Consider the following 72089-nt stretch of genomic DNA (forward strand, 5'->3'; position numbering starts at 1 on the left):
TGATATTCTTTTCAAATTTTTCATTTTTTTGCTCTTAAAAGGCCATGAAAAATTATAAACTTGCATTATAAATCTAATATGGAGGGAAACTCATTTAAGAGTAATATAAGTTGTCAAATATAATATAAAGGGAACTTCTGCTCAAAGTCTATGTCTACAAACCTTGTGAGTTTTATAACAAGAGATCCCAGAGGGATCTTGGCGCGGCCCACCAAAGAATGATCTATGTCTGACAATGGAAAGATGGATCTTTTTCTCTACTTTTTAAACCTTTTCAAACATATACTACACATAAAATTTGAGACAGATCGCTTCAGTACTTTCAGAGAAATAGCAGTAACAAACTTCAAACTATCAAAATCCAAAATAAAGATGGTTCCTTGGCAGGATCATCTTGTTGATGATCGTCCCAAATCGCAATATGCACATCTAGAGCCCTAGGGGAACCTACATGTGAAATTTGAATGAAATGAATTGGATCCATTCAATACTTTCTGAGAAATAGCGATAACGAAACTTTAAATATCAAAATCCAAGATGGCTGCCTGACGGCCATCTTGTTGACCGATCGGTCCCAAAACGCAATATGCACAACTAGGGCCCTAGGAGAACCTACATATGAAATTTGAGACAGATCCCTTCAGTACTTTCTGAGAAATAGCGATAACAAACTTTAAATGTCAAATTCCAAAATGGCTGCCTGGCGGCCATCTTGTTGACTGATCGGTCCCAAAATGCAATATGCAACAACCAGGTTCCTAGGGGAACCTACATACAAATTTGACACAGGTCCCTTCTGTACTTTCTGAGAAATAGCGATAACAAACTCAGAGCTATCATTTGGTTATTTAAAAAGCAAAATCAATGGCTGTCTTGCGGCCATCTTGTTGACCGATCCGTCCCAAAATGCAATATGCACAACTAGGGCCCTAGGGGAACCTTCATATGAATTTTGAGACAAATCCCTTCGGTACTTTCTGAGAAATAGCGATAACAATAATTGTTAACGGACGGACGGATGTACGTACCACGGACCACAATACAAATATCAATGTGCATTTGAATAGCCCACCATTGATGATGGTGGGCTAAAAATGTAGTTAATGTCAATAACAAAATGGCTTTTTAATTATTATAAATGTTAACAATCAGGGCACTGCAACAAAATGTCATTATCAATAACAAGTTAATTACATCTCAATGATTTATATTTCAGTCAAACATTATATAGATAGCATTATACTAACCAAGGCCAGGACGGAAAAAGCGTAGATCTGTGGAATGCTCATCCAAGAAAACCCGGAAAGGCAAAGCTCACACAGGAATCAAGTGATTCGAAAAATAGTAGTCTGTAATTAAAATATAAATTATCAAAGAACAAAAGTCAATAGAATATCTTTTATAAAAGAATCCAAAATAAAAGCTTTATGAATTTTGAATGTTATGTTATTGTTTGCTCAACACGAAATATTTTCAAAACAAACTACTAGAATGTATAAAACAAAATGGTGTTATTACCTTTTTTAATTTGTGTTGTAGAATATGAGATTACCATATCTCTTTCCACATAATGTGCAAGGAGTCCCCAGACATCAAACTCCCCATCCACTTATGATGTCTCAAACACATGGGTACCAGATTGGTGTATGCAAGGTTATTGTATTGATGGAAACGTTAATGCTCTTTACCTAAACATGTTTGCATGTTCATAAACCTTCCATAATACGATGCAAAAAACATTTTGTTTTTAATCTATATAGCCATTCCAAAACCTTTGATAAAACAAAATTTTACAAATGGGATTTTGTTGCTAAGCCGGTTAATTTTTCCGTTCAGTTCATCTATAGTAGACAACATTTTATTTACATTATTTAAGTTTGTTACTTTATAAATAATACCAAGAAGAAAATTATTATACAAGGGTATAGATGTTCCTGTGTGAAGACCAATGATGCTAGTGTTTTGTGTTGCTTGTAGTTGGGTCTTCTTGTGGGAAATGGTTATTTATGTTGGGTTGGGATGTTGTGTTGGTTGTGTTATTGTTTCTGTTTAATGATTTTGGCTGTGTGTTATGTGTGCTGGTGTGTTTGTGACTTGTTTGTATGTCTGAAAGTAATATATAATATACAAGTATACATAACAATAACATTACACAAAAGGAAATCATTAAAAACAAATTATCACATTATTTAAAAAAAATCAATTTAATTGTCTTGGTATATATTACATATTCAAATTAATATAGTAGTACTTCCTTTAAATTTCTTTTTCTCTCTCTATATTGCTACTTTCTGCTTGCTTTTTAAATTGAAAATCTATGTGTTGTAATGAAATTTGCTGTTGTTGTGGTATTCTCCACTTACTGTAGGTTTCACCCAGAAAATGTCCTCAAATGAATATGCAAATAAAAACTATATCACTGAGTCAATTATACATACCAGTACTATTTCCCTGGCTCCTGTGGCACTTGATATAGTGGTCAAGGAATTTTATGTCATTGTTGTGGTATGTGCCACAACAATGCGTCCCCAGCTTCTTGGTGATTTGCTGAAATGATAATAATAAAACAAATTATTTTATTTTACTTTTAAAATGTACTATGCTTCTACTTTAATCTACACACATTTTATTTTATTGTTTTTAAAGACCAAGATATTTACCACTTTATTATTATGAATCCCTAAAAAAAATCAATTGCACTTTGTACAATGTAGATAACATAACCTATTATCACTGGAAATGAAATCTGAACAAGCTGACTGATTAAACTCCGAGTTATTGTAACTGATATTTCATGATGTTATCTTACTGTATCTTTTCTTTTTGTTGTCTTCTTGACCGATCAAATGTGATTGTTCTGCAATTAAAAATAAAGCACTAAATTCATGTATCTATAAAAAATCTCTAATAATGTCCAATTTTTAGTTAATACATAATGTCAATAATATCTTTTTTATGAATTAAGAATATGGAAAGAGCAAAGGTTAAATCTAATTAAATTTCAAAGGAGTTACTGACCTGAAATTTAAACACAAATTTAACAAGTGGTCTAAGAAGTATCGAAAAAATTATCATGGAGATGTATACCAATTTCAACATATAATTAAATGAATAACGGAATTCTAAACAAGCGAAAAATTATACTTAACAAATCAAACTGTAACTGATAAGTAAAATATTAACATAGACTTCGTCAAAATTTGATGACTATAAGAAAGGTGATCAAGAGGACAGATCAACCGAGAATTCTGATAACATCTTTCTTTAACATACCTCATTTTTGACTTTTGTCTCCTCAAATAATGACACAACACACTTTGGTTTCACAACAATCGCAAAGCTGTCGTCAATGTCCAGTGTAACATTGTATGGAGACAGCCTATTGAAATGAAATCGAATGAAAATAAAATGAGACATATTGATAATTAATGACCACACTTCCTACAATTATAAGTAGTAAATATACTATGGAAAGATGTTGGGTGTCAATACACAGCTATATATATAAATATATATATAAAAAAGAACAATGTCCATGTGATGGTTTCCATATACATAAAAAAAAACACAACTATAAAACAGTTTTTTCTCCCTAGCGCTTTTCTCGGCTCATGCCGGTCTTCAGGGGCAAAAAGAATTCAAACCCCTGAAGACCGGCATGAGCCGAGAAAGCGCTAGGGAGAAAAAACTGTTTTATAGTTGTGTTTTTTTTATGTAAATATATATATATATGTACATAAATGTGAATAATTTTTTTTTAAATGTACAGTACAGACAATGTTCAATACTATCAAATCTTTCCTGTATGATCAACAGTGCTAGATCTCTCTACCAACTGAGTGAAAGAGGCGCCATGCTCCATCTGACAGCAAAGATTTGGAGGCTTTGCTTATAAACATCCAACCACATCAGGTGCTCTTTTTACAATTACAGAAAAAAAAAACTGTGGTAGAAAGAAGAGAGACAGCCACAAATCAATTAAAGTTAAAGCAGATGAAAACAAGGATATGCAAATTAATAACAAAATGCACTAAATCGAAATTACACATTTAGTTAGTAAAAGCAATAAACATTGATGCCATCATGCAATTACAGAAAAATGATAATGAAGCATTCATATAACAAACAAATCCTTCATGCATGTGATATCATTAGTAGGAGTGAAACAGTTCTAACGTCATGAAACGTGGTATACTTCTTTTCGTTCTATACACAGTATTCTCAGAATTACAGTACATGTATATACTGTCAACTTTTTCTGGGTGGCTTGTGGCAGTCCAAAGCACTTATACATGTATACTGTATATAAGCGGGTTTCTGATTAGTGTAGCCAGTTTTCATAACGGCCAATCAAGTGGCATTACAGTAACCTTGTTATTGACAGAAAAATATAATCTGTCAATATAATCTGCCTTGGCATCTTAACGCTCTGCTATATGGCATTATTTGGGATATTCTATGTAGAAACGGTTATATAAACAAATTTAAAGAGTGTACTTGTCTAGCATATGGTTGATTCCAGATTTGAAACATTGTAGCATGTAAGATTTAGGTCTTAATATTAGAAATGTATTATCTATGATGTAAGAGTTTACAATGGTGGGTGTTACTTTTGATATGCTTTTTATTATTTTCACATTTTGGCAGATATGAATATCAAATGTATTAACCGAACCATGAACAATGTATCACAATACGAACCGAACCAGAGAAAGCGTACCATTTCACCCCTAGTCATGAGATCAGTTCAATGCAATTTTTTTTTCTTTTTAGACCTTGGCAGCCACATAATGTCAATATAAAAAGTTAGGTCAGAAACACCCAAGTAGTTTGTTTAAAATCAAGGACATAAAAAATATACTAGGTAATTATGTATTATCACAATAACTTTTATCAAATAATTAATAACTATAATATACAAATGACATAATGTATAGACATATAATTCCATTTAAAAATAGCTTTTATACAATACTTAATGGTATAGTTGAATGTATACTACATTTAAAACTTTAACAAATAAGATAACTCAATAGTTAAAAGTCCATAAAAAGAAGAAAAATTGCACGAAAATAAAGTTTTCGTGAGAAAAGCATTAATGCGGTTTCTAGTCTACCAAACAAAAACAGAGCTTTAGTATCAACAAAGTTAATCAACATAACATGCTCAACTCTTTTTAGTATGAACAAAGTTAATCAACAGGATATTTTAATTATAAATGTATACCGTTGATAAATATGTTCACCATCTAGTGAGTATGAGGACAGCTAAGAAAAAACATGTATGTTGTGAAAAATATGCAGAAGAATATTCCGTATTAATTGTGAGCACACAGCAAAGCGTATTATGCAAAATTTTATAAATGCTTTAAATACTGGTTTAAAATTAGTGCTCATTTTCTACATGATCAAAAGGCTTTACAAATAAAAAGTTAAAGTTATATGTGCCATGAATCAATAAGAGCTTCTTTTATGTTATTCACCTAAAAAGTTCACAATATTTTGAAAATTACAATGATTGCAATGCATGTATATGTACAGGTTTCAATTTTACAAGTACAAATTACAGCTGACATTATATTTATGTTTACAGTGTAGTGGAATGAGTACATAGAGTCAGACCATGACGCTAAGTTGTGGTCTACAATCTCATTTCACATTTGTGTAGCATTATTTGTAATTGTAAAGTAATTTCTTCAGTTCAGGCATAAAAACAATAACTTTACTGCTAATCGTAGGTAATGTTTATAAAGTATCATACATATTTGTCTGTCCATTTCAATGATTTTCACAGCTTAATTAATTCACCAAACCTGATGGTTTTCAATGTATTACTGAAGAAAAAATAACATGTCAAAATTTTCGCACAGTTACGGCACATACAACTTCAATATGTACACAAGAGAAGCATAAAGGATAGAAAAAAATAAAAATCTGAACAGTCCACAGCCACTATATATATGGAAAGACAAACATTTAAAAGATTTAGAACAGAAATGAAATGAAGTGGACATATATAGCATATTGGCAAATTCATTACAAACACATTATAACTAAATGTGAAGTAGAACAAGAATATATATCACTTACCACTCTACGATTAGAAAATTTCATTCTTTTGGATCTCCTCCTCCTCCTCTTCAATTTATCGGTACATTCAGTTCTGCAGGTGTTTTTCTATCAATGTTCAATAATATAATTAAGTGCAATCATCACACAATAAAAACATCAAACAGAGTTCCTACAATATATCATTGCCTATTGAAGTCATTAAAACACTAATTCAAATGTGTATTGCATAAAGATGAATAACAAAAAAGTTTCATAGCCTTACTATGTGCAGTTTCATTACATTTTCTAATAACATTGATATATGCTAAAAAAAGAAATATATACATGCAAATGTACTACAAGTCCCCTTTAAATCATCCTTCACAGAAAAAATCTAAAGAGTATATATATACTGGTACATAGAAAACAATATCTGAAATACCATACCAGGTTGTATGTACATGTATATACATTAATATTATTATACTTACTTTTACTGTTTCTTTCTTTCTATCACTTGGAACATGCACAGCTGGCATAGCCCCACACTACTTCAGAATAGGTCAAACGCCTAAAAAGAATTATTATTTTATTTTTAAATTGGTTTTTGTAACCTTTTGCATTTACTTGCCAGTAGTCACCATGATCATGATATCATGTACGTGCCAGTAGCCACCAAGATCATTATATAACCATATAAAATCAAAATCAACCATTTGATTACACAACTAGCTTTAATTATTAACCTTTATATCAATCTATAAGCATGTACATGTACATGTATATAAAATATCAAAGAAACACAATTTAACAAAGCATGACAATTTATTGACTCGTGCCCTATCCGGCCTCGAACTCACGATCTACGGCACCCAATTGCCTAGCCAAACATAGCTGCGCCTTCTACCACTGCGCCAAATCCACATCCCCAAAAAGGATGTTTCAATGACGAAGTGATAGTCTGTTCAATATGCTGACTTGATCACTATGGAAATTGTCAAATTAAATCTTTGGATCAACAACACATAGTGAATAGTGGTAGAAGGCGCAGCTATGTTTGGCTAGGCGATTGGGTGCCGTAGGTCTTGAGTTGGCCCGGATAGGGCACGAGTCAATAAATTGTCATGCTTTGTTAAATTGTGTTTCTTTGATATTTTATATAAAATATAAGAAACACTAGACTTGGTCGCTAGGCCTTACTGTCTTCACAGGCGTCTTAAGGCATGCATATATATATTCTGGTACACTGCTCTTCAATTCTGCGCACTTGCTCTTCAATTACTTATACCTACTTCCAGCATTTTCCCGTTCTGTTCTACGCGGTTTTTGATCCTTTACATATGCTGCCCAGCAAAAGGCGACTAAATTTGGGACTTTGCTTCTTTGCAAACACACCGAGGAAATAGGCGACTAAATTTGCATCCTATATCAATGAGCACCATAAATAAATTTCGCCACATATTTGACGTCACACGTGGCACGCTTTCCAGCTTCCACTTGCCGAAGGGTTAATTGCGCTCCAATGTGCTATATAGTTTAATATCTGTCTGCTTTGTCCCGCATTACTGATCGTATCCTATTATGTAATCGTGTTCGTTTTGTATGTCTTGATAAAGGGGCAGATCGCCTCGAAAATTTGACAATTTTGTTTTGTCCACACGGTTGGAATTACTTCCTTGTCCCGTATATTCTGGTACATATATAAAGAAATGGAGCCGCGCGCGATCATACTCTTACTCAGTTGTTCTCAATGACAAATGCTCATCAACACACTCTTTTAACTATGACGTCTACCAGGATGTGGTCCTTGGACATATGTATTTTGTCTTTTCGCTGGAGATTGCATTTTTTACTAATAGTATCTATTCCTTGGAAGATGTTGATCAATTATAATCCGACATCTATCACAGACTATCAAACTTACTATATATATATATATGGCGACAGTGGCTGTAATCTAGTACACGCATATTAGAAAAAGGTGTACCATGACATATCTCATACACACAAAATGGAACAATTGACGTTTCACATTTTTCTGATAAGCATGTGCGAGGCGACGCCAACTGTCAGCTATCGTAAGAACTAAATCAGCCTCCTACATTTAAACATCTGTGTTTAAATTCGCTGTATATATATAATATATATAAATTAAGTGTTTTAAATACATGCGCTGAGTATTGTCTGAATTTACATGTCCCTGTGTCAATCAAATGAATTGGTGGAGAGTGTCACTTTGACCCTTCATGACCTTGCACACGCCAGTCAAACTAATTAAAACTATACTTGTAATTCCGCTCCACTACGATGCTCTTCGCTGTGCTCCAATACAAGATCTATAGCTAACAATGCCCCATTCGTGGTTTACCTCAGCATGACCCCTGAGGTTAGCCAATCAGCGTCTACAGAATCTTCGGTGTGGTTATTGTGTCATTTGGAAATATAAACGGCTAACAGTACGTCCCGAAATGTTCCGATTCTAGGCCATTGGTCATGCTGAGGTGACTCGATCTGAACAGGGATTTGTTAGATCTTGTATGGGAGCGTAACGTACATAAAGCATCGTAGTGGAGCAGAATTACAAGTGTAATTTAAATTAGACTGACACGCCAAACTGATTAAAATAAGATGATGATCCTTATACCCAATCCATCCAATAAAGGATCTGACAACATCCCATAAGGAGTCATGTTTGGGTGACCTTTAGACCACCTGTACTTCAGATCGAATGCATTTTCTACACCTTACTACATCAATGGAGTGTAATGGAATATAAACGTTATCTACACTCCCTACGGCCGTCTCTGTAATGTTACGCGTGTATTTATAGCTTAGACTAGTATTGGGTGCATGTGTACCCTCAAAACCCCTGGGCTGTATTCTGTTTATACTAATCCACGTATACGAAACTGAGTCCAATACTTTCGTTTTATATACAAAGTTTCATCAAATCCAAATATAAAAAGACATGTCCCAGCATATCAATGTTTACGTATCCCATCGCATGGCATGTAGCCTAAACTTTAACATACCAGTAATTAGTGAGTAACTGCTAAGCTTCACGTTGTGATGGAGCTGGAGCCTAGGGGTGGGGGTAATCTAGACGCTCGGCTGTCACACAATACACATATCACATGTACATTAAAATATAAACAATTTCTTAGAGAATATTAATGATTATCTTATTAGTTCAAACATCAAGATACCTACCACTCGTCCTCTTTTGACTGCATATTGGTTGTCCCGCTCAGGAAACCCTCACATTTGTTATCTGCCGCCATGTTGGATACAGCAGTCGAAGCAAGATAACGATTGGTCAGCCAATCAAAACCCGCGTCATAAAATGGTTATTACAAATATGGTCTTTACACAATTTCTCCCATCCGGCCCCTGTGTTGTGTGTCGGTGAGTCTGTGTTGTTCGCTACAACATGTAGATCTACATCCTATTTGTATTTTTAACATCTTTGGTTGTACGCAAATGGATAAGATATGTCAGGACAACATCAGTCTTTGAGTTGCATAAGTTTAACCAAAACGACCTAGCACGACAATGCATTTTTGTTCGCCTCGGGGGACAGACAAGTCCTGTACGTTATCTACTGTGAATCGGCGAGAGTAGGTCTTACATACACAATGTACGTTAGGGTGTTTCGACATATCAATGAAACGGAATCCTACAATTGTAGCTTTACAATACTTGTAATAGATATCTCTAATATTTATTGAAGTGTTTGAAACAACAATATAAATATAAGCTAACATTTTGAGAGCGGTAAACGTTTACAGTATTGGGCCTACCTGTGTTTGTACATGTTCCTCGAAACGACGTCCGATACATTTGAAAATCTCCAAAATCCGGAAATAATGACATTGAACTATGTAAACATCCGTGTATTCAAGTAATTTCAAACATGAACTGATTAAGTAGAACTCAAGTGATCACAAAATTGAAGAAACTCTGTTTGTCACACCTCCTTGACACAGGCGGTTTGAATCGGACGCCGCCTCACAACTACGTTAAATATCCTGACACGTTATGAATTGTGTAAGCGTGTGTAATCATACGAAGTAAAAGATTAAAACCAAAGTGATTTACACCATGGTGTTTTTAACAACAGATAAATAAAATAAAAATATTTATAGTTTCATACCGGGGAAAACCCAAAATGCCCGTCACTTCGTCGCGCCCGTCACTTCAGCTACACAACATTTGATGACGTCATGATAGTCCTATATTTAGCTATAGCTACTTTCGGTTTCGCTTTCGCTTGACATGGATGCAGTCAGCGGCTTTAACGTTTCCTGCAAGAAATCGGACGGCATAATTGGTTGGGTTTCAAACGAAAATCAATTAGATAATTTAATTGAAACGCATCGACTTGAAACGGGTGCAGCATTTGTTTCATGGTAAATTATAGGCCTAGGCATTTACTTACTTATTTATTTATTTATTTGATTACTTATTTACTTACTCATTGATTGATCGATTTAATAATTTGTTTATTTATTTAATTGATTGATTAATCAATCAATCAATCAATCAATCAATCAATCAATCAATCAATCAATCAATCAATTATTGATTTATATATATATAAATTATTTGCTACTTGCAGGTCTGTAAAAAATGCATTAATAACCAGTGCATTTGCAATGTCACAGTGCTAGGTGAACATTTTTGTGAAAGAACAAAATTAACAATCAAAGTGAACACTAGTACTTTGTATTTAGATAATATATAAATACTGTACATGGTAAGTATACATAGTTTTTATTTCATTTTATATTGTGTAAAAGTAGTGAGTCAATGTGGTTTGTACATTGTGTCAAAGGCTCAGTTGGTATAGTTGTATTTTTTCATACCGGAGACTCGGGTTTGATTCCTGTTCGCAATAGACAGTAAACATGTGTATATTCCCTGTTCTTCTACAATTGTATGACCTTATGTAAAATGGGTGTATATTTCTTTTAGGAACAATAATGACATGTTGAACAGACTACCGTATTCCTGGTAATATTTCCAACAATCAATGATTATCATTAGTGATTTTAGAGAAGAATCAAAAGAGAATGATTAATGTCACCTGATGAATTGATTGTTAATTTGCAATGATTGCACATTCATAAATTATATCAATTATACAAAAAAAATGTGTAAAATGACTGGAAATCACAGTATTACCCGACGGCATTGATCCCGACACGATCTCATGTATGCAACCGGTGTATCCAGTTATATTCCCTTTTTATTCCTTGCCTCTTATAGTACATGTGGAGGAGGAAGGGTCAGGATCGAATATATTGCAACATATAACATCATTATGTCCAGTAACTGGCAGCTATACCCAGTGACAACAAACAGTAGCCCAACCACTCACATATTATATAAAAAAAATGTGTTTGTAGCGGGATAGAACTGGGTTGATCATCATGACCTGGTAGCTCAGCAGTAGAGCATTTAGCTAGTGTTCAGAGGGCCAGAGTTCGAATCCCGGTCTGGCTGCTAGTACATTTTCTCCTCTCCTGTTACAAAATTGCCACCCAGCAAAAATACCCACTGTGGTGGTATAATTTAAGGATCTTGTATGTCTTAAGCTTCTAGGGCAAAGAATTTGAAAAAGGAGGGAGGAATGTAGCGTGATTGGACTGGGTTGATCATCAGTGAACGGGTAGCTCAGCAGTAGAGTATTTAATTGGCTTGTGTTTGGAGGTCCCAGGTTTGATTATCTGATTGCTACATTTTCTCCTGACTCCTGACTCCTGTTGCATATTTTAATAAATGTTATATTTTATACATTAGAATCTATATTGTAAATGTACATATTAAAAATATAATGGGTACACAATTGACTTGTTATCCTACTTTGTAGGCATGATAATAAAACTAGAAAGGCTGAGGTCTCGAAAACTCCGCGTCTATTATGGCACCACCCTAATCTGCCGATAAATGGACCAGCATTTAGTCTGGGCAGACATGTGATCAAGCTGTGCCAGTATGGGAAAGGGCGTAAGAGGAACACCAGCAATCAATCAACAGTAATTATATGGCAGGTGTTAATTAATATATTATTATGTAAATATGTACACAAGATAGACGTGGTAACATTGATTTCTTAAAGAAGAATCCTACAACATCAAAAATAATATTAGTTATAATATATTTCATTATTTTGCAATTTTGAAACATTAATAAATTATGTGGAAAGGGTAAATTGAAGTTACATTATTAGCTCACCTGGCCCGAAGGTCTGGAGAGCTTATGTAATGGCGCAGCGTCCGTCGTCCAGCGTCAGTCGTCCGTCGGCCGTCACCTTTTCACAAAAATCCCTACTAGTCATAAACAGCTGAATGGATTTTCACCAAATTTGGCCTGAAGCTTTCATGGATAAAGGTGAACCAATTTTGTATAAACAATGGGTCTGGTCCCCCAGGGGCCTTAAGGGCGGGGCCCAATAGGGAAAATATAGCAATTAAATTCTTTAAAATCATTCTTCTGTGGGACTTCTGTGGGAATGAAGGGATTTAGTTCTAATTTCGCTTCCTTCGGTGAAGTGGAACCAATATTGTATAAACGGTGGGGGTGTTCCCTAAGGGATGATCAATTTAAATAAATAGATTAAATAAATAGATTAAGTTCAATTCTAAAGCCTTCAAGTTGGTAGCTTGTGTTCTTAGTTTGTTCTCTTAGTTTGGAGGCCTGTCACTTCAGCGCATCTCTATATAGTCTTACATAGATGGCCCGTCACCTCAGTGCATCTCTATATAGTCAGACATTTGAGGCCCGTCACTTCAGCGCATCTCTATATAATCTTGCATTGGATGCCCGTCACCTCAGCGCATCTCTATAAAGACTTACATTAGAGGCCCGTCACTTCAGCGCATCTCTGTATACTCAGTTATTGGAGGCCCGTCACCTCAGCGCATCTCTATATAGTCAGACATTGGAGGCCCGTCACCTCAGCGCATCTCTATATAGTCAGACATTGGAGGCCTGTCACTTCAGCGCATCTCTATATAATCTTGCATTGGAGGCCCGTCACCTCAGCGCATCTCTATAAAGACTTACATTAGAGGCCCGTCACTTCAGCGCATCTCTGTATACTCAGTTATTGGAGGCCCGTCACCTCAGCGCATCTCTATATAGTCAGACATTGGAGGCCCGTCACTTCAGCGCATCTCTATATAGTCAGACATTGGAGGCCCGTCACTTCAGCGCATCTCTTATAACTGCATTGGAGGCCCGTCACCTCAGCGCATCTCTATAAAGTAGACATTACCATTAGAGGCCCGTCACTTCAGCGCATCTCTGTATACTCAGTTATTGGAGGCCCGTCACCTCAGCGCATCTCTATATAGTCAGACATTGGAGGCCCGTCACCTCAGCGCATCTCTATATAGTCAGACATTGGAGGCCCGTCACTTCAGCGCATCTCTATATAGTCAGACATTGGAGGCCCGTCACCTCAGCGCATCTCTATATAGTCAGACATTGGAGGCCCGTCACTTCAGCGCATCTCTATAAAGACTTACATTGAGGCCCGTCACTTCAGCGCATCTCTGTATACTCAGTTATTGGAGGCCCTCACCTCAGCGCATCTCTATATAGTCAGACATTGGAGGCCCGTCACTTCAGCGCATCTCTATATAGTCAGACATTGGAGGCCCGTCACCTCAGCGCATCTCTATATAGTCAGACATTGGAGGCCCGTCACTTCAGCGCATCTCTGTATACTCAGTTATTGGAGGCCCGTCACCTCAGCGCATCTCTATATAGACTTACATTGGAGGCCCGTCACTTCAGCGCATCTCTGTATACTCAGTTATTGGAGGCCCGTCACCTCAGCGCATCTCTGTATACTCAGTTATTGGAGGCCCGTCACCTCAGCGCATCTCTATATAGTCAGACATTGGAGGCCCGTCACCTCAGCGCATCTCTATATAGTCAGACATTGGAGGCCCGTCACCTCAGCGCATCTCTATATACTCAGACATTGGAGGCCCGTCACCTCAGCGCATCTCTATATAGTCAGACATTGGAGGCCCGTCACTTCAGCGCATCTCTATATAGTCAGACATTGGAGGCCCGTCACCTCAGCGCATCTCTATAAAGACTTACATCAGACATTGGAGGCCCGTCACCTCAGCGCATCTCTATATAGTCAGACATTGGAGGCCCGTCACTTCAGCGCATCTCTGTATACTCAGTTATTGGAGGCCCGTCACCTCAGCGCATCTCTGTATACTCAGTTATTGGAGGCCCGTCACCTCAGCGCATCTCTATATAGTCAGACATTGGAGGCCCGTCACTTCAGCGCATCTCTATATAATCTTGCATTGGAGGCCCGTCACCTCAGCGCATCTCTATAAAGACTTACATTAGAGGCCCGTCACTTCAGCGCATCTCTGTATACTCAGTTATTGGAGGCCCGTCACCTCAGCGCATCTCTATATAGTCAGACATTGGAGGCCCGTCACCTCAGCGCATCTCTATATAGTCAGACATTGGAGGCCCGTCACCTCAGCGCATCTCTATATAGTCAGACATTGGAGGCCCGTCACCTCAGCGCATCTCTATATAATCTTGCATTGGAGGCCCGTCACCTCAGCGCATCTCTATATAGTCAGACATTGGAGGCCCGTCACTTCAGCGCATCTCTGTATACTCAGTTATTGGAGGCCCGTCACCTCAGCGCATCTCTATATAGTCAGACATTGGAGGCCCGTCACCTCAGCGCATCTCTATATAGTCAGACATTGGAGGCCCGTCACCTCAGCGCATCTCTATATAGTCAGACATTGGAGGCCCGTCACCTCAGCGCATCTCTGTATACTCAGTTATTGGAGGCCCGTCACCTCAGCGCATCTCTATATAGTCAGACATTGGAGGCCCGTCACCTCAGCGCATCTCTATATAGGCCCGTCACTTCAGCGCATCTCTGTATACTCAGTTATTGGAGGCCCGTCACCTCAGCGCATCTCTATATAGTCAGACATTGGAGGCCCGTCACCTCAGCGCATCTCTATAAAGACTTACATTAGAGGCCCGTCACTTCAGCGCATCTCTGTATACTCAGTTATTGGAGGCCCGTCACCTCAGCGCATCTCTATATAGTCAGACATTGGAGGCCCGTCACCTCAGCGCATCTCTATATAGTCAGACATTGGAGGCCCGTCACTTCAGCGCATCTCTATATAATCTTGCATTGGAGGCCCGTCACCTCAGCGCATCTCTGTATACTCAGTTATTGGAGGCCCGTCACCTCAGCGCATCTCTATATAGTCAGACATTGGAGGCCCGTCACTTCAGCGCATCTCTATATAGTCAGACATTGGAGGCCCGTCACCTCAGCGCATCTCTATATAGTCAGACATTTGGAGCGCATCTCTGTATACTCAGTTATTGGAGGCCCGTCACCTCAGCGCATCTCTATATAGTCAGACATTGGAGGCCCGTCACTTCAGCGCATCTCTATATAATCTTGCATTGGAGGCCCGTCACCTCAGCGCATCTCTATATAGTCAGACATTGGAGGCCTGTCAGCGCATCTCTGTATACTCAGTTATTGGAGGCCCGTCACCTCAGCGCATCTCTATATAGTCAGACATTGGAGGCCCGTCACCTCAGCGCATCTCTATATAGTCAGACATTGGAGGCCTGTCACCTCAGCGCATCTCTATATAATCTTGCATTGGAGGCCCGTCACCTCAGCGCATCTCTGTATACTCAGTTATTGGAGGCCCGTCACCTCAGCGCATCTCTATATAGTCAGACATTGGAGGCCCGTCACCTCAGCGCATCTCTATATAGTCAGACATTGGAGGCCCGTCACCTCAGCGCATCTCTATAAAGACTTACATTAGAGGCCCGTCACTTCAGCGCATCTCTGTATACTCAGTTATTGGAGGCCCGTCACCTCAGCGCATCTCTATATAGTCAGACATTGGAGGCCCGTCACTTCAGCGCATCTCTATATAATCTTGCATTGGAGGCCCGTCACCTCAGCGCATCTCTGTATACTCAGACATTGGAGGCCCGTCACCTCAGCGCATCTCTATATAGTCAGACATTGGAGGCCCGTCACCTCAGCGCATCTCTATAAAGACTTACATTAGAGGCCCGTCACTTCAGCGCATCTCTGTATACTCAGTTATTGGAGGCCCGTCACCTCAGCGCATCTCTATACAATCTTGCATTGGAGGCCCGTCACCTCAGCGCATCTCTATATAGTCAGACATTGGAGGCCCGTCACCTCAGCGCATCTCTATATAGTCAGACATTGGAGGCCCGTCACTTCAGCGCATCTCTATATAATCTTGCATTGGAGGCCCGTCACCTCAGCGCATCTCTATATAGTCAGACATTGGAGGCCCGTCACCTCAGCGCATCTCTATATATCTCACATTGGAGGCCCGTCACCTCAGCGCATCTCTATATACATTATTGGAGGCCCGTCACCTTCAGCGCATCTCTTATAGTAATTGAGGCCCGTCACTCAGGCATCTCTTGGAGGGCCCGTCACCTCAGCGCATCTCTATATAGTCAGACATTGGAGGCCCGTCACTTCAGCGCATCTCTATATAATCTTGCATTGGAGGCCCGTCACCTCAGCGCATCTCTATAAAGACTTGCAGTGAGGCCCGTCACTTCAGCGCATCTCTGTATACTCAGTTATTGGAGGCCCGTCACCTCAGCGCATCTCTATATAGTCAGACATTGGAGGCCCGTCACCTCAGCGCATCTCTATATAGTCAGACATTGGAGGCCCGTCACCTCAGCGCATCTCTGTATAGTCAGACATTGGAGGCCCGTCACCTCAGCGCATCTCTATATAGTCAGACATTGGAGGCCCGTCACCTCAGCGCATCTCTATATAGTCTTACATTGGAGGCCCGTCACTTCAGCGCATCTCTGTATACTCAGTTATTGGAGGCCCGTCACCTCAGCGCATCTCTATATAGTCAGACATTGGAGGCCCGTCACCTCAGCGCATCTCTATATAGTCAGACATTGGAGGCCTGTCACCTCAGCGCATCTCTATATAGTCAGACATTGGAGGCCCGTCACCTCAGCGCATCTCTGTATACTCAGACATTGGAGGCCCGTCACTTCAGCGCATCTCTATATAATCTTACATTGGAGGCCCGTCACCTCAGCGCATCTCTATATAGTCAGACATTGGAGGCCCGTCACCTCAGCGCATCTCTATATAGTCAGACATTGGAGGCCTGTCACCTCAGCGCATCTCTATATAGTCAGACATTGGAGGCCCGTCACCTCAGCGCATCTCTATATATCATTGGAGGCCCGTCACCTCAGCGCATCTCTATAAATTACATTGGAGGCCCGTCACTCAGCGCATCTCTATAAAGACTTACATTGGAGGCCCGTCACTTCAGCGCATCTCTGTATTACTCATTAGACATTGGAGGCCCGTCACCTCAGCGCATCTCTATATAGTCAGACATTGGAGGCCCGTCACCTCAGCGCATCTCTGTATACTCAGTTATTGGAGGCCCGTCACCTCAGCGCATCTCTATATAGTCAGACATTGGAGGCCCGTCACCTCAGCGCATCTCTATATAGTCAGACATTGGAGGCCTGTCACCTCAGCGCATCTCTATAATAGTCAGACATTGGAGGCCCGTCACCTCAGCGCATCTCTGTATACTCAGTTATTGGAGGCCCGTCACCTCAGCGCATCTCTGTATAGTCAGACATTGGAGGCCCGTCACCTCAGCGCATCTCTGTATAGTCAGACATTGGAGGCCCGTCACCTCAGCGCATCTCTATAAAGACTTACATTAGAGGCCCGTCACCTCAGCGCATCTCTATATAAGACTCAACATTAGAGGCCTGTCACCTCAGCGCATCTCTATATAGTCAGACATTGGAGGCCCGTCACCTCAGCGCATCTCTGTATACTCAGACTTCAGCGCATCTCTATATAATCTTACATTGGAGGCCCGTCACCTCAGTGATCTCTATATTGGCTTTCTATTTTCTAGATTCCCAACTTGCATGATTATGCTCAGACGAAAAGGGTTCACCTTCAGCCTACAAGGAAGGTTGATTGTCAGGCAAAGATAACTATCAGACATGTTAAGATGTATATGGACTACACCTCTGACTTGAGTATGAAAGACCGCAGACGCAGTATTCTAATGAATGATTTGAGGAAACGGCTCCAAAATGATCCTGACTATGGTGATACAAGGATTTATGTATCACTCCCTTTAGCTGACGGGCATAACAATCACATTCCTTCACCAGAATCGGTAATGGGAAACAGAGTTGATGATACAGTCAAAACTAAAATCAGAGAGTTTGTGAGTGATGGGATAACAAATGTAGGCATTATCAAAAGATTGCTGAAGACTTTTGTTGACAAGAAGTATGATGACAAGGATTCCAAACCTTCCCCAATGGATAGGTCATATTTTCCTACCAACAAAGACATAAAAAACCATATCTGTTTAACTCTTTCCTCTAAGCATTCTTCTCAATGTGATCAGGAAAATTTGGAAGACTGGTTAAAAAAGATGAAAGAAGAAGACCCCTCAAGGAAGATACATTTTAGACCAGCCAGCGATTGTGAGGATGGTTCAACCAGCAAGTTCCTTTTTATCCACCAGGAAGAATGGCAACAACGATTATTAAACTTGTATGGTAATACCTTGTGTTTGCTTGACGCAACCTATAAAACCACCAAGTATGCCCTACCATTATTCCTTGTTGTTGTGAGGACCAATGTGGACTATATACCAGTATGCCAATTCATAACAGAAGATGAAACCATGAGCAGCATCCAGGAAGCGTTATCCATACTGAAATCTTGGAATGAAGATTGGAAGCCATCGTATTTCATGGTTGGTTTTTGTGAAAATACATATTTATCTCCATATCCATCAAAGTTTGACTGGACATTAAACAATGGATCCATCCATCCAATCATATCTCCCAAAACAATTGAATTTAAGTTACAATATATCATGTGCATCGGTCAAGTGGTTTGGTATTACCTGTACTCAAATGGATCATTTTTAGCTCATCTAGTCCAAAGAGCAATTGAGTTGATGGTGTATTAGTGTCCATTGTTTGTAAACCATAACGTGAAGTTTTTAATCATGATGTACTGTTTTTTTTTATATAGCTGGATTATGATGAGGCAGAAATTGGTGCAGTGACTGCAGAATTTCCTGACGGGAAAATATTGATGTGTGCCTTCCACAGAGAGCAAGCTTGGGAGAGGTGGTCTAGAAGTGGTAGGTTAATTCAAATTTCAGGAGCAAATGAGCAAAAGTCCAACTTCAAACAGTGCAATATGGCTGAATGATACGTTGTTGAGCTACATGTATATTTAGGGTTTGACCTTTCACATGTAAAGGTATTAATAGTACAAGTTGATAACTTTTGCCACTCTACAAAATTATCAATCATGTTTATATTCCCATTTTAAAATTAAAAACTGTTTTGAAAAGCGCCTATTAAGACCATGGGTCCCTTTTTTATGTTTTTTACTGATTTGAAATTTATATTGAATGTGTCGCAGAGGATAATGTTCCAAGTGAAGACAGGGAGGAATTCCTTCGCCATCTGAGAGCAGTTGCTGATGCCCCTTCAGAGGAAACTCTACAGGAGGCCATTCAAAGTCTGGAAGAGAAGTCTTTCTACCGGGGATCTCTAAGGAGATATGTTGAGAGCAAATGGCTTTCTGTAAAGGAGGTAATACTTTTTTACTAAAGTACTGAATGGGCATATGGTAAAGGGGTAAATTTGGTCATATTGCTATGTATGTGTAAATGACCTCGTCTCAGAAAGTCAGAATGACATGGCCAAGGGTTGTCAGCCAAGTAATATGTTAAACTCCCAAAAATAAAGAGATAGATAAATGAAAGTATGAATAGATATCATATCTGTCTCGTATGCTTTATGCATCATCTTTGTGGTTTTTGGAGACTTGGAGGGAGGCGGGGTGAATTTGTGTAAACGATATAAATGGATGTCATACTTTATATGTACCTATCAACTTGATATGCTTAAAATTTTCTCTTGAATAAGACAGCTTCGTGTAAATTAAATCCATAATTGAAAATTGATGTTTTTGTTATGGACCTTTTCTGTGATTTTTATCTCTCAAAAAAAAAAATGCAAAATTAAATTGCACAAAAAAGAAATTTTTTTTAAACTATTAATTTCATTTATATCCATAACTAGAATTTATTTATTTATAGAGTTGGTGTCGTGCCTGTATCGCTCCTGGATTCCATTTACCTGTGACAACCAACAATGGTGTGGAAACCCTAAACAAGTCATTGAAGCATTTCTATTTGAAGTTGTCCAGTTCTGCTTCGCTCAGCAACCTTGTGCAGATAATTTTCAAGGATTTCCTGCCAGACCTGTATCAAACATATTTGATGTTGAACTTTAGGTAATATATCTTAGATCAGCACAAACTGCATGAGCATTTTTGTTTCATTTAGGAAATACATGACTGTACATTTATGTATTAGTTACTCATCATTGCACATATATTAGAAATGAAATAGTTATGATAGTTCTTGAAAATGTCTGGTAACTTCTACTGGAAAGCAAGTATACATGTTTTTTTTATTCCTGACAGATGATACAACAATTAAGTATGGATTGTCATATTTTTGACATACATTGGGTGTTTTAGCATACCATATAGTGCACTAATCAAATGGTGCACATTACCATCATATACAGTCCAACCCTGTTATTATGAATTCATGGGGACCCCTGAAATCCTTTTGTATAATGCAGGATTTGTACTAAGTGGGATCGAACCCAGAAAATAAAACAACATGATGCCTTTGATCAGAGATATACTTTACGTTTTATTGAAAACTGTTCATCCCCTGTATATGGATTACCCACTGTATACACATAATGGGAGTACAAACAGTGATCAATGGTTACAATTAACCTGGTTTTGTCAATTTTTGTTTTGTGGGTTTAAGATAATACAAAACGTGTCCAGGAGACTTGAATATTGTTACATAAGGGTTTTGTACTATCCGAATTCATATTAATGAATGAGTTGGTCTGTATTTGCTAGAACACTGATTGTATGTAACATACCAATGCATGTCAAAATAATGACAACCTTTGCTTGTACATCTAAGTAGTCATTTCCATTATATAAAGAAAATGTAAAATATAAAATTAAAACATCTGCATAGAGAAAAATAGCATTTGATGGAACAGCCTTTGATTTGACAGGAAATAGTACTCCAAAAATGTAAATCACTATATTGAGATTTTCATTTTCAGATCAACCTCCAACTTCAAACCCTACCAGGGCATCCCTTCTTATCTACATGATCGCCCTCATCATATTGTACAGCACATGCTGAAGAGGCTCAGTAAGGGAGAGGAAGATTTCCAGAGCAGTGATATCAGCCTGAATACCGTGGGTCTCTACACTGTTAAAAGTGACTCCAGGAAATACACTGTGTCTTTGGGCAGTGAGTCTGCATACCCGGACTGTAGTTGTGATGATTTTAGGAGGAATTTTCTGCCATGTAAGCACATGTTTGCTGTGTTCACATTTACCAACTCAGACTTTTTGGATCTTCCTTTATTGTATAGAAGTAACCCACTGCTCACTTTAGACACTTCCTCAGTAAAAACACATTCTGGGTTGTGTGCATTGACCAGACAACCGGTGACGGAGGAAGCAATCTCTTCAACAAAGGAAGACAGCATTGATACCGTGAAAGTCCAGAGAAATGTCCTCAGTAAACTTAAACACATCCAGACTTTGGTGTACCTTTGTAAGGACAATAATACTTTACAAAATGCAAATGACCTCTTGGAGGAAGTGGCAACTGCATTGAAAGAAAATGTACCTCATGATGCCAACTTACCATTAGGTCCATCAGCAAAGTTACGGAAATTACCAACAAGAAGAAAATATTTCAGACGGCATGGGAAGTATCAGCGCAGAGTAGGTGCCAAAGCCCAAAAGATGCGAGCTGCAGCAGTGTTAGGTAAACACATATCACGATAAAATAATGTTCAAAACTACATATGCATGACATTGAATAACTTTCCAATAAGTCCTTAATCATTAAGGGCCCAATAGGGGATCGAAATAGAGGGATTTCCTGTTGAATCACTACTTGTCATTAAGTCCTTGATGGATTTACACCAGATTTGGTCAGAAAACATCCTTGGGTGAAAGGGACCTTGCATAAATGGTGGTTCTTACCCCATGGGTGCGAAGGTCGGCCCCAATAGGGGAAATATAGCAGATTGTAGAAATCCATTGTCAATTATATAGATGGAAGTAGTCACATCCTTGGGTGAAGGTGAATAGATTTAGTGTAATCCTAGGCTTCTAGGGGCCAGAGGAATTGGGATTAATTGGGGAAATATAGTGAATTATCCTGTTGCAAGCATCAAGGTTTAGTTTAAGTTTGATATGAAGCAACATTTGGTAAAGAAGAACAACTTTTGTATAAACTGTGATCCTGTGCTCTTGGCACCAGAGAGATGGTGGGGGGGGGCAATAGGGGAATATACATATGTATAACGTTAGTAGTAGGATCCAAAACGGAAATATCTAGCAATTAAAAAAAATTCTTCTTCTGATATAGGAATAAAAACAATTGGTTTATATTTAGTCTATAGCGTCCTTGTATGAAATGGGTCAGCTATGGGTCAAATTTAAATACTATATATATTAAATAGCATAATTGAATCTGAAAACCTGTTGTGGAAAGCACTTCTTGCTAATTTCATAATTAGAAATATCTATTATCATTCAATTAGAACTTTTATTACTTTTATAATTCATGTTTTTTTTGTTTATTTCATTGATATTTATTGCAGAAATTGGTAACATGGCAAGAAAGAAACCAATGAAGGCCAAGATCCATTCAAAAACCAGTAAGTTAATGGCTCGATACACTATCTATCTATGTGCTCATACTATTGTTCATGAAGGTACTATGTGTCGCTTGTCAAAATCTTAATAGAATCTTTCTCTCTCTTGAGGGTGTGACATCAAAATCACAACACGGGATAATTAATGAATTTCCAAACTGAGGCTTTCCACAAGGGTAGTGACTATATGGTGTCACTTTTCAAGAATGGGAATGGTTATTTTTCTCCAATATACAAAAGAATGATTGAGATAGTCTCAACCTACCTCTCTTACCTAAGGAGACATTAAAATGGGTCTGTCAACTGTGCGTCAATGTTCAATGTGCACAACAGTTAACAACACTACACTTAACAGGGAAATCTGTAATGGCTGAAATTAGAACACCACAGGATACATTCCTCAATATGTATGAAATATGATCATAATTTTAATAAAAATTTCTGTGTTAAGACACACTCACATCAAAACAAGAGAATGTATCAATACTAGAAGCTGTTATTTAGATGCAGGTAATGAATATCTTGAAATGCTAGTACTCTTATTGTAGGAACTCCTCCTTCGCTGGATGGCCCGGTCTTGACAGATAATCCTCCCTCACTGGATGGCTCGATCAGACAATCCTCCCTCACTGGATGGCCCGGTCTTGGCAGACAATCCTCCCTCACTGGATGGCCCGGTCTTGACAGATAATCCTACCTCACTGGATGTCCCGGTCTTGGCAGATAATCCTCCCTCACTGGATGGCCCGGTCTTGGCAGATAATCCTCCCTCACTGGATGGCCCGGTCTTGGCAGATAATCCTCCCTCACCGGATGGCCCGGTCTTGGCAGATAATCTTCCCTCATCACTGGATGGCCCGGTCTTGGCAGATAATCCTCCCTCACCGGATGGCCCAGTCTTGGCAGATAATCTTCCCTCATCACTGGATGGCCCGGTCTTGGCAGATAATCCTCCATCGTTACATGGCCCAGTCTTGGCAGATAATCCTCCCTCACTGGATGGCCCCATTTCGCCACATAAACCAGGTAATGTCTCAGGATATAGTTTTTAGCCCTCCATTATCAGGTGGTGGGCTATTTAGATTGACTATGGTCTCTGGTCCATTGTCCGTCAATCCGTCCGTTAACAATTCTTATTAGCCCTTATTTATCAGAAAGGGACCTGTCTCAAATTTCATATGCGGGTTCCACATAAGCCCTTAATTGTGCATAATGCATTTTGAGACTGATCCGTCAAAAGATGGCAGACAGGCTGCCATCTTCAATTCTTATCATTAAAGCTTGTTACCACAATTTCTCAGAAAGAGCTGAAGTGATTTTTCTCAAATTTCATATGCAGGTTCCCCTAGGGTCCTAGTCGTGCATATGACATTTTTGGATTGATCCTTCAACGAGATGGCCGTTTATAAACTTTTCATTCAAATGTTAAAGTAATGTACAAAAGAGAAAATAGCTCTTATTTCAGCTCTGAAACACTTCAGTGGGAGGATGGTTACTTGTGTTGACTTGAAATGAATATTCAAGTTATAAAGCACATCTAAATGTTTTATGTTTTACAGGTATTTTAAATGAATTACCGGTATACATTATTTTTAGGAAACTAAATATCTGCTTTCGTCCATCCCTTTACAGAATATTTCACAGAGGTAATGGTTTTAAATATTACCATACTTGGGTGTGTGTAACCTTTCAAACTTTCTGTATTCATCCATTGCTTATATAGCCTTGCCACTGCTCGCCTTTTCACCTTCTGTCATGTAGACATTAGATTTCAATTCTTTCTGTAATTAGAGCTGGTGACGGGTAAACAGATATACTGATCTAACTAATTTTCTAACTTCAAAGTACTTTTAAATTATAGAGGTTTTTTTTATTTCACATAATATACTGAGATTTTACATGAAGTAAATAAGATGTAATTTGTGGATGTAATTTATTCATATGCAAAGGTATTGGATCCTTTTTCACATTGCATGGCACTCAACAATTTATCGGACCAGATTGATGGTTTCAGTTATTTCTGCATGAATATATGAATATATAAGAACCTAGCTTTATATATATGTATATATATATACCAGCATGATAAAAAGCGTACATACAAATGTAACCAATCAAGACTTGGCAGACTATTAACATTGAATTTCTTTGTAATACAATTTCATGAAAGATTATTATCATTCATGAACATCGATATTTCAAATTCACCGGATTAATGAAGCTTTTTGAAGGTGTTAAAGACCCACTACATTTCCAAAACAGATTTTAATTTTTAAATTTTTACTGTGAAATAAGTTCAATAGTTTTATGGAATCTCAAAAGTTATCAAATGACCATTATCACTACACATGAATAATTTCCAGAACTTGGGTAGACTTAATGTTTATCCTCGTCGTCCTAGACGTGGTTGGCTATCAGTACAACTGCACACAGTAAAACAGTGAAATGAGCTTCTTTGTTAAGCAAAGGTTTACATATGGAACCTTGCATTTGTTTGGTGTTTAACCTCATCTTAGGTTAGCAATGAAGATGTTCTAACATTATAACTGTTATCATTTAAATTTTGTTTTGGAAACATAGTGGCCCTTTAAAGTGACATTTAAATGTCAAGTATATAAATGTATCCTGTTGTGATTGTGATCTTGATGTTGTACTTTCTTGGGTGATAATTGTTTTTCTGTGTCTGTTATGGCAGCATCTTTAGGGAACAATCAACTAAATGAAAAAAAAAGACCTTCAAAATGGCCCCTGTGTATTGAAGATTGAGCCCACGATAGAATTTTGACCTGGCCACTGATTGGCTGGTTTTATATATAATCATGAAATTCAAAAGTAGAGATGTTTTCTGACAGAGAATATTCCTACATAGCAATGATATGAATTTGGAAATTGCAAAATGTACTTTCTTTCAAAATGGTTACCCTGGTTGGAGTTTGAATTGAAGAACCCTAACTTTTTCTCTATCTATATTAAAACCTAGCCTTTAATAATAGAACACAGTAGCTAACTAATATTCAGTTGTTTAATACATTATAAAATTTACAAACTCCAACATTGTGGTCTATGAAAATTATTAAGTTGGTTAATCTTCTTTGACATTTCCATAAAATCTCCACTAATATCTTGTCATTCAAATAATTATGTTTCTTTCTTTGCCTACAGCTGCATGTAGTAGTTCAACAGTAGTTGCAACACCAAGTGATGTTTTATTTGATGCTGATTATGGTAAATATTCCTGTTAAAAAAATTGCGTATTTCATTTAACATATTTCAAATATATTGAAAGTAAACATAACTTAATTTGATTCTCCTATTGATTCATTTCATGTAAATTGAAAACATATCAATATATTGCTGACATTATACCTGTAAATGATTATACAATGAGTTTTTAAAACATAACCCTCTTTGTTTCATAACAGGTGAAACTTTACCTATGCCTATATTAACTAATGTATACATATATTTGAAAAAAATTATTCCACTATATGTTTGCAGTTGTACAAAAAATTTGGACGATTGGACCTGTTGGTCATCTCCTTGCCAAAGTTGGCCCCAATCTTATCACAGATCATTCAATTAAGTTTCTGCAAACAACTTTGAGTGATGAGGTAATGCTTTCTTTAATGTTTATTGCCATAATGCAGTCTCCAGTTTATCCAAGATATATTGAAATCTGGATCTACATCTGTGATTTGACAATAGATACATATATTTTTATTTTTCCCCTGATTGGTGATATCTGACATTTACAGTGAGAATGGATAATCACCCTGAAAAACCTAAAATAATAAGTTAGCAGGTTGTTTTAAATACTCCTTTTGAGCCTGTGAGCTTATCGGTATGCAATGGTGCTGCGTCCGTCATTTGTTTATTGTTCGTTCGTCCAGCAAATGGCCAGAAACATCCTTGGGGGAAATAGAACAGAGATTGGAAGGGTTGGGGTCTAATATGGGAAATTAGAATTAAATTTTAAAATTTCTTCAGAAAAGAGACAATGATTTTGTATTATTGTATTAAGAACATTACTACGGCATTACAAACCAGGTGAGCGATTCATTTAGCCAAAGTTGTGGACAAAAATACATATTTTGTATCTTTATCAATTGAATAAAACTTTCAAGTTAGAGTTTATAAAAAAAACGATAATCTTATTATCGTTAAATACTTGTATCAGGTAATTTGAGATGAAACTTGAGATACTCTTGAGTCAGGAATATATTTTCAGAATTTGATAACGGTTGAATGAAATTACTATGATGATTTATAATCTGTCAGTTGAGGTTTAATAAAGAGAAAGAATATATTTTCATATCTTAAAATAATACATCATTATTATGTTAAAAGTTCTCGTTTTCATCTTTATTTTCTGTCAAATGGAACATAAAAAAATCAAAAGTGAAAAAAAAAAATCAGTTATAGCAAAAATATATGTATGGTTGACGTGTCAACGTTTGTTCTTAATTGTTACAGGTCATGGATGCGTACCTATTTCTTTTAACATCAGTGTCCATGGTAAGTTTTAAGCCCATCATCATTACATGGGGGGCTATTCAAATCGCCTTTCGTCCATGGTCCATTGTCCGTCCGTCTGTCCTTTCGTCCATCTGTTAACATTTCTTGTTACTGCTATTTCTCAGAAAGAGCTATACAATATAAAGGGATCTTTTTTCAAATTTGATATGTAGGTTCTCCTAGAGTCTTAGTTGTGAATATTGCATTTTTGGACCGATCGGTTTTTAACAAGATGGCCGACCAGCGTCATCTTGGATTTTGATTGTGAAAGTTTAAAAACCAGAGAAAAGATCCTTCTGTCATTTGTCAGACATATATCATTCTTTGATGGGCGCTGTTGTTATTTGATTTAATTGCATGTGCTTGTACAAGTACATGCATGCATACAAAAACATAATACAGTTAAATTATGAATACATAAATATATACAACATTAAAACACTTGCACTTTTTACTCAATGTGATTAGCTATTGAAATATGATTTATTTTGGTTTAGAACAAAAGAATATATCACATGGAGACAGCAGTAGCCAAAGCCATTTTTGAAGATTCAAGTTTGATTCATGGTGGACTAAGACGGGTTTGTAATAATTATTTGGTCATATGTATCTTCAAATTCCATTGTGCAATGTGTGTTGTAATATTTTAATATTTTAATGTGGAATCATTATCAACAGAATGTGCTCATTTACCCCTGAGTCTGATGACAGAGTGATAGGGCCTTTAAAGAGAACCATTGCTAAAATTCCCCCTTATAGAATGCTTCTACTCCTGGGTTTCACCTAAACCTGATTTATATTCATGATCATTTGAGGAGAGCAATCTGTTTTTTTCATGAAATGATCTCAGATCTCAGATAGACCTCAAATGAAAAAAAAAAGTTTTAAACACTTTATTTAGTTGATACTCATAAAATTGATCATATTGATCCACTACCAAAAAAACTACCTTTAATGTCTGTCTGTCTGTCTGTCTGTCTGTCTGCCTGAGAATGTTCCTCTTGTCACATCTTTGAATCAGATAGATTACTTTGTACATATTTAAGTATCCTATGCCATTGCTAGCCTATATTCATTTGTAGTACATTTGTAACATGACATTTACTTGCATATTTCAGTTAAATTTGACTGACTATGATGTCATGATTGGGGCCGTTAATGAAAGCAATTCGCACTGGACACTGTGTGCCGTGTATCCAAAACAAAGGAGACTGATCTATGTAAACCCACTCGGAGAAACGCAGGCCAAGAAAGATTTGATCCTAATGAATTGGAGGTATGTTAAAAGTTCTACATTTAAACGCTTCTGGCAAAGATATTTGTGCAACAAAGTGGAGAAGGGGGTATTCAGGTTGCCCACCTAAATTACTGGGAATGATATTTGGTGACAGTATTTCTTACACATTGTAGCTGTACATAATTCATATCCGAGCAGAGATATGACCCTTGCACGTCCTTACATGACCCTGTCTGTATATATGACGTTAAACTATTAAAACCTACAGAGTAATACTTCAATGAATGTGTTGTCAATATTTTATATTACAAAGAGTGACCTCCTACCACTTTTTTTCTCCTTGATGCCATTTATTGTTACATCCAGTAACTAGCCTAATTAAGGTGTTATTATAAGATCATATTTGTGTACAGTATTAATATTCTTTTTAAATATTTTCAAAGATTACATGATTCAATAAGGAAAAGATGCGCTATTAGTATAAAAGTTAAGTGAGCCATAACTTCGCAAACATTTTGATATCCTTTCTTTTCTTCTGTAATCATTATTCTAGGTAAATTGAAAATTAATTACTATAAGATTTTATGAATTATTCTATGAAAAACCATTTAAAGGCACAGATAAACATGCTGGTTGCTTTAAGCATATTTGCCACAACACAGATTTTGTGCACTGCAATAATTCGCGTATTTATGCTTTATGTGTATTAAAACTAAGATGGAAATATTTCTTTATAACTACTATAAAATGTAAAAATGTGACATGAAATGGTAGACCATAACTTGACTACTTTGTTTAACCCTGTGTTCCATTCGCTAGGCAGTAAATTTTGTGATTTTTGGCAGTACTACCCAAATTCATTCTGACCTCTTATTTGACTTGTAAAATTAAAACACACATGTGTAACATTAGTTGGTTATTGCTTTATATTACAGGCGATTTCTACAATACCGGTACAATATTGGCATTGACAGCCCTCCAGCAGCATCAAAGTGGCTTCTAGACACACAATGTCATATAAAACAGTATGACTCTGTATCTTGTGGGATATATGTTTTGAAGGTAATTCAGTTTTATGTTCATTGAAACAGAGGTTGGATATTAATTTAGGTTTGTCCAAATCTAATATAATTTCCATGTGTGGATCTGGTGCGCTAAATCTTTGAGACCTGTGTCGTCTGCCGTGTGTCCTTAAACAATTTACATTTTTGACTTCTTCTCCAAAACTGCTGAAGAAAAGTCAATGCCTTTTGTTATCATTTTATTTATCATATTAATTGGAATTTCACTTAAAGATGCTTCACCTCTGACAAATAGTATTTTTTCACTATTAAAAACAGGAGCAGACGATTTAGTATTTCTTTTCAGTTACAAAAGTTACTTACTTCACACCATTTCCACCATTGAAAAGCTTAGGCTTCTAATTTTACTTCAAGTTAAAAATATAAAAATATTTAATTGCATCCCGAAAAAAATCTGTGGCACTATATCCTATTTGGAATGAAGTACTGATTGCACATGCACTGAAGGCAAAATAAATTATTTTATATTATTCTTTGTGTTAATTAGACATATATATACACGATTGAACACCAATTATTGTTCAAATGATCAATATCATTTATGCTCTGTCGGCGGTGGAGCATCTTTAATGTTCATCATAATTTACTTCCATTTATTATTACATCATAGTTTGCAGAAGATTTGTTGTCAGACCGACCTTTGCGTTTCAAATCCGCTCCAAAGGATATACTTTCCATAAGACTTGGGATAGCAACACAGTTGCTAGAAATATCAGGTAAGGGACATAAGTGTTTTAGTTTCATAATGTTGTTTTTTTCTATTAAGATATATATGCTCTATGTAAGTAATATCTTACTTGTATATCATTTATAAAATGTGGTTATTGCCCTAATAATTTTTACAACAAGCCTCTACAAAGTTACCAGGTGAATATGAGCATGGCCTTTTGGTGGAAAATTAAGTATTTTATGTTGGTGCAGTCCAACTGTACTCTTTATGATATGATTATTGTTTCCAGCCTTTTAAACATTTTGTTTTAATTGCAGAGCCACTTGATAGCTATTGCAGGGAGTGTTGTCTGACTGACACATCAGACTGTCTCTGGGTAAGGACAACATCAGTTGCTGTAGTACATGTGAACAAGTCTATTTTGTGTTTAACTTCCGTGGCTTACAACTGATTTTATGTATATACATGTAGAATCTAAAATGAACGTTCCATGGATACGAGTTCTATGAAACGAGTCTAAGAAGTTCAGCGTATAATGAATAATGAATACATGTACAGTATGCATAATGTAATAAATTAAGAAACAAGCCCAGGTAGATAAAATGTACACATTTGCCAGTATATCCCATTGTATGCTACATTGCTCCTTAGATTCAATGTGACTCATGTCCGAAGTGGTTTCACCGATCCTGTGTGGATATTCCAAGGCATAAACGGACATCAGAGATACAGACAAATCCATACCTGTGCAGGTTTTGCCTCAAAGATTATGAACCTATGGTATGTGTTATTGTTTTTAACAAAGGTATATTGAACATAGAGTTTAATGCCATACCGGGTCTGTCATCCTTTGTTGGTTCATCCAACCACAATTTAATATCTTTCCTTGCACCTCTACTGATTAAGATATAATGTGATTCAGAATGTTATTAATGTTGATCGATAATAGGCTCACAAGAAGTTTAGGGATTTGCCAAAAGGGAGTTATTTGGCTAATTATTGCTATAAATAACTTCTTATATTTTGAAAAGATTTTAACTGTCTTCCTATAACTACATATGTATATGATATATTTCTCTCATACCTACGGGTGTAATACTGGCTGGTCTCAGACAATACTGCTTCCATTTATTATTACATCATAGTTTGCAGAACTAGACAATAATGTTGCATATATTAAGTCTGTATTGCATGGCAACCATTAAAAATTATGACAAAATACTACAAAATTATTATTTTCTTGGTAAAATTTTAACATTAATTTATATGTAGCTTGCTTTTGCAATTAAAGTACCATTAATACCTCTAGCCCTCCATCCTTGAAACCTATGTGAGGCAGTTGCCAGGTACTGACAGTTGGTTCGTGGTTTTTCTGCGGAGTACTCCGGCTTTCCTCCACCAACAAACCTTGCACATCCTTTTATGATCCTGACTAAAACCCCAAACCCTAATCAATATAGATATATAGATCATTCAATGGCGAGGGCTATCACATGTGCTTTTATGTAAAACATATTTCATTTGATTTCATTTGACAGAACAAGGTACAGCAACATGGAAGGAGTCGTCAACTACGGACAAACCCTCAAAAGGTTAATAGGTTCAGATAGATTACATAGACACATCTTTTGCAGACATAAAACACAACTCATCAATGAAGACCACGATGACCCCTATTTTTAGTTATCAGCATTGCATGCAGTAAAATAGCATTAAAATGTTTCCATGTTGATACCAGGAATCAAATTAAATCTGACCTAGGGGATATGCAACAATTTTCTGAAATATTACATTAATGGGAATTTGTTTACTTTATATATGATTCAGTTGATAGGTAATGAAAAATGTTTCATTAATTATATAAGTATAGTGAAAAACGCCTAATAGTAGGTAGAAATATGGACTCATGAGCACTTGCACCTTTAATTATGGATACTTTGGGTTATGTCCCCTAGCAGAGACACAACATAGTCTATAAAAGTGGCAGTGTTTCTGCTCCTGTTTCAACTCTTAATATGAAATAATTATTTTTATTATAAAATGCTTTTCAGACCAGGAAGAGAAGCTCTTTCATTTATGGAACACCAAGAAAGAGTGAGTACAATTATTCTTTTGAAAATTTAATGTATTTACAAATAATCCTTAGTTTCATAAGGGTAAAATATTCCTTATGATACATCCATCCCTTATTCATGAATGATCAGGAAACAATATAAGCAGCTAACGCGCACCATTGGATATGCTGGAACACCCAATATATCTTACACATGAATTTGAATAAAAAATATGACATCCGATGCTTTAATATTTTATGTATTTACTGTATGAATGACCAGTATATATTTCTAATTTCAGTGAACAGTAATAACAAAGAAAATGGAGACAAGGTAAAGCTGTATATTTCACAGTATTTTGGTTTTTTTTACAATTTCATCCACATTTCTTGAAAACAAATGTGCATATGAAAGAAAGAAACAACATATCTCTCCGTCATTTAATGCATTAGTAGCCTGTTAGGGTCACATTGAAAAAAAAAATATTATGTTGTTAAAATAATAACGACTTAGTATGTTGTAATAACGACTTACTTATGTTGTAATAATGACTTAGTATCTCGTAAGAACGACTTAGTTATGTAGTAATAACAATTTAGTTATGTCATAATAACGACATAGAATGTCGTATTAATGACTTAGTATGTCGTTTTATCGACTTAGTTATGTTGTTATAACAACTTAGTATGTCGTAATAACGACTGGTACATTTGAATGTCGTAATAACGACCTAGCTATGTCGTTATAACGAACTAATATTTATTTTAATATGACCCTAACAGGCTTCCGTACATTATTGTTGTTCTCAAAATAAACCTATAACTTTGTTGTGCTTGTTATCTTAGAATATTACTGCTAGCAGACCGAAAAGACAACGGTTAATGTCACCTACAGCTGAAAATATGAAAGCTATGCAAAAGGAACAGAAGAAAGTAAGTTAATTTTCTATTGAGTTTTTCAGCTCACATTATGGATAGAACATTTTTAGGCCACCTGACCATAAGTCATGGTGACCTATTGCAATAGTCGTTTGTCCGTCCGTCGTTCTCTGTCGTGTGTAGTGCGTCGTGCGTCGTTGGTTACCATTTCCTCGTGAACGCGATAACTTGAGTAAATGTAAACCGATCTTAATAAAACTTTGTATGTAGACTAAAAATTCGAAAGATCTCGAACGAGTTTGAAAATCAACGTGATTTGATTGTAATTTATGGAGTTATTGCCCTTTGCACTAATAATTATTTTTCGACATGACATTGTGAACACGATAACTTGAGTAAATATAAACCAAGCTTAATGAAACTTTGTATGTAGACTAACATTGGAAAGATCTCGGACGAGTTCGAAAATCAGCTTGATTTAAGTAATTACTTAATTACAGAATAATTGCCCTTTGTGATAATAATTATTGAACCTTGTGAACACGATAATGCGAGTTAATATGCACCAATCTTAATGAAACTTTGTATATAGACCTATTAGATCTATTTTCCTATTTCATGAAGAAGACATCAGTTGGCTAGTAAATGACATAACTAATTTTTATCAAATATCAGGTGACTGTTAAGACCCATGGGCCTCTTGTTATAGAAAGTAAATAAATTTCTCCCGACAAGTAAAGTCTTAACAAAGTCACTGGAGACAAGGTAAAGCTGTGCTACATTATATTTCTTTTCTTCACAATTTCATGCATACATCATGAAAACAAATTGGCAAATGAAGAAAACAACATAACATTTTCTTGTAATTTAATGCATGAGATTTGCTTACAAATTAACAATAACTTTGTGTGCTTGTTTATCTCAGAGTATCACAACAACAAGAAATCGATTAGCGCCACCTAGTGATTCAGAACAGAAAGCTTGGGATGAGGAACTGAAGAAAGTAAGTAGCTTTTTAATTAATAATTGGGTATTTCAGCTCACCTTTTTATAAAAGAACATTAATTTCATAGGAAATAAATTAACTTTTCACAAAAGATAAGGTCTTAAATTGCATAGAAAACAGTTAATATAGGAAATCATTTTCAGAAGTTTTTGATTTAGTGAAAGGCTCAGTACATTTCCTAAACCAAAAGTCATAAGTTTATTAAAATGACTTTATGTATATAAGCATCAGAATATCTATATTCATGATCTAAAATGAAGTAATAATTACAACACCAAACTTATGCAAGATTTCTTGTGTAAATCCATTTTGATAGTGAAGGTTAAGTTCACGAACCTGCTGTATCCCAAATGGAATGCACTGTACCAGCCTAATCGAACCATACAAGTGTTTTGTTTCTTGAAGCTTACCACTTGGATGCATGATGGTGGAATGAAGATATTTCATTTGTCAGCAAAATGTTTTCTTGTACTTTGTTGAAAACAAGACCAAGAGTATTTTTACTGTATCTTATGAAAGAACCTAGCTAGATTATTTACTTCAATGTATGCCAAATATTCAAAGCGTATTTTTCATGGGGTGCCGCCATCATTGAAAAATCAAAACGCAATAATCTGTGCAACTGCTACGAATCCACAAAATGAATTGTAACACATGGTTTATGTCCCCAACCAAACACTACTGAACTGTAATTTAAGAAAAAATATATTGCCCTTCTGTTATTTAAAACATCATTTGGCTCTAATATTACGTATGTCAAATATTCAATAATACATATTGATATATAAGCCTGGTGTAAAGTTACAAAGTGTAGGCCATATATGTTCAGTTAATCTGTAGTATAATTAAAAGTGTAGTATGAATGATAAAATTCATGTTGTTGTGACTTTAAGATTTCTGAGCGGTTTCATTTTAAATCTACGGTAGTTACATAGTAGTTTTCTTGTTTTTCTTCTTTCTTATCGATATTTTTTGTCATTTCTTTGACAGGAAGATGAAATGATTTGGGAGAAAGAAATTGTAGCGCCACTTTTACCAATGGAAAATATACCTCCTTTTATATGGCCACAGGTAGAGTACAGCTATATCAGTATATAGTAAGACACACTTATAACAAACAGGCTTACAAAAAAGGAATGTTTAATGTAACATTGTGAGTTTTATTCCCCATCAAGCTAAGTCCCTCAGTAGGTCCAACCCCTGGGGACAGAGGGGAAGGACTCAGAAGGGGGAACTTTGATGAAATTTGGCTTAAGTATCCTACTCCTCATTAACCATTGAGTGGATTCTAACCATAATTGGTGTGAAAGATCATATGAGCTAGTTTCGACCCTAGTGACAAAGGGATGGGGCTTCAAAGGGGAACTTTGTTGAAATTAGGCTTTAAAATTTTACTCCTCCTTAATCCTGACCGGGTTACAACCATATTTGTCATGGAACATCTGTAGCAACAAATTATTCAAATGAATGACCTTGAAGGCCATTCAAGGTCTTATGTGTAAAACAGGCTAAAATCTTCAAACAACTTCTTGTGAATATTTACGAGGTCTAGAGACATGATATTGGACCTGCAGCATACTAGGATGAAGGGCTACCCAGTTTTCTTCAAATGTGACTATGTTGTTTTGTGCCAATAGTCAGACAGCAAAAATTAAAGTTTGGAGAGGAGTTCCATACAATTTCATATGAAATGAACATAAATTTAAGATACTTTGTATCATATAATTACAAGTATATTCATAACAAAGAACTTTACGTCAAAATGTATTCCAAGAATCCAGCGGAGGCCGCCTTTTTGTCTTCCAGTTATCTTAATTCTGACATCAGGTAATATTTCCTGACGTCATCTTATTGTTTCTGAATTACATCACAATGAATTTCCAGCCAATGAAAATCGCCCCAGGTCTTATTGCACTAGGTACATATTAATCAAAATTATTACACGGGCGAAATCACTGCATATCCGATGAATTATGTAATAAATATTTATATCACATGGTTCAGTATATAGTAAGAGTGATATAACCTTGACAAGTGAATTTGACAGATAATCCAACATCAATATATGCACCCGCTCTCACCCCCCACCACCACCACCACTGCAAAAAAGTTAGCGGTTGTGTGAGCTACTGGATATTCAGGTTGTATGTTCATCTGTCTATCTGTCCATCTGCCAACGATTGATAGATTACTCCTACTTAACCACTAGAGGGATTTAAAATAACAAATAAATGTACCTCAACATTTCGAGAGTGATACCCCATTAATACAAAGAAAAACATAAGTTTATCTCCTAATCATGAGTGGGTTTTGAGTTTTATAAGTTCAACGTCCTTTTAATAGCCAGGGTCATGTAAGGATGTGCCAGGTTTGGTGGTGCAGGAAAGCCGGAAGAACCCAGAGAAAAACCACCGAACTGGTGACCCATATTTTGAGGGCTTGTGGTAATATGTTGAGGAGACATCTTGACCGCTCTGCCACCACAGCCCTTCGTTATCACGGATGAGTGTTGTAGTTGATAACAACAAAAAATGCATGATACATATACAAATTTGACATTTCTAATTAATCCTATTTCTTCATAAACAGAACATGGATGAGGATAACGAATCTGATGATGAAAGTGACAAAGAAGGGAAACTGTCAATGGATGACATTGAAGATGCAGTAAGTACCATGGAATAAGAAGATAAACTACATTTTTAGTACTGCTAGATTTAATTATGATGATTACACTGTGTATTCTCAGAATTGGCCATTTTATGTTTGTTTTCCTATCTTAATTGCCATTTCAATATCTTTCTTGATGTATGGATTTATTAAATTGAATTTAAGTTTTTTAACTGTCCAATAACACTTATTATGCATTATTAGGCAAAGGTGAATATTAACGGACACATAATCTTTTTGCTGCAGATACCAATCCTGTATCCCACTCTGACGCTTCTTCCATCTGGTAAATTGCCAAGGTAATTATAAGAGTTAATGATAATGAACTGCATGTACTATAATTGAAAGAAATGTTACAATTTAAAAGTTATGGAAAAGATAGAATAAATAACAAAATTGCAAGTGACACTGTCACCGTTATATGTATGAGCTAGCTTTTAATTGGAAGTTCTGATACCAGCTTATACTAGCTTATCCTGAACATTCCAGAAACGCTTCATACCAAAACTGTAACCACAATAATATCTCAGCAAAAATGGACGATCAGTTTCTTTGGTCCTATGTAGCATCAAATGTTATGGTACAGTAAAACTTATTTATAACAAATCTGTGGTTGATATAATGCAGTTATGTTCATACTTCGTAAAGGTTCTGTTGAGATATCTACATTGACTGTGTAAGTTACTACAAATGACTATAGCGAAGTGGTTTTGTTGTACACTCTGATTCATGGCGTGGCTTTGAAGTTGCGCATGGCTTTCTGTAATCTCCAAAGTTTCTGTAAGCCTGTACTTTGTCAGTTTTTTTTAACTCACCTGGTCCAAAGGGCGATTGAGCTTATGTCATGAGGTGGCATCTGTTGTTCATCCATCTACATTTCTTATCAATTGCTACTAGTATTCATAGAGTTCTAAATGGATTGTAACCAAATTTAGCCAGAAACATTCTCTGAGGAAGGTAGGGAATGAGAACAGAATTTGTAAACATTTTGGCTCTGACCCCCTTGGGCAGGAAGAATGGGTACCAATAGGGAAATTAAAGCTAAATCAATGATCCTGTATCCAGAACATTACTTTGCATTACAATACCCAGGTGAGCGATACAGGCTCTCTCGGCCTCTTGTTTCATGATATGTCTTCATTTGTACTATGAATGGATAATAATGATAGTTAAGTACCAGATAAACACCTGGAGTATCAAGGATGATAGTAACTTGATATAGATGAAGGACTACTCACTTTGAAAATTACATGCTATTTTATTGCTTTCCAGCTCTTTTCATGAACAGTTTATGAAATTACCAAATCAAAGACAAACATATGGATATGGTCTGATGGAGATTGAAGCAAAGGTACACCATTTGTTTGTTTAAATGCAATTTAAACTAGAACTGTTACCAGAGTGACCGACTGTTACATCCCACTTGGGCTAATTAGACTTTGTAATTTGTAATAACTCCATTAATAGGGGACATTACAGAACCCTAAATAGTTTATTCAAGTCCCCTTTATGTCAGCTAGGGCTCTGTGTACTAAATGTTAAAATCTGTCATACAGTTTATGAGGAGTTGACGCCAGACAAAGTTCTGTTGACAGACAGACAGGCAAAAAACCAATTCCAATTGTCCCCCTTACTTTGTTGTGTGGGGTATACTTATTAATGATATCAGTTCATTTTTATACAATTAAATACTGTTATCAGTCTCCTGTTAAGAAAAGTTATAAACGTGTACGAGAAATTTCTTTGTCCGCAAGTTTTCCTTGTTAATGAGCATGTATCTGGTAGACTGCAATGAAACGATGTATGTAGTATATTGATTTGGTAAGGATTTAATTTAGGACTAAGAATAAGTTCCATAAGTTTGATGTGCATGAATGAAATAGTCTTCTGAATAGAAGTATAAGGTCATCATCACAATGGTTTAATCTGAAACAATCTAATTACTCCCACTCAAAGTCATATCAACCACATGCATGTAAAGGACTTTGTATCCAATGTTTTTTTTTGTTTTGTTTTTTCATTACAGGCATTGATGGCAATCGAGATGTGGGTCATGAAGACGTTTTCCAAAATAATCCCAAGAGAGTATGTGAATTTTGCAAAAAAATATATACAAAAATGTTTTCCAATAACAATGTATCAGAATGAAACTCCTTCATTTTGTTAAATAATAATGTGTTTTGATTGAGTGAGATATTAATCAATTATCACAAGAAAATTTAACAATGTCGACAATTCCATGCGATATGTTAAATGGTGTTTAAATACAGTAAGACATTATATAAAGTATTCAATACAATTAACTCCTGTTCTCTTTGTTTGGAGCAGCCGGTACACAAGTTGGTCAACAGTGCGTGGTGCTGAGAAAGAACTGATGGATGCCATCAGGGAATCGTCGGTGTAAGTAAAACTTAATATGTTCATTCATGCTACAAGGCTCAAACTGTTAAAGATAATTTGATTTGCTTTGTCTGGTCCCACATTCTTTAATCTTGTCTCGGTTCTCGTACAGAATCATATGTTCATTGAAAAACCAAACATTAGAGTCATGTGTAACTTAAAGCATGGGATTATTGTAGATACTATGATACAGTATTAAGTATGATATCAAACTTCAAAAAGTAATAACCACATATAACATACCATATAATTCATGTATCATTTGTATCATGTAATTTCAGTAAAGGAGAACAGTATACAAGACATGTCATCTTGAAAGAAACTGTGACTCAAGTTGTCCAGAAAATCAGAAAAGTTACAAGAAAGGAAGCGATCAGACGGTGCTGTGTGTGTGAAGCGGAATCATGGGGAAAGGCAATCAAAATATGCATGAAAATGAAACTGTAATAGTATTCTGTAAAGGGCTTCATATATTTATGTTATTAATTCATACTTAAAGTTATATGTGTCATATTTTTCATATTTGCGAATCAAGAAGAGCTTCTAATAGGTCCTTCTCCACCGAAAATTACCAACATTTTGAAAATTACAATACTTTCAATGCACAGGTTTTATTTTTAGAAATACGAATAAGGACTGCCAAAAAACGTCTGCAGTGCACTGAAATTAGTACACAGGGTCAGACCATGAAGCCAAATTGTTGTTTACAATTTCATTTCACATTTTTACAGTATTTCTAATAATCATTAAGTAATTTCTGAAAGATTATTTCCATCTAAAGAAACATGAATTATAGAACCACGAATTTTACAATGCATCTGTGTTCTCACTAACGTTTATAAGGCATCATGTATGTTTCCTTGTCCATTTGAAAGATTTACACAGCTTTATTGATCAAACCAGAAGGTTTCAATATATTACTAAAGAAAAAATAATATGTCAAATATTTTACCAATTAATTTACAGCACATATAACTTTAATCATAACTCCACTATTCTGGGGATGACTTGAAACTGTATGTTTACTTTAACAGATGTATGTACCACGAGTACAGAAAGATTTAAAATATGGCAGATCTTTTCGCCAAGAACTTGTATTTTGGTTCGTGAATAAGCAGCAAAATTATATTCAAGGCAATTGTGATAAACCAATAAAATCATGTTATATATTAGGAATACATTTATTATTCAAAAAACATGACCATGTAAATTTAGTGCGAGTCTGGCAGTATTATTGGTAATTAGAGTAATGCTTAGATGTTATGTGGGTTTATGTTAAATAGAATAAATGTAATATGTTAAAACGCAATATATATAAAAGTAATAGATAAAGTATCAAAATATATTTTAACATAATTACATGTAGAGAATTACAGATGAATAACATATGAGAGTAATAGATATAAAGTATCTACTATGCTAATTATGTTCTCCGCCTCCATAAAATATATGATTTACAAATTTAGTAAATTGTCATAATGTACATGTGTGTGTTTGAAAGGCTTGGTAGATATCTAATATTTGGTTGATTCACAGGATATATTCAATCTATATCAACATCATAACATTCCAACAATTTGTGAACATATTATGTATCATGTTGTTGATCAATCCAACACTGAAACATACACTTTTTCAATAATGAATTTATAAAGCTACAATTAATTAATGTAGTGTCAGTACAATTCCAATTATTCTTATGTTTTGCTTGATTTTGCATGTGTACATTACAAAAAAGAAAACGGCTGATCAATAGCATGGTGGCATTATAAGCAGTTGCTATAAATTATTTTTTTCTCTGTCACATACTCTGGAATAGACAATCAATGTATGTTATAATACAAAATTGCTGATGGTGTAAATCATGTAAGTTATTTGTCTCTGTGAAGTCATCATTTCAAAAGACAAATTCTGATGTAAAGGAAGTGATATTATGTAAACTTCATACCACCAACGGCAATGACAATGATAAAGTGATGCAGCAAAGGACACTACGACTTTGTAAATATCCATTACATTTCATTATCATTCAGTGGTTGAGTTAATTGTCTTGTGACTTAAAAACTACAGTATAAAATACAGTTGACCATGTTTGAAAACTTGTTATGATATACATGTACATGTTACTACATTTTTGTTGCAATGATTGATGTCATTGTTATATCAGTTGTTGCTAATAATTGATATTTTTCGTTTGTAAATAATGAGTGAATAAAAATTATTGTAATGACATTTGAATTCATGAAAATCTGAAGGGCTTTGTTAGCGGACAAAATTTGCCAACAATACGGTACTAGAATTACACATGATTTACTGCATTATGCAGAAGGAAATAACAACCATGGATGGTTAATTTTAATTAAAAAGGCCTTTCACTACCTATCATATCATGGGAATTCCTGTACAATGTTTTGTTGTATTTTACCTTTTCTGAAAGTGTTATTAGATTGAACTTATTAATCAATGATGATACTTAAGTATCTTTCCTACAATTATTTTTTCCTCTTTTTTACCACTGTGGATGTAGACATTGAGATCCTATTATGTCACATTTGTTCATATCGTGTGCTTAGATCATGTGCATTATGATGAGAAATAAGCAAGACATAAAGGGATGAACTATTGAAAACTACATGAAAATAAGCTCATGCAATTTGCTGATGATAACAGCCTCAATATTGATGGAATATGGAAAACACTTCAATGTCTCTTGAATCTTTTAGACCAATTCACTAAGTTGTCTGGTTTAAATCAAATACATGTATTGAAAAACAAGGCATTTGAAGTGGCTCATAGAGAGGAAAAAATATGTGCATAACATAACTTACATGTACACTGGATTAATTATATATTTATTGTGTTTGGTATTATTTCTTGTGTTAATTGGACAATTCTATACACACAATATAACACCAATTATTTTTCAAATGATGACTATTGTTTTTGATCTGCCGCTGGTGGAGGATCTTTAAACAGCATCATCTGATCCTATATTTATGGGATAGAATAGCAAGAGACTACTTTATCTCTGACATATGCTATGCAAAATATGAAGATTATGAAATTGGAATACTTTTGCAGAAGAAAGTATTGTTGGCTAATACTTAAAAGCAGTGAGAGTGGTTAGCACATTGTATTTTGGATATCTTGATTTTGAAAACTGCATATTATGAAATATAAAGTCAAATTCATACCAATTCTGCAAAAGATATATCTATACTTCAAAAGTCATAAGCTGATATATAATTTTGTAAATGTTTAAATATAACTTTGTACAATGCTACTTTTACATCAATGAGCAGAGAGAGATCTTTTTACATAGATGGGGATCCATTCCCGCTATGAATCTCCCAGAACACACTTAATAACTGATCTAAGTCTGTTTTATATATCTACCTGTATATATTGTATTAGTGTGCATTGTCTGTCATGTTTATTATGTCATGTTAAGATAAAAGTCAAGAAAATGTTAATGATGAAAATAATATTGCTATTGTCTTCCTCATAATATATCCTCTCATGACTTTTTTATAAACGTACCATAAACGTGAATACTTCCTTGTTGTTATTTTTATTGTATCTTACAATAACGATAATATCGAAAAATACTGACAGCTACAGTACAGAAATGGAATGAACGTATCTCTAAAATTCTTTATTTTGTCATTTGAATGGCTTCTGTGCTATGAAGAGAAATGGGTTGCTTTTGTACAACGTTTTAAATAGATAGGCACAGTGACATATATTGACATTAAAACTTATCACCTCACAAATATTGACAGTAAAACCTTGTCACCTCACATTTGATGACAGTAAAACCTCATCACCTCACAATTATTGACAATAAAACCTTGTCACCTAACATTTAATGACAGATAACCTTATCACAATATATATATTGACATTGACCTGCATATACAGAAATGGTTCGCCACGACCCTCAATACGTGGTGGTTTAATAGTTTGTTTTAATCAAATGAAATTGTAAATTTTAATTTTTAAATATCACTAGAAGGTTCTTAAGGATGTAAGGAAGTAATACTATATAGACATGCGTTGAGGTGACGGGCCTCCTATGTTAGACTATATGGAGATGCGCCGAGGTGACGGGCCTAGCTCCTATGTAAGGCTATATAGAGATGCGCTAAGGTGACGGGCCTCCTATGTAAGGCTATATAGAGATGTGTTGAGGTGACGGGCCTCCTATATTAGACTATATAGAGATGCGCTGAGGTGACGGGCCTTCTATGTTAGACTATATGGAGATGCGCTGAGGTGACGGGCCTCCTATGTAAGGCTATATAGAAATGCGCTGAGGTGACTGGCCTCCTATGTAAGACTATATAGAGATGCGCTGAGGTGACGGGCCTCCTATGTAAGACTATATAGAGATGCGCTGAGGTGACGGGCCTCCTATGTAAGGCTATATAGAGATGTGCTGAGGTGACTGGCCTCCTATGTAAGGCTATATAGAGATGCGCCGAGGTGACGGGCCTCCTATGTTAGACTATATGGAGATGCGTTGAGGTGACGGGCCTCCTATATTTGACTATATGGAGATGCGCTGAGGTGACGGGCCTCCAATGTAAGACTATATAGAGATGTGCTGAGGTGACGGGCCTCCTATGTAAGACTATATGGAGATGCGTTGAGGTGACGGGCCTCCTATATTTGACTATATGGAGATGCGCTGAGGTGACGGGCCTCCAATGTAAGACTATATTGAGATGTGCTGAGGTGACGGGCCTCCTATGTAAGGCTATATAGAGATGCGCTGAGGTGACTATATAGACGGGCCTCCTATGTTAGACTATATAGAGATGCGCTGAGGTGACGGGCCTCCTATGTTAGACTATATAGAGATGCGCTGAGGTGACGGGCCTCCTATGTTAGACTATATAGAGATGCGCCGAGGTGACGAGCCTCCTATGTTAGACTATATGGAGATGCGTTGAGGTGACGGGCCTCCTGTATTTGACTATATGGAGATGCGCTGAGGTGACGGGCCTCCAATGTAAGACTATATAGAGATGTGCTGAGGTGACGGGCCTCCTATGTAAGACTATATGGAGATGCGCTGAGGTGACGGGCCTAGCTCCTATGTAAGGCTATATAGAGATGCGCTGAGGTGACGGGCCTCCTATGTAAGGCTATATAGAGATGCGCTGAGGTGACGGGCCTCCTATGTTAGACTATATAGAGATGCGCTGAGGTGACGGGCCTCCTATGTAAGGCTATATAGAGATGCGATGAGGTGACGGGCCTCCTATGTAAGGCTATATAGAGATGCGCTGAGGTGACGGGCCTAGCTCCTATGTAAGGCTATATAGAGATGCGCTGAGGTGACAGGCCTCATATGTTAGGCTATATAGAGATGTGCTGAGGTGATCTGGGCCTCCTATGTAAGGCTATATAGAGATGCGCTGAGGTGACGGGCCTCCTATGTTAGACTATATAGAGATGCGCTGAGGTGACGGGCCTCCTATGTTAGACTATATGGAGATGCGCTGAGGTGACGGGCCTCCTATGTAAGGCTATATAGAAATGCGCTGACGTGACGGGCCTCCTATGTAAGACTATATAGAGATGTGCTGAGGTGACGGGCCTTCTACATGTATGTTGGACTATATAGAGGTGTGCTGAGGTGACCAGCCTTTGAAAACTATTATCAGAGATTGGTCATATGAAAATAGTTAGGGAGTTAATCATGGAAAGTCAATTACTTGGGAATAAGTAAGTATTAAGCAAACAAACAGTTTTGCAAAAGACCATACAATTCACTCTACACGTGCTTGATTAAGAGGCAACTCGGATGAGGGTTATTCTCTATTTAGTAATACTTCACTCTTTTGTAAGTGTGTGTTCAAAGTTGTCAGAATGGAGTATACAGTTCTACTGAAGTATTGTGTTTTAATTTTGGAAAGAAGAACCAGTTTGATAAGTATGGACATTGTAAAACATAGAATACATCTAAACATGTTCTAAATTTCCCCGTGGTGTTGCTGGGATTTACCAAGGACATTTCTTTTTTAAATCCTTGCATTTACTTAGTGATCATCCGGGTACGTACATGTACATGCACATAAGCTATTTTCAGACATACACATTTACGTGTTCAATTTTTATATATTTTTAATAAAAGAAAACAAACACAATGCGGTTTTAATATGTTATTTCTTCTAAATTCAACACTTCTTTGTGCAAGTTGTCAAGCATTTATGGGGAACATACATCGATTTTGGGACTCTCTGGACATAGTTTTTTTCCGAATTTTTTGATGTGCAAAATATACTGGCTGGCGACATATTATCGTGAAAAAAATAGATGAACTTCAGTCTTATTGGGATTAAAAGATGCAAGCGATGCTTTTGCCCACCTGTTTATCTTATCTAAATCGCTATTAAGTACGTTAGTTCTGCTGTATATTCCAATTAAACCTTGTAACATAGTTATGCATTTATCTATGTAATACAACTTGAGGAACAACATAACAGAATAAATATACACACAACATGTACCATTACAGCTTTCAGTGTACTTTTTCAAGAATAATTAGTAAAATAAATGAAACGTATTCTTTAGTTGCTTGTGTATTATCCATCAATTAAATAAATTCATGCCATCTATCCAATCTGCTGAGAAAGGCAGAGTAATAATATTTCTTTCTTAAAGACACAACATTATCTTAATTTGTGAATGGAAGATTTATAAGCAGAAGCATATATCAAATATTTATAGTTTATGTTTTAAGATGTTGAATAATATAGGAGTACGTGTCATCATACACTCTTCATTCAACAGCAAATATAAACATTATAATATACATGTATTCATGTAAAGTTACACTGATGAAAACACTTCCAAATATACAGCTTCAACTCCATGTATTGTCATTTTTCTTTTATTGTACTATATATAGGGAACCATGAAGGACCATATACCTGAAACACATTTTTATGGTAATCAAAATCAATGTATACTTTTGTGCACACAAAAAAGATGTTCAGATGATGTAATTCATTACATATACATGTACAGCATGCAGTGTTTGAAGGATTCTACAGTCAGACCAAAACACTGATTCTAAATTTAAAATACCTGTATTATTGGGATTTGTTGTAATGAATGTCCAACAGGAAAAACACAAGATACTTAACTTAGTATAGTATTTAATCTGTAATATCATATTTAAGCTGATACACCATGTATGTCTTCTAAATACTACTAATGTATTCAAAGATTCTTTTCACAATCCAGTTTTATGAAGAAAATATCCATGTACCAGTCTACATTTGTAGAGAATAATGGAAATGATAATTCTACAGTTTTTCTTTAGTGAACATTGAAATAAACCTGTACAAAAAAGGATATTCTTATATCCACACACACCTGAAAATGTGTCTCCTTTGTTATGATTTAACAAGATTATACAATAGTTGAAACATATGTTTCTGAAAGAATTTCAAAATATGTTTAAAAAATACCAATAATTTCTTAACATTCCTTGGATTGTCTGACATACATTGCACTTCATGGTCCTAGCAAACATTTTAAATACATGGCTAAACAGTTGATTTTTGTTAAAAAAAAAAAAAAAAGACGAAGAAAAAAGTTATACTGCGGTTATATCTATTGTCTGTGAATTTTCTTTATTTCTCAGGAAATCTTGTTTTCAGACTCACTCTCAGCTGTCAAGAAACTGACATGAAGACACAGTTGTTTGTTACATTTTGTTAACATTATTTGAAGCACCTGATCACTACAAGATATGCATGCAATCAAGGATCTTTGCAATTTTCCCAATCATAGGGACCATTTTCAGAATTAAGCGGCCAATGGTAAAGGGGCCCATCCATAATTATCCCCACATGTCTACATATAAGGCCAAAAATATGTCTGTTTAGTATTTAGGGTTACATTGGCAAAAACATAGGGTCGGTAGGTTGGGAGGATTTTTTTAGTGTCTTTCACTCTGAAATAATGGCCAGAACTGGAGTTTGAGATCGAAATCCTGACTTTTAATTTTTTTTCGTAGAAAAGTGGTAAAAAATAGGGTCGAGGGTAAAAAATTAAGGTCGGTCGGGTAACCCAAAACAGAAATATTATTGTTTTTGGCCTAATATATATATATATACAGATGTATCCATGCAATCTCCCAGACTCCCACATATAAAACAATCTGTTATTCAAAATAAGGACAAAGACTGATTTAATTATGATTTATTGATTTCTGGTGGATGACTGCTGATGCAAGTGCATATTTTCTCTCCTAACATGCATATGCATACACCTAAAGTTGTTTGCGACATGTACATGTGATGTACCGTGTTTCGTATTTGTCTATCATTATAATCAGAGATTTAAATAGTATTGGGATAAGTAACTAGGGCTGTTCTCGCGATATCACGTACACACCTATTGTTATCGTAAACGGATGAACGGTTACCGCGAGACCAAGCCGTGCGTCTGCGCACTAATAGCTGGAGGCGAGTTATCCAACGCATGCTCCATATTAAATAGTCAACTATTAACTGTTGACATGGTCCTCTTAAAGCCGCATTATCCGTATCTTTCGGGGTCCGTAAAAAAACCGGCAAAAAATACTGCATAAAAGCTTCAAAAAGTTACGAACTTTCCCCAAATTACAAGTCTATAAAGTTCCGAGATCCAAAGATATAAATGTTTAAAAGTTTGATTATTTTGCTGTTTAATATGCATGTCGCGCCCATTTTGATAGATTGACAATATCCGAATATCACGTGACCGAAAACCTAAACAAAATGGCGTCTTCAGACGTGAGTATTTATGGCTATCACTCATACCGTAACACTTTATTTTATCCGTAACATGGAAATTTTGTGTTGAGAAATGAAGTCTGGGTGACTTTATGTTCCTTCTGTTATTCACGACAGTATATATTTTGAATGATATTGCTGTAATCAACACAACTAGAGAAGCCAAATTATGAGGGGCCATTGAAGGGTAATCTTCATGATACACTGTAGTTGATAGTATCGCGATTTCAAAATTCGTATGGGCGTATATTTAGTAATGTTAATCGTAAGTTGTGTTCATCGATGGCACATGAAACAGTTATTATGTGAAATGCTGAGTTAACAAGAGTCATGTTTGTACTTAAGACAAAGACCTGTACAAGCTTCGGCTATATATATAACATCTAACCACAGTAGCTTGACGTTCTGCCAATAATGCATAGGCCTAGCATAAATATGAAAAATGACATGTATATACTATATAAAAACGTGGGCTATTTTTTATAGTATATAGGTTATTTTAGCTATTATATAGGGCTATTTTAACTAGTATACATTGTACATGGTGTCAATACTATAGTTTATGCTATATATTATTAACAGAACGTCGAGCTCCTTTGATGTAAAAGGAGGATCCAGCAGCGAATCGAATAAACTTGTGTAAAAGAAGCAGATCGGTGTGATTTGTACAGTGTTACATGTAAATACGGTCTATATCACTCAGCTGACGGAGCATGTTTCTTTGGCTCAGACAGTAGGCCTAGTTTTTCACACCAGAGTTCGATATTGCATAGTCTAGAACATTATGCACCCGCATCAATATATGTATATTATAATTATGACAAGGATTTATATTTGAGACATGCATTTACATAAACACGCTCATGGTTACGGTCAATAATTTGGATAATGAAATAGTTTCAAACGCACAATGTCATGATGGCATCCATTCTGTCAAGATATTGCGGTATAAATCTTAGTAACTTTGGAAGTTAGAATGACAGTATGATTAAAAAATGATTCAACAATGGTATAGTTTCATTAATTGTATGTTTATTTAATATTTTTACATGTTAATCAGAAATTTGTACAACCACATTCACACCACCTACTCTAATTACACCTAAAACCACCACATACAAATTTTAACAAATCACTTTTGATAACATCATTCTATTATTTGCTGAAATTCTTTTTTTTAACATGTTGAAATCTAAACATGTATGTTCTAAAATTCAATGGCAAAGCACATATTAAATAGCATAAAATGGCATTCAATTACCCATGATGGTCAACTCATTCGAACATTTGAATTGTTATACATGTACATCTTAACATGTACTTTCTTACAAAGGGAACGTATTTTCTTCAGTCTTCACAGATTATTTCAGAACATGATTTTGAAAGTGACCATGATTCTTCACCAGAGAGGCCTCCCATAATTGTAAGAGGCAGAGGACAGAAAAGAGGGGGCAGGGGACAAAATAGGGGTAGACGGCAAAGGGGAAAGGGGACTAGAAGGGGAAGGGGAGGAGGTAGAGGACATGGTAGAAGGCCGAACCAGGGAAATGAGGCAGTCTCCTCTCTTGAGCAGAGTCGACAAACTATGGAGGTATATGGAGAGTATAATTATAACAATTGACTTGCAAATATTATTATTGAAATAATTCTAAATATTAAACTCTGCATGCTTCTAAAAGAGTAGAAAACAATGGGTCACAGATACTGTAGTTTTGTTGGTACATAATGTCAAAATGTATAACATGCATGTCAAGCATACAATTACAGGAGGGTAACTCAATCCTGACAAGATAATAATGTGAAGACCTAAACATTGAAGTCATTATGCAGATTTTGATTATCAATCATTTCCAGAATCTTAATAAGCATATATAGTCTGCATCAATAAATATGTTCTTTTATAAATGTGTTATCTAAGCATACACTGATAGATGCAAAATATTGGTGTAAATAATTCTTTAGTCGGTTATAATCAGACTAACAATTATATATAATACCACAGGCCAAGGTAGATTCCCTTGATGAGACCCAAATGAGAGGTCTTCTGAAGAAATTGGTGAACAAATGCCCTAGCTTGGCCTTTGATCTTTTTTGAAGATAAGGATGGAGGTGATGGTGGGGGATACCATCCGGAAGGAGGGACCTCCCCTGACTGGTGCAGTTGTGGAAACTGCAGGCAAATGCCCACCCTAGTTGAGAGGGTTTGTTGCAACCACCAGCCCCAAAACTGCATTACCATACTGCCCGTAAATATCATAGAAGCATTTTCATTGAAATGAGTGTCAATGATACAAATTTAAATATATATCCTACTTTTTTTATCTAATTTATCCAAAGAGGAAATAACAGTAATTGTTTGAAATAATTTGGTTAGTAAAATTTTCCAAATAATTCAGCTAGTAAATGGACTATTTCCATTCAAAAAGTATGCTTATAACTTCACATTGTATAACTATGAAAAACGATTGCTGTATAAGTATTTAAAAAATCCAAAACAAAACTACATCTTTCATTTTATAGTACTTTGATGTCCTGGTAATGGATGATGCTGTACTGGCCCTGGCAAGGCTGTATCGGGAAGATGTGTTTGCCCTACCTGGTGATGTTGATTTAAACAGGGCAAACAGACACACAGCTTATCGTCAGTATGTGCTATGGCAGTTTGGGCGTTTGGGGGCAGGGATCAGAAAAGTTGTCCCAAGCTGTGCAGTATGGAAAATAAGGGATAAATTTCCAAACGCATTTGGCCAGTATACTGGCTTCAAGCCCTCAAGACTTGCATGAAGCAATTTATTCCTTGTAATGATCACTCTCTCGCCAAAATAACATTAAAGTGATTTTGTGTCTATTGAAGCCAATTTATTTGTTTTCTCCATCTTGCATCTGAATTTATAAATACAAATTAAAAATTTCAACCAACTGCAAGCTTCATACACTATATGTCACAACAAACAATTACCAGTGAAAAGGCTTATCTGATCTTTTATCTTGCAATATTTGATATTTCTGACTTACTTTCACTATTGGTAAACAGAACAACAAGAAACTAACAAATTTAAACCACCACACTCATGATTTGGAATGTTATGGACAGAGAGAAGTGCTCAAAAATAGGTACAAAGATAGCTTATGTACATGGCTAATGTGAATAAAAATCCAAGGAGCTAAAATGTCTTTCATTTTATGACATTGGAGATAGACTGTGACTTTTTACCCTGTCTGTCAACATCTTACTGTCACCATAGAGACTGATACAATATCTTTTTAACTTTATAATAATTACATATAAACCAAATTATTTTAACAAGCTAAGGTCATTTAAGTATGTGTCTTGTATTGAAGATGGAAGAAAGCTGGAGTACTCAGAATAAAGAACAAGGGCCCAATGGGCCTGAATCGCTCACCTGCAATCTGGTAATCATACATGGTTCATACTTAACAAATAGAGTAAATAAGAATTTATATCATCCCTAAGCACATTAGAGGCCTCTTTGCCTCTTGGTTATTAAAAAGAAGTCGTTTAAAGATTTTAGCCTATTTGACCCCTGTGACCTTGAATGAAAGTCAAGGTCATTCATTTGAACAAGCTTGGTAGTCCTTCATCCCAGCATGTTACATGCCAAATATCGGGTCTCTAGGCCTCTTGGTTATGAAGCAGAAGTCTTAACAAGATATTTCAGCCTATTTGACCCCTGTGACCTTGAATGAAGGTCAAGGTCATTCATTTGAACAAACTTGGTAGCCCTTCATCCCAGCATGTCACAGGCCCAATTTCAGGTCTCTAGGCCTCTTGGTTATTTAGAAGAAGTCTGTTAAAGATTTTCACCTATTTGACCCCTGTGACCTTGAATGAAGGTCAAGGTCATTCATTTGAACAAACTTTCGGGCAGGTGAGCTAATAAAAACCACTAACTATGGCCAGTACCTGGCAATTGCCTAATGTGGGATTCAAGATTCTAACTCAAAACTCGGAGGTAGAGAGATAGTGGTGATGAGTCGGAATACATAACCACATCTGTTAGCTCTTTGTGTTAAGGTTATTGATGAGATGTAAATATGCAAAAAAATGTTGAGTTATCTAGAAAACAGACATCTGTCATAAATGTACAACTTTCATACAAGCACACATATATCCTCCCAACAACAACCTTTACCCTTAATAGCTGCTTCTTGATTTTATTGTACCAATTAAAAACCTGCTTCGTCATACTAGTTATACAACAATTTAATAAAAGATAAGTTGGAGGAGTGCTGAAGGCTTTCATGGATTTCCAGACATCTACAAAAAAACTATGACCATTTTACCAGTGCCTCCCTTATTGAACATCTAAATGAAAAATACTATAAGTATCAGCTATTACTAAATGGAATTTCAACATAATGTGTAAAGATAGCTTTGACCAAAAAGAAATAATAATCATATGTTTTAAAATATTAAATACAAAATGACATGGTTTTACACATACTACTTAACAATATCAATCTTAATTGAAACATGTATGGAGATGGTAATTTAATTTTCTCTCATACTTCACAGGGATATCCCATGGTTGCTAGGGAAAAGATAACTCTATCTTACACAAGGTGTTTATGTGATGTCATCAATACATGACCAGCCACAATCTTTCAATTGGGTTGAGATATCCCTGTCTACTTGACAGACCCATGTAAGATTCCATTTGTTAAAATATCAAACTGTATTGCACACAGGAAACATTTATGGTTCTGTTATATCTACTGAAAAAAATACAAGGCAGTAAATTGGTCAGTATAACACTGTGGAACCCTATTCTGTTTGCACACACAGATGAAAAGTATCCAAGAAAAATATCAATAAATTGATTTTAGCATTGTGTATTTTCAAATTTGAATGTTTATTTCCTAAACAGAGCTTTAGTCATCTTTCTTCTCTACTCTTGATTTTTTTTCTTTCTCCAATTGTTCAGTTGGTGGGGGTGAAATAGGTGCAATCGTTTTAGAAAGCCGTCGAGGATCTAAGGCTGGTAGTTCCACTTCCCTATGCATTCCGAGACGGTCTTCAAGCCTGTTTCGCACGATCTGCTCAAGAATAACATCTATATGTTTATATGTCTTGGCCACCTTCTCGGGATACACCGTCCACCGTTTACTTTTTTTGTTGAACGTCCTATGCATTCTAAATGTAAAATATAACGCATGATAAGTTAACTGGTAACAGAGCACAAATAGGGAGAGGCAAGACCTATATGATATTAATGTTTTATTAAAGAAATCATGATTTTAAGCAAAGATGTAGACTATGTATAAAAGTCTTTTTGCCGAGGTGACTAATGGAATATTTTTTATCTTTAAATTATGTGTTGTCTAACTTGTCTTGGTACAACGTATTACCATATCATTAATATCCATTATCTATGTTCTTCATTATAATCATATAGTATGAAACTTACCTGACTGTACCATCCGGCCTTTTCTTCACATCTCTGTTTAGATTACTGTTGTAATCTAGGGCTGCCAGGATGTTCCTTGCCCTGTACACAGGTGGGCTGTATGCAAAGCGTTTGGAGGCATACATCAATATAAGCTGATGAAAGTTCTCCAGTTCTGCTGTTGTTCTGTAATTTAAAAAGAGAGTAACAAATATATATTGCCGGTGTAACGTTGAAAATGGACCTCCGTTGAAAATTGACCTCGGGTCAGTTTTCAACGTTGAAAACAGGCCCCGAATGCCGTTGAAAATTGAACAAGCCGTTGAAAACTGACAGTGTCTAGGGTCAATTCTCAACGGCAGGTCTGTTGAAAAATGACCGTTGAAAAATGACCTTGGCAAACTATCAACGGATGGTCTTTTGAAAAGAAAAGTATCAGTTATGTTGTGTTCTGCGTATGGTTGTGTGTTGTGTTTTGTTTTGTGGTTGTGCGTTTGTGTGTTGTTGTTGTTGTGTGATGTTGTGTTGTTATGTTGTGTGTTGTTGTGTGTTGTGTTGTGATGTGTGGTTGTGTAATGCTATTGTGTTGTGTGTTATTGGTGTGTTGTTGTGTTATGTGTTGTTGTGTGATGTTTTGTTGTTATGTTGTGTTGTGTTGTCAGGCGTGTTATGTTGTTGTGGTGTTGTGTGTTGTTGTTAGGTGGTATTGTGTTGTTGCGTGTTTGTGTGATGTGTTCTTTTGTTATGTTGTGTGATGTGCTGTTGTGTGATGTTGTGTTGTGTTATGTTGTGTTGTGTGATGTTGTTGTATTGTGGTTGTGTTGTGTGTTGTTGTGTGGTTGTGTTGTGTGTTGTTGTGTTGTCTTGTGTTGTGTGTTGTTTGATGTTGTGTTTAGTGTGAAGCGTTGTTGTGTTGTGTGATGTTGTGTTATTTTGATGTGTTTTGTTGTGTTGTGTGATGTGTGGTGTTGGTGTGTGGTGTTGTGTTGTTGTGTAAAAACGAGTTCTTATGGGGTCACTTTTCAACGGGGTCTATTTTCAACGGGTCGGTGTAAAAAGTGCGCTTAAAGTTCAGTTTTCAACGGTTTTCGGGGTCATTTTTCAACGTTGAAAAATGACCCGAGGTCAGTTTTCAACGGGGGTCCATTCTCAACGTTACACCGGCCATTATGCGAAATTGTCAATATCATAACTTTGGACTTTTGTTTGCTGCAGTCTAATTTAGTTATTTTTGTTTTTAATAACCAACCTACATTGTACAGTTTGTACACAGGCTTTTGATTATATAAACTACATAACGACTGTTTAACTATAGAATCAGAAGCCTGTAGTCTGTACCTAGCAACTCCCCCATATGGGACTCAAATATATAACCACTCAGCCATTACAGCTCCTTTCAAAAGTCTAATGTAATGACCAAGGTATACATGTAATTCATTTGAATTTTGAACAAAAGGAAAGATCATTTATGCATGTCTATAATTTGTAGCTATAGCTTAACAATTTCATAATTGTAAATAAATAAAGATTGGTACAGCACACTGACCTTGCATTTAGTAAGTAAGGCACTTTATTCAGGAACCGTTTGTCCAGAACAATTTTCCGTAAGACATGGTGTGCCTTGCTGCCTTTTTCGAGCCATTTCTCATCGGTAGCCTCTGTTGTCAGAGGCCCATGGGAACATTCAGCAGGACAGTTGTCCGAATACTGCATGAGCCACGAATGTTCATCCACAACATGGTGAAGAACACCTGACCATAATCCCTAAAAAAACATACAATTATCGATACATTACTATCTAATGCAAACTGTATGATATATAAATAAGGCTCAACCAACAAGATACGGTACTTACTATATAGTAATGTAAAATATAAAAAATGTCCTGTTTACAGCATTTATTAGTATCATGCATTTGTATTATGATAATGGCGTATCACTATAATCGAGCACTAAATTAAAGGGACATTAAAATGAGGCTAATTCTGTTACATAATCACGAGGCCAAATATGACACAATTAAATTATTGTTCTACATTCCTTATGAAAGATATAACTAGAAATATTGACAAAGTCCACGACATTGATAAGTATTTTGATTGATACTGTTGAAATTCCGAATCGTTGATAAATACGATAAAGCAGGTATAACATGTACATAATTATGTATGCTGTACCCCTACCTGAGCCAAAGTCACGTACGTAAACAAATGCAATACATAACCACTGAGGAGTTGGTGAAATTATGTTTAGACAAGCACATTCACCTAATAACGTAAACACACTACTGTAAGAGCGATTTGAGTAATTTTAGACTAAAAATTCTTAACTACACTGGCAAGGACCAGGGTTCGGCATACAAGACGTCCGACCACATTGTGTAATGGCGGACAGCAAGGGAGTTTGAACATTCCACATACATTTCACTAGTGGGCTTATAACAGTAAAACAAACTATTAAATTTAAAGTCCATTAGAACTGGTTTGTTTCCTATACTGAATTGTCCCTTTAATCAAGTGTTGATTTTGTATAAATTTGTGATTTTCAAGTACAGTTTATACATGTAGTTTGATTTGTATACATACAATGAAATCTTCATAAGTATTTGCTGTTTGAGCAACATGCCAGAAATGGTTGGAAATGTCCTGACTCCACTTTTGCAGCAACTGACATTCCTTATCCTGACCAGCCTATAAACAAATGATGGCATCAACTTCATTCATTCAAGTTCATATCTCTAGAAATGTTACAGGAAATGTTTGTGAATATTAATTACAGGTCTTTTCCAACACTTTTTAGTCCCGTAAAAATGTTCAGAAGGAAATTAAATTACATTATCTTATTTCATTTTCATAGTGTTTTAATGCCAAGGAAATATTTGAATTTGAGAAACAATTAATTGACATTAAACATGAAAATTGAATGAAAAATACTCACAGTAATGATTTTCTTTCCAAGGTTCTTGGCTGTGTGCCATATGTCATGGGAGTGCTTTATCTCTGGATAATCCTTCTCTGAATTTTAATTAGATATTTGAATACAGATCAATATGAAATGTTACATGATAGAAATGCAAAGATATCAAGTAAAAGTACAAAACAGCTAGTTCTACAATGGACCAATTTACCAAGTGACAAGTCACAAGTTCCAGTTTTAGAGCCCATATAAGCTTTAATTGTTTTATTACCATTAATTGATGTCATATGTAACAAGAGATCCCAGAGGGATCTTGGCGCCCACCAAAGAATGATCTATGTCTGACAATGGAAAGAGGGATCTTTTCCCTGCTTTTCAAACTTTTTCAAACACACTATATATAAAATTTGAGACAGATCGCTATAGTACTTTCTAAGAAATAGCGATAACAAACTTTAAGTATCAAAATCCAAGATGGCCGCCTGTCGGCCATCTTGTTGACCGATCGGTCCCAAAATGCAATATGCACAACTAGGGTCCTAGGGGAACCTGTATATGAAATTTGAGAAAGATCCCTTCTGCACTTTTTGAGAAATAGCGGTAACAAACTTCAACTATCAAAATCCAAGATGGCCGCCTGTCGGCCATCTTGTTGACCGATCGGTCCCAAAATGCAATATGCACAACTAGGGTCCTAGGGGAACCTACATATGAAATTTGAGAAAGATCCCTTCAGTACTTTCTGAGAAATAGCGGTAACAAGAATTGTTAACGGACGGACGGACGGACGGACGGACGGACGGACCACGGACGAAAGGCGATTTGAATAGCCCACCATCTGATGATGGTGGGCTGAAAATATACTATGAAAAATAAGAGTAATGGTGTTGAAAAAAATAAGAGATATTTAGTTTATATTACTTACTCATAAATGCACCGATCTGGGAATGGGCATCAGTGACAACCTCCTTCACACTCATTCCGTCTCTGCTCAGTTCTCTCATCACTTTTTGGAATCCAGCTTTTTCCATCAAGCAGCTTTTCTTTTCGGTTTCCCTCATATCAACAGTAACTAAGCTAAGAATTTTCTTCGAATCATTCTCCATAACAGTATATGAACAGAATTTTGCATTATATCCAGGACTGTCCATTCTTCCATCACCTGTAGAACAAACATCATATTCTGACTTAGGCGCGAGATATGTAACATTTTGATAAATTTGAGTTATGTAAATTTTAGAGTGATACACATGGGAACTTGAATTTAGATAAAACTACAAGGAGGCCTGTACAATAAATCCCTTTCCAAATGTACACAATGTACATGTATGTTATTTTCACAGTTCAGAATAATTAACATATTACCAAGAATGACAAGATCCTTCCCTCTAAACTCTTCAAAAACAGAAGATGATCTGTCCAAGCCTGGTCAATAGGAATCCCAGTTAAAACGGCCCCACTGTTAAAACGGCCCCAGTCAGAACGGCCCCACTGCAATAACGGCCCCAGTCAGAACGGCCCCGTTACAAAAAATGTTTAAAAAAGGAACACATGTTTATTTCAGCTTATATTCAGCGTTGATTTTGTTTATTTTATTTATAAGAATTTATATATTGTCTTGTACATTATAATGATAGAAAAATACGAAACACGGCACCAAGGACGTATATGAGACATATAAATCCTTGACGGCACTAATTTGTAACTAATCATTTCATTATACATGTAGAATTTATGCCTAGATGTTCTACAATGCTTGTTACAGTGAAATTGTTTAATATCTTCGAAAGCTTTAATTTTATTTTTCCATAGCCTCGGTAAAAAAACAAAAACATTAATACAGATGGCTTTTGCTGGAAATACTTTCGAATTAACTTCATACAAACATCTTATTATTGCATACATCTCGGTTATCTGCATAAGGTGTAAATATAAATAGAAAGGAGAAGAGAAAGGAGAATATTGCATTTTACAATAACGATAGTGAGGGTGAATTTTATTTCCTTAAAAGTGCAAAGTGTATGAAGATTTCATATTAGAAAACCATTTTTTTTGTCCGATATTCCAACATGTTTAAGTTGGTTCAATTACTTAATGCTCAATTACTTAATGCACAAAATATAAAAGAATAAAATAAATCTTTGTAACTATATTTCATTAGCCCTAGAAAAGAACATTACTGTAATTAAGATTAAGACCAAGTTTTGTGCTCTCTTTCTCTACTACAATACATTTCAATTTTATCAAGAATGTATGTTTTTATCAAAGTTGTGTGAGTGTGGCGTATATCGTCACTGTAAACCCAAAGCAAATAGAGAATCTGAACCCATAACAAGTTATGATTGACAGTTGTCACCACAAGATGAATTAGCCGTGGTCAGTGTATACCTAATTATATGGTAATTATATAGTGTATACGGTGTAATTGTAAAGGCGCTGATATCCCACAAAATTACGGTAAACTGTACGGGAAAGAACAAATCAAATCATGAATATTAGTAAATCAATACTTGTCTATATATAAAGGATACAATTCAATGCTGCCTCATACATTCTGTTGGTCTCATGTAAAACTCAAGCCGTTCTCTTCGAAATTTCAGTGCATGTTATCATAATTCACATAATTAAAACTTATTTTAACGTCTTTCATAACTAAGAACAATCATTTGCTCAAATTCACTAAATTTTTGACACATGTACATTTGATTTCTAATAGTTTAACAAAATGTTTCACATACTATCATTTGGACGTTTTCTATTTAATTAATGAGAAAGATAATCTATTTCTTGTAATTTCTTAGATACTGATATGTGAGCTACATGTAATTCGTTTTGTAAGATAATGTTACAAGCAAAACTTACCACATATTTTACAGTGAACATTTAGAAGACAAATGTATATAATCAACACACTGAACATATTAAAAAAATTGCAATAATTAAAGATTTGAATATATTTATTACTTTAACTGCATTCTCAATATTTTCCGTTTGTCAAAATATCAAAAACTCCTACTAAACAAGTACAAGTAATTTCCCAGTTAAATGCTAGCACTTCCCTTTTCAACAATATCTTCGTCTCAACCATACATGAATCGATGAGAAATCAATACTAAAAGTATTTTGAAGACATTTCAAATTGATTTCTTACTTGAATATTAGATCTATCAAACGCTGCTAGAGATCGTGAACGTAAAAAAATCATCATTTGAAACATCATTTACTTGTATATGTAGGTATACAGTATTAACCTAACCAACCATCTTTAATAAGATAGACAACAAACATGTTCATTCATTTAAATTTACTTTTAATTAATCCCAATGTGTTCCGTCATAAGCTTTGTCTTATATCTGCCTACATAAAAGTGAGGCCGTTTCGACTGGGGCCGTTTTAACTGGGGCCGTTATTGCAGTGGGGCCGTTTTAACCGTACTCCGGTCAATAGTTGGCACAATGTAGCATCTTTGAAGTCTACTGTAAACAGCTGAGCTCACAAAATGTAATCTCAAAAACTGAGCAAACAATGCCACTTTTCCATAATTGTTTCCAGAGGTGAACAGTGCGCTGTCGAAAAATATTGTGTCGAGGTGTTTGCATTATCTGAGCTAGTTTGACCATATTTAATAGCTTCATAGAATCTCTAACAATACACTGTCTTTGACGCACGATAGGTTTAGAAGATGCATTGCTTTTATGTCATAATTTCAGCCGATTTTCATCTTGAAGCGGGCGTATTTTCATTGTTTTTGTGTGCCCGATATCACTTCCGGTGACGTAGGTTGTCCCCATTGTATATAAATGTAACACTGCAATCACATGTTACATGTTGAGTTACAGTGCGCTACTACGTAAAAATTACTATGTAACGTTATGTATGAACTGCACATTACAGTTTACATCCCTGTCGTCGGATCGTGTGTATTTAAAAACTTAAACATACAGGATATATCGATCCATTGATTATTGTAGAATACATTTATTCACAACAACCTTTCAGACAAACTGAGATTTTTTTATTATTATTATTAAAGATGCTCCACCGCCGACAGAGCATAAATGATATTCATCATTTGAACAATAATTGGTGTTTAATCGTGTATATATATGTCTAATTAACACAAAAAATAATATAAAATAATTTATTTCGCCTTTGGTGCATGCGCAATCAGTACTTCATTCCATATAGGATATAGTGACACGGAATTTTTTCGGGATGCAATTAATTATTTTTCATATTTTTAACTTGAAGTCATGAAGTAAAATTAAAAGCTCAAACATTTCAATGGTGGTAATGGTGTAAAGTAAGTAATTTTTTTAACTGAAGAAAAATACTAAATCGTCTGCTACTGTTTTTGATAGTGAAAAAATACAATTTGTCAGCGGTGGAGCATCTTTAAAGTATATGTTTTAACATATAGAAAATAACCCCTTTCGGTGCCCCACTCACCTATCTAGAAGTAGCTTTGCCACGTCCCGATGGTTTGTAAGGCCATATTCGGCTTTCACAGCCTCCCATCTCTCCAACATGTCTCCGATTGAAATTCTTGACCGCCCTCGACATTTATCCCGTTCTGCCTTCTTTCTTTTCTTTGCAGATTCGGTACTTGTTTTAGGACGGCCCAACTTTCGTTTGAGCGCGCCCTCCATCTTTGTGTACATTAAGTTCCGGTCATGCGCATATTGATCTCATTAGCGACTTTGGAGGCGGTGCTTTCGACTTTATAGCGGACCGCGCATAAGTAAATTTGAAACTTTTAGAAATTTGTATCTTTTTAACCCTGAACTTTCTGAGCGTTTAATTTGGGTAAAGTTCATAACTTTTTGAGTTATTTGTGATATAATTTCCATTTCTTTGCTTTACGGACCCCGAAAGATACGGATAATGCGGCTTTAACGTCTATATAAAGAAAATGTTTTATAAACATAAGAATAACTAATATTCTATTATAAATATATTTGTGACAGTATTTTAACATTTATAGAATCTTATTACTGTATAAGCATTACGGTACCTTAAAATAAATAATCTAAACATCTGAATTACCTTGTTTGAACACGCGCGAAGGTGTTAATTAATCTCCGTCACGTCAGTTTTTAAAACATAGTTTCTAATATCTATATCTTGGATAAAAGCTCATATATCGTTTTAAATAAATGGATGAAATAATTAATAAAATTTCCATGTATACATACAATTAATTATCGAAAGATGAATAAAAGACTTTACCGGGTTTTTATAATGTCTGATATGATTTATAGATATAAAATTGTAATAGTGATATTTTGTACACGTATGTTAATGGCTATTTTCATTGCAACAACATTATTATAATATAGTAATGCACATAAAATATATGACTAAGTATTAGTTGTTCAAAATATGATATATATATAAATCAAATTATACATTGCATTTTTAATCAGCATTTGCTAATAACCTTTTGAACAACTGTGACAACTTAAACAAATACATTTGAATATATAAAATAATTAAGACTTACCAGTACCACACAAACGATGTTGCCACTTGTCGCATCCGTCGCACTGGAGTGCATGCTGTGCAGGTGGCACTGCACGGGAACGACACAAACATCTCACAAATGCTGGTCTCATGATGTCAGTTTACAATCCAATAGAATGTAAAAGAAGTGAAATTATTCCGTATAGTTACTCGTTTTACAGTACCAAAGGACCAATCAGTTAGATTGTTGTTCTAACCGAGTTACTCCGAGGTACTCGGTTATAAAAACACTAACAGCCAATGCGTATCCATCTCGCTATTTTTTTTAAATATCGATCAAAATAAATGTATAATTTCAATTTATAACTGTTTTTTTTTTTATTTATTCAAACATTATTAAATGCAACAATTTAGCAAAGACATTTATCATATTTTGAATAGGTTAAATATGTTAATTAATAAAAATATTTAATGAGAAAACATATCGTTCCGAACAGTGGTCGAATGCGCCGTTCGTTCGGACCTCCTCGGGTCAATGAGTACATTCGGAACTGCACATGAGATTATGAAGAATATAGCCATCTATATGTTATCCGTCTAACGATATCTTACCTTTTCACGTTAAAATCAGGATAGTGTAGTCGATAAACTGCGTATTTGTCGATATTGTATTTAGTTCGGTTTGCCGAAAGCTTGATACCGGGTGAAAATCAAAGTTTGTACGGTAGGTGTAGGACCTAGTTTCGACAAACTAGAAAAAATAATGTTGTCAGATCTTTGAATTGGGCTAGGATAATATAACATGAAGCTACATGTTTCTTTTGAGAAGCACATTGCATAACTCATACAAACGGACTGATAAATGCCGATACGGTCTCAATCTTGTACAGAATAAACTGAGATTTCATAACAATCAAGTGATTAAAACATTTTCTGTTCAACTCCGTTAAACTGTGAATATTTGACACTTAATAAACATGTGTTTTAAGGGAGATGCAAATTAAATCAAGACATTCCAATTTTGCCGAGTAATACTCTAGTATAAAACTACAGGTACAGAAATATTTTCAACTCTCCATCGCCCTTCCCCTACTTTTCGTTCAATTTGTACATGTTGTAGATGTCTACATGTATCATGTTTAGCTAATATGATCCTCAATAAGCACTAACACGTTCGGGATTTTATTTACTGAATACATGTACGATAGGACATAGGCTGTTAACTACTATAATAGATGATTTGCATTTCTCAATGATATAAGCGGCAAATTTGTAATGACGTAAGGAACACCTGACAAAATCGCGTGCCTGACAGCTGTTGTCAAAATGGCGAAGCACTGTCGTTTGGACAACTTACGAAGCGACAATCGCTTGAAGAATTTGGATTTTATGTAAAGCGTGATATTACATATTTTCCTCAGTGTACAATATATGAAGATTGATGCAGATTATGCATAGATTTTCTTATACGGGCGAAAAAACTAGTGTTGGCAATGTAAACAATCGCACATTCAACAGGTCAATGTAACGTCTGCAGCATGCATGTTGTCTGTTGGTTCATCGAATAACTACATTAACCCTTTGTCAGCGACATGTTCAGCTTTTAGGACTTAAAGGAATTGTGTAAGACCACATCCGAAGAATGCTATACAGAACCAGTGACGAAGAAACGTAATATAATGTACATGTAAGTTACTGTACATATGTATTTAGTGCTAACATGGCGGAGACGTCAAGCATAGACGTTTATAACCAGATATAGGAAAAAGTTTGTTATTTCACAAATGACTTGAAATATGATAAATAAAGTAAATTATGCATGCAGGCAAGCCTATACTGTCAAATTTGTATTAGGCATAGAATTTTATTAAATCATTAACTAGCTATTTCTTAGAAATCATCTGATTATCATTTAGGTTCAAACAATTATCATAAAAATTCCAGGTAAATATAAGATACTGCCACCTCCAAACAATTACTTTGACCAGTGTAAATTCCAAACTTTTCTTAGAGTAATGAGAAGTATCCAATATTATACATGTAATCAATAGTAATTATTTAAAATTTGAAAAAAAAATATGCATGTAATTGTGACAGAAATATTTCATATTGTTGCAGATGAAACAAAAGCACCTGCAAGAGTATACTCAAGTTAAAGCTTTTAAAGTTTAATATTTTGTGTAGATTGTCAAGTCCAGTTTTTATCAATAACAATAATATTATATTTACATGTATACTACAGAACTAAAGATCATTTGTATTAAATGACAAATGATCTGTCAATAAATGACATATTACCTTAGTCAAAGTGTAACAATTAATCACATTCTTATTTTTAATTACAGGAAGCTAATCATGGAAAACTTTGATGTGATAACAGTTCTTAAATCAAAAGGACATACATGCATATGAGGAAAGTACTGGAATTAAAAGAATGGACATCATAACTTATGGACAGAGAGAAATTTTATACAAATGCATTGTAGATACACTACAAATGTAATCCAGTATTATTATTAAAATGTGTTTAAAGTGAAAAATACAAGTTATGACAGCACTTTGTTGTTTTATTTGTATTCCAAACTTTATGAGCTACATGTAGCCTGTATTCCCTTCATTTGAGTCAGTCGAAATATCCCGGATTCCAGCTCCTTGTCCCTTTCCTACCCAAGAAATGGAAACAGTGTCTATTGACACTGATAGTGATAGTGATAATTGTCTTTATGTAGTTCCCTTGCATCAGATGTGTATACAGTAATAACTGAACAGTCTTTAAACAGAAATGCAATGTTCAGGGTTTCTTTCAAAAGAATAATATGGACAGTCTATACAAATGTATATGCATCTTTTAAAGGTATTATTGAAATTTACACTCTGCCACCTTCGATACTCCAGGGTTTAAGACACAGACATCCTATCCACCCCTGAACTATCCCATTTATAAAAAGGAGGCAGTTCATGAGAATAAAGCTGGCCAATCACAGGTCTGCAGAGAAATCCTTTTAGATTTCAGAGAGTGAGCGATGTCCAACTTCAAAGCCACAGTCAACCACAGTGTACCATTATTAGATTATTTTGATGTACAAGATCATCAAAGGATCAAATTACCTGTGTCTTCTGTTGCCTTCATTTTTGCTATGCCATAGCCCAAGGGTGGATATAATGTCAGTAGATAGTAACCCCTGGAGTATTGAGGATACACCTCTGCAGGATCATTTAGTTTGTAAACTTAAATTAAAATATGGTGTTACAAAATATATTTCATATTAAGATAATTTAAGATAACTAATACTTACTAATAACAGATTTCTATGAAGTGGCACACATGCTTTTGAGAGCAACATTGAACATGCAACCATTGATAGTGGGTTTTTATTCAGTTTTTATAATGGTAAAATTACTGCCATAACCTTTATTCTCTTCTTGAGAATAAATTATTAATAAATAGATTTAACACACATAAGAAATTCTAATAATTTTATTTGCTCAAAGTTTTTCAATTTTTGCACAGTGCAGCACTGCAGGACAAAAAGCACTCACAGTCTGACCTGCAAACACAAGAGTTTCTTCAATATTCTCTAGATGCAAAAATATATTTTGAGATTAATGAAATATCATTTAAATTTCTTGTCATAATTTTCCATTCAGCCTTAAGTGTTCAACAGTTTCTAGTGTAATGACAGTGAAAATAACCTCTGGAGTATCAAGGATGCAGTCTCCCATGTTATGAATATGTCATTGTTCTGTAGTAGAAGGGGAGATATACATGGCTAGTAAGAGGCTGAACTTAATACATCTACCACCTCAGTTAAGGTTCACTGATCTGGACCTGGACCATCCAAAAACATACAATCATTTTATTACAATAAAAAGAATAGTGATGATGCATTTGTGTTTCTTCATATGTGAACAGGTAACAAGACATTCAAACCTAATACAGGTGAAGATCTGATTTAATGTAAAGTATATACATGTAACATGTGTATATACAAAAAAGTCTGGAGTTATTCTTGTCAAACAGCTGCAATGATATCAAAAGTCAAGTTCTGACATCTTATTCTTAATCTCTGTTAAATCTTAAAATCTTTGAAAAGAGAGTATGAAATTGCACATAATATTAAATAAATGAAAAGCCTGAATGTAACTAGAATGACTGTTTGTTTTAATGTTAGCATATTAAAGCTTTGATCATACTCTGTTGCTTTCTTATCAAAATCCAAAAAGGAAGGGATTGATCATTACATGTATTTTGCCTTATGTTTGTTTACAGATTTACATGGAGAAAACTGAATATACAGTATATTATTTGGTTTGTTAATAAAATTGAATATTTAGTCTCAAATAAATCCATCAGTATTTCAAATTCAATAAATGTTATTGACTCATAGATATTAGACATTGGCCTATGGCTGTCAGGAAAAAGCTTTATCCTCTCCAATTTGTATAATTGTGGTTTTCTTTTTCATTGCTGCTCACAAGACACATTTGAATGGATCATCAAATAGACAACCAGAAGACTGATTTCTCTTCTTAAAAACATTTGAAGTGTCATCATAATTGTCCCAAGTAAGCCAAATAAGATTCATGTATATTTACATGTACATACACTCTATATACATGGTACATGTATAAATATTTAATGTTTCATCAAATGAAAGGGTGACAAGTAGATTTCTTTAAATATCTGCTGAAGTAATACTCCCTCTCATTCTACAGAGTACTCCCTTAATGTGAAACTCATGTGTAACTCACCAGAGCAAACTTAGTACACTTTACTTATACTGACTAAAGTAGTCCTAGTGCATTAGCGATCTGTTTCAATTTGCAAAGAAATGTTCATCATATTTAAATTGACTGTGTTGTCAAAACATGTACATTGTACTTAATGTTTCTGGTGTTAAATAGGTATTAATTATACCGGACATGTACATTATGTATAATTTTAATGTGCATATGTATACATGTACATAGCCTCCCGTAATGTAGGGGGCCTACAAGTGTACGTGTTGTACATGTACTTTTGATCAATGAATTTATTATTTTTATTTCAATGGCGGTAACTACAGACACAGAGATTGGTCCACAATTATTTCTCAATAATCTTTCATATATAAACTGTCAGTATTATCAGGTTTCATAATTCATATGGAAAATTGAGGATTTTTAACATTTTTCAATCTGTGTTCCGTACAAACAGCTGACAAATGGATGATCAGAGTGTAATATAACATTGCATTGAAGCGACGAGTTACCCTTATATTTCAACTGTGACTGTTTCAGAAATAAGAAAATAGTATAAAAATACCTTATTCAAGCACTTATTATCTTATCATGAGTTGTCACGCCGATATTTACACCAAAAACAACGCGTTTCATCGTGTTGACATCGGTAACAAATGTGTCAGGTAATAGACAGGAAGTGCCGTTTTTGTCAGGTGTTCCTTACGTCATTACAAAATATGCCGCTTACATCACTGAGAAATGCAAATGGTCTGATGCATGTATTTCCCGTTTTGAGAAAGTACACGGAAGTAGGCTACTCTGATTCAGTTGATCAAATACTATCTTACGAAAAAGCACATGTAAGCTAGTGTCAACATCAGTATTATATCTGTGATATAGAGACTAAACATGTACATGTAGGCATAGACTAATTATTTTCCTGTCTATACAGTAATCAGCTGAACGTAGATCGAGGATTCAGAATAAGAGATTTTTTTCTTAGGCGTACTGTACACTTGCCGTACAGGTTATATTGAGGATCCAAAAATTTGTTTTATTTTACTTCGGATAATAAATATATATCTACATGTATTAAATATGCAGATATCTCCACAAAAAACATACAAAGACATACAGTTGTGTATTTTGTGTCGATTTTATCGACATTGTTGTGATCAAGTTGAAGTTATCAACTTCGATCGTTGTCACGTAGACGCTTTTCGTGGTTACAATTTTGGCACCAAATTCAAATTTATGCTTGAATATCTGCCTCAAACGACTATTGAAGCTAAGATATCTTGATGATGGAAAAAGATAGATTTTGATAAAATATTTTTCCACTAAAACAATATAAAATCATGGATTGTGTAAAGGGTAATTGAAGTAGAATATTTACACAGAATTTTCCATATTCATTTTTCAGATATTATATCCAGGCAAAATAATGGCTTATTTGTGCCATTTCTTAGCTTTGTATAGCATCAAATCGGTGGCATCGTGACATAAAATTAACAGGTATAACAATTGATATTATCAGACTATTACACTTATTAATATTCAATATATAAGATGTTCTTTTTAAAAATATTACCACTTGATTTCGGTCTAATAATATAATTGTGAAAAAAGTCATTTTTAGGGGGTAGGGGTATAGAAAGGCTAATTACTAAAAAAAATCCACTGTCAATTTTTTTTATATTCTTTCATCATAACGCAAACAACTGTTTTATTATGTGGACAAAAAATAAAGAAAATTAAACCACACGATTTTTTGAAATTAAGTATTTAAGTTGAAATTCAAATGCAAACATTGGCCCTTTTTAGGCCTCATTTACACGCATTCGCGTGTAAAATTCACAATTATTGTATTTTTAAGAGTGGAAACGTTTTTCAAGTCATTGAAAGCCATATAAACTTGCATATTAAAGATACAAACTGTTGTTGTTTGTAATATTTCAGTCAATATTAAACCTTTTTAAATATGTGTGTAAAACTGTATTTTGAGAAAAACAGACGGTAAAGTAGGGTTAATATTGAGAGTACAATATTTCCAAAACCGCACGGTCAAATTTCAAATAAAAGCCTTAATAAACAGTTTATCAACCAATCTCTCAATGAGCAAACTTTAAAGAAAATTAAACGAGGGGAAATTTTAGGCCTAATTAAACGAGGGGAAATTTTTAGGCCTAACTGTATCGAACCACCTTTAGTAGAAGTTGGTTAAAACAATGACGTACTTAAGTAGATATGTTTATCTACTTAAGTAGAAGTTGGTTAAAACAATGAAGTACTTAAAGGCCCATTACCTTTCCGGAGCAAAATATAAAGGTTTCTTAAAAACCCATTAATAACATCAGAAAATGCGTACCGATGACCTAAAATAAGGTTACGACACCAATCATATGCAAGATTTCCTGCGTAATATATGAAAACAATGGAGAGTCAATTCGCTGTTTTGCCGTCTGGCGCAGTGATAGTCAACTACCGCCCGGTATTTAGGACGACGGCGGGAAACATAATACGACCCGCGTTATGAAAATAAACATTTTATTTATTTTAATCAAATCGTTCAGAAGGTGATGATAAATATAGTATTAACGGTAAGTTAATAATTTTTGCGGCTATACAAAATTATCGATCTTGTTTTAAATTCCCATTTTAAAAATTTTAAGCCGTTTCGGAACGGTAGTGGGCCTTTAAGTAGATATGTTAAACTACACAAATTTTCATTCACCATCATGGTTTTATTAAAAACAAACAAAATAAATCTAATTAAAAGTAAATATTCTTTGTGTTCAATGAGTTTTTCCTGAAAGATATGAATAATTGTTATGGAATCCAGACGAAGTATGACTATTTCATGGCATCGATGTACGACTGAAACGTTACTTACTTAAACAGATATAAAATTGTACGGTTATCCGGTTATGGTTCGGTTAATCCGATCCGGTTAACCGGTTGGCATTTTTAGCTCACCTGGCCCGAAGGGCCGGTGAGCTTATGTCATGGCGCGGCGTCCGTCGTCCGTCCGTCCGTCCGTCCGTCAACATTTTCTTTAAATCGCTACTAGTCATAGAGTTCTGCATTGATTGTTACCAAATTTGGCCACAAGCATCCTTGGGGGAGGGGGAACAGAACTTGTATAAATTTTGGCTCTAACCCCCCTGGGGCAGGAGGGGCGGGGCCCAATAGGGGAAATAGAGGTAAATTCTTTAAATTGCTACTTGTCCTAGAGTTCTGAATGGAATGTTACCAAATTTGGCCACAAACATCCTTGGGGGAAGGGGATCAGAACTTGTATAAATTTTGACTCTGATCCCCCGGGGGCAGGAGGGGCGGGGCCCAATAGGGGAAATAGAGGTAAATCCTTTAAATCGCTACTAGTCAAAGAGTTCTACATGAATTGTAACCAAATTTGGCCACAAACATCCTTTTTGGAAGCGAAACAGTACTTGTATAAATTTTGGCTCTGACCCCCCCAGGGCAGGAGGGGCAGGGCCCAATAGGGGAAATAGAGGTAAATTCTTTAAATCGCTACTTGTCCTAGAGTTCTGCATGGATTGTAACCAAATTTGGCCACAAACATCTTTGGGGGAAGGGGAACAGAACTTGTATAAATTTTGCCTCTGGTCCCCCGGGGGCAGGAGGGGCGGGGCCCAATAGGGAAAATAGAGGTAAATTCTATTAATCGCTATTTGTCCTAGAGTTCTGCATGGATTGTAACTAAATTTGGCCACAAACATCCTTGGGGGAAGGGAAACAGAACTTGTATAAATTTTGGCTCTGACCCCCCGGGGGCAGGAGGGGCGGGGCCCAATAGGGGAAATAGAGGTAAATCCTTTAAATCGCTACTTGTCATAGAGATCTGCACGTATTGTAACCAAATTTGGCCACAAACACCCTGGGTGGAAGGGGAACAGAACTTGTATAAATTTTGGCTCTGATCCCCCGGGGACAGGAGAGGTGGGGCCCAATAGAGGAAATAGAGGTAAATCCTTTAAATCGCTACTAGTCATAGATTTCTGCATGGAATGTAACCAAATTTGGCCACAAACATCCTTAGGGGAAGGGGAACAGAACTTGTATAAATTTTGGCTCTGCCCCCCCCCCGGGGCCCCCCCCCCCCCGGGCCCCCCCCCCGGCCCCCCCCCCCCCCCCCTGGGCAGGACGGGTGTGGCCCAATAGGGGAAATAAAGGTAAATCCTATAAATCGCTACTTGTCCTAGAGTTTTGCTTGGATTGTGACCAAATTTGGCCATAAACATCCTTGGGATAAGGAGAACAGAACTTTGGCTCTGACCCCCTGGAGGCAGGAGGGGTGGGGCCCAATAGGGGACTTAGAGGTTAATATTAAAATTCCTTCAGAAAAGAAACAATGAACCTGTATTCAGAACATTACTTGGCATTACAAACCAGGTGAGCGATACAGGCCCTCTGGGCCTCTTGTTACTAACCGTTCCAGCACTACAACCCCTAGGGGCAGAGGGGTGGGGCCCCAAAAGGGCAAATTTTCTTATTTTTAGCTTTAAAATCCTATTCCTCCTTCATCCTTGGATTGATTTCATCCATATTTGGTTTGAAACATCATTGGGGAAGGACAATCATATTTTATATAAATGAGATAGGTCCGACCCCTAGGGGCAGAGGGGCAGGGCCCAAAAAGGGCAAATTTTCGTAATTTTAGCTTTAAAATCCTACTCCTCTTTCATCCTTTGATGGATTTCATCCATATTTGGTGTGAAACATCATTTGGGAAAGACAATCATTTTTTATATAAATGAGCCTGGTCCGGCCCATAGGGGCTGGGGGGGGGGGCCCAAAAAGGGCAAATTTTCTTAAGCTTTAAAATCCTACTCCCAAAAACGGGCAAAATTTTCTTATTTTAAGCTTTAAAATCCTACTCCTCCTTCATCCTTGGATGGATTTCATCCATATTTGGTATGATACATCATTGGGGAAAGACAATAATTTTTCATATAAATGACATAGGTCCAACCCTTAGGGGCAGAGGGGCGGGGCCCCAAAAGGGCAAATTTTCTTAATTTAATTAAGCTTTAAAATCTTAATCCTCCTTCATCCTTAGATGGATTTCATCCATATTTGGTGTGAAACATCATTGGAGAAGGACAATCATATTTTACCCCTGGGGAGAGAGGGGTGGGGCTCAGAAGCTTATGGGGGAACTTTAATGAAATTTATTTTTAAAATCCTACTCCTCCTTAACTCTTGAGTGGCTTTTTTCCATATTTGGTGTAAAACATCATTAGGGAAGGACAATCATATTTTATATAAAGATTTTGGTTATCCAA

General features: G+C 35.7%; 3 protein-coding genes and 2 long non-coding RNA genes across 8 annotated transcripts; 3 read left to right on the plus strand and 2 right to left on the minus strand.

Annotated features, from left to right (window-relative positions):
• Positions 1-1970: 1970 nt before the first annotated feature.
• LOC138311694 (uncharacterized) lies at positions 1971-6594 on the minus strand. Its single transcript, XR_011206722.1, has 6 exons — positions 6542-6594; positions 6090-6176; positions 3274-3379; positions 2810-2857; positions 2439-2547; positions 1971-2106 (listed from the first exon to the last, which is right to left on the minus strand). It is a non-coding gene; the product is annotated as an uncharacterized lncRNA (long non-coding RNA).
• A 3661-nt stretch (positions 6595-10255) lies between these two features.
• Positions 10256-23655, plus strand: LOC138311698 (uncharacterized). The gene is made up of 8 exons (XM_069252944.1): positions 10256-10459; positions 11923-12088; positions 19204-19315; positions 19603-19775; positions 20285-20481; positions 21348-22066; positions 22911-22967; positions 23513-23655. Exons 1-8 carry the CDS (start codon positions 10326-10328, stop codon positions 23653-23655), a joined length of 1701 nt encoding a protein of 566 aa, XP_069109045.1. The 5' UTR covers positions 10256-10325.
• On the plus strand, positions 23583-43008 carry LOC138311695 (uncharacterized). Of its 4 annotated transcripts, XM_069252940.1 has the most exons (23): positions 23583-23990; positions 24597-24610; positions 26127-26189; positions 26463-26575; positions 27438-27479; positions 27977-28060; positions 28598-28755; positions 29652-29778; positions 30409-30514; positions 30786-30844; positions 31120-31248; positions 32007-32060; positions 32520-32562; positions 32824-32855; positions 33368-33454; positions 34326-34403; positions 35397-35477; positions 36996-37073; positions 37323-37375; positions 38349-38427; positions 39103-39161; positions 39405-39476; positions 39758-43008. In XM_069252940.1, exons 5-23 carry the CDS (start codon positions 27441-27443, stop codon positions 39921-39923), a joined length of 1584 nt encoding a protein of 527 aa, XP_069109041.1. In that variant the 5' UTR covers positions 23583-23990; positions 24597-24610; positions 26127-26189; positions 26463-26575; positions 27438-27440; the 3' UTR covers positions 39924-43008. The 4 variants fall into 4 exon arrangements, 3 of the variants coding, with proteins under 3 accessions (XP_069109041.1, XP_069109042.1, XP_069109043.1); XM_069252941.1 differs by lacking the exon at positions 32007-32060; XR_011206723.1 differs by lacking the exons at positions 38349-38427; positions 39758-43008 and having other exon boundaries at positions 39405-39454.
• Positions 43009-50553: 7545 nt separating this feature from the next.
• LOC138311696 (uncharacterized) lies at positions 50554-58011 on the minus strand. Its single transcript, XM_069252943.1, has 6 exons — positions 57521-58011; positions 56617-56693; positions 56265-56369; positions 55226-55443; positions 53701-53865; positions 50554-53426 (listed from the first exon to the last, which is right to left on the minus strand). The coding sequence occupies exons 1-6, from the start codon at positions 57744-57746 to the stop codon at positions 53165-53167; spliced, it is 1053 nt and encodes a 350-aa protein (XP_069109044.1). The 5' UTR covers positions 57747-58011; the 3' UTR covers positions 50554-53164.
• Positions 58012-63273: 5262 nt separating this feature from the next.
• On the plus strand, positions 63274-64612 carry LOC138311697 (uncharacterized). The gene is made up of 2 exons (XR_011206724.1): positions 63274-63745; positions 64404-64612. It is a non-coding gene; the product is annotated as an uncharacterized lncRNA (long non-coding RNA).
• The last annotated feature ends 7477 nt before the right edge of the window (positions 64613-72089 follow it).

Source organism: Argopecten irradians, unplaced genomic scaffold, assembly GCF_041381155.1.
Source record: "Argopecten irradians isolate NY unplaced genomic scaffold, Ai_NY scaffold_0088, whole genome shotgun sequence".
In the NCBI taxonomy this organism is placed as follows: domain Eukaryota; kingdom Metazoa; phylum Mollusca; class Bivalvia; order Pectinida; family Pectinidae; genus Argopecten; species Argopecten irradians.

Bases quoted from the DNA above. Each gene is read 5' to 3' on its own strand.
- LOC138311695 (XM_069252940.1), top strand. From the start codon at position 27,441: ATGGATGCGTACCTATTTCTTTTAACATCAGTGTCCATG. The intron at 35,478-36,995 runs GTAGAGTACAGC...CTTCATAAACAG, and splicing joins CTCCTTTTATATGGCCACAG to AACATGGATGAGGATAACGA. The intron at 38,428-39,102 runs GTACACCATTTG...TTTTCATTACAG, and splicing joins TGATGGAGATTGAAGCAAAG to GCATTGATGGCAATCGAGAT.
- LOC138311696 (XM_069252943.1), bottom strand. From the start codon at position 57,746: ATGGACAGTCCTGGATATAATGCAAAATTCTGTTCATATACTGTTATG. The intron at 55,444-56,264 runs GTATGTATACAA...ATGTTTTTTTAG, and splicing joins ATACTTATGAAGATTTCATT to GGATTATGGTCAGGTGTTCT. The intron at 53,866-55,225 runs GTCAGTGTGCTG...TTTAAATTACAG, and splicing joins CCTTACTTACTAAATGCAAG to AACAACAGCAGAACTGGAGA.
- LOC138311698 (XM_069252944.1), top strand. From the start codon at position 10,326: ATGGATGCAGTCAGCGGCTTTAACGTTTCCTGCAAGAAATCGGACGGC. The intron at 12,089-19,203 runs GTAATTATATGG...TTTTTTATATAG, and splicing joins ACACCAGCAATCAATCAACA to CTGGATTATGATGAGGCAGA. The intron at 19,776-20,284 runs GTAATACTTTTT...ATTTATTTATAG, and splicing joins AATGGCTTTCTGTAAAGGAG to AGTTGGTGTCGTGCCTGTAT.